We start from the raw sequence: 72,089 nt of genomic DNA on the forward strand, positions 1-72,089 counted from the left end.
AATTTGCAGAATCCTTAAACAAAACAAACAAATGGTGGACAAATGACTTGTCTGAATGAGTCAAGTGAAGCAGGGGATTTCCAAGCTGCCGTTTGACAAACCACATAATAGTGCAACTATTCTCAGAGCCAAGGCAGCAACAAGTCATCATCACGCAGCAGAGGAGCAATGCGTCACTCACGGCTCTGCTGCCAGCTCCATTAAAAGATTTGAATCTGTAGAAGTGAGATGAAAAAGAGATGCCGAGTGGAAGTTAATGGAATTTTTACAAGCTCAGTGGACTTGATGAGGACCTCGCTGTCTTCATCAAGTCTGGATCATTTTCTCACACCGCACGCTGTGGCTTTTAGTTTATTTAACATTCAGTTTAGTGCTTTTGGGAACACTGTAGAATATTGATTGCAAAATGAGCCAAAAAGCTATAAAATATGTTTTTTTTTTGTTTTTATTTAAAAAAGGACAAGTGAGTAAGACTTGGTGAAATTAGCATTTGGAAGTGATGGAATATAAAATAGTACACTGGTGTTTTCATTACGACAGAATGAGCCTTGTATAGTGTAATCAGGAGGCAGAGGCCACTATTTTGGACCATGTTTTTAATGGACAAACTAAACACCTAACAGAAGGTTACATTAGGTTCTTCTTTGTGCCTGGAAATTGCCACCTATGCCCCAATAGATGATGCTAAATCCTACATACTGTACCTTTAAGTCAGCTTTCTCTTGCTTTGAGCGTGTAAATGTTGTCAGCCTGCCAGGATAAAGACTCACACTGTGAAATGACAGCCTGAACGATGAGAAGGCATTGAATATGTACGCGTTGCTCTACTTAGTGTCTTTTTCAATGAATACCGCCTTTTTTGAAAAACAGGCCATTTGTTGAGATCATATAATGAAAGCTTTATAGAGAAAATATTGTCACAGGAGGAAAGTGATGAGGATCATTTTCAGGCCATTCAGCCGCGCACATTAAAAAAACATGAGGGTGACTTGGAGTCAGTGACGGTTATGAAAATAAAGCACTGGGATATTCCAGAGATATAGTGCCACTTTATGAATTTATGCACCGCATTTGGTCAGAGGCCAGAGAACACATGAGCCAACCACATAAAAACACTGTCCTGTTTACAACCTCTGTGTTTTTTTATCCCCTATGATGAAATCCTTTTAAATTCTTTATCACTTTATCAATCAATCAGTCTGTATTTATGGCAGATAAAACAAAACAAACAAAGACTGAACACCATCGAAAGTAAGATGAGGGAGACTAATAGTACGAGTGATAGAACAGAAATCAGGAGGAATAAAAGGAGAGGCAACAAATGAATTAAAAATAATAAATAAATCAAGCTTATAATAAAACAGACCAGTGAAGTTTGAGAGTGAAAATGAAAACCCAGGTGAAGGAGGCAGGTCCAAAATATTGATGTTCTCTGCTTTAATTTAACTAAACATGTCACAATCAGATAATTTGCCTGCTACACAAATCCTGATAATCCGACAGCCTAACCCTAACCCACCAATTAACATTAGGCTACTATGATAAACTGAGGAAGAGCACATGTTTTTATCCTCCCCCTCATACACTTTGGTGGACACCACAGATGCTACACTGCCACCTATTGGCCTGCATTAGCCATTGCAACAGGAGCGACAGGCAAGTCAGGCAGGAGTGATAGAAACATTAAAGTTGTGTCGCCACTAACTGATGCACAGGCAATTGAATGAGCCAAAACATAATCATGAAAAGCTTTCTAGAGTGCAATCCTTGCCTTTTTATTGCATATTTCTCATAAATTAATTATCAGTGTTTGTATGTGTGCTTCCAGAAATGTTTTTTTTCCCTTTTTAATTCCCCATATGGTGACATTGCAGACAACAGGGTTGTCCTAATGTATCTCACGTCTATTCTTTTGACCAGAAGGTCAGACAGATGCTGTGAACACAAGTTGCTGTCCCGGGAGAATCCCGCGGCTACACAAGTGGAAAAAACATGCTCTTTGCACTCAGGATAAATCATTGCATCACTACACATGTGCTATAGCTGAACATGCATCACTGTCCTGTCCTGCTGTGGATTTTGGCCACAGCTGAGCGATCAGTTGGGAATCCATCACTCATTGTTATGACTGGCCGTCCAGTGACATTGCAGCGTTTAAATAAATGAAACGGGGCAAAGAAAGAAAAATAGGGTGCATCATCAAATATTAAACTCAGCCTCACGGATGAGTTGAAGACAAGGTCATATTTTATAACCAGTGGGCTGCAGAGCTTTAGTCCTCTTTTCTCTCTGGGAATCTGGGAACATTGCCCATATGCTCCATTAACACCGACAACAGTGAAAGGAAAAGAACAGACTGTAAGCACTCGCGATACAATTCCAAGACAGAGCATGTGTTGCAATGGCAGCTTGTAACAGGCACTTTTGACCAGCTTGTCATTCAGAAAAGATTATGAATAAATGAGCCTCTCTTCCAAAGGGACTGAAATTGAGGATTTAGTATATTAAAAAATAAGACAACAAATGTGAAATGTGAAACTAAGGAACAATAGTTAAGAGGCAGAAATCTGGATGATGCCGGGAGTAGACGCGAGGGATTAAACCAGTGTAACAAAAACAAGACTGTTCTGCCTGGATAACCGGCAGCAACAAACACCCTGTACTGCCACATGTTTACGTTCACATTCAAAGCCCTCAGTGGCAATTATAGTAATTATAACACTTGTCCTTCATCATAACCATTATTGTCACCATTCCCTAACAATAACAACATTGTCAACTTAGAAAACTGATGTTTTGACAGTATATATAGTCAATGGTTTCCATGTAACACTTAAGCCTGCATAACAATAACAACAGTAACTCAAGAAAATATTCACAGCGTTCCAACTTCCACTGCTCAGTTTGCATCAGTGTCATGCACTTTCCCATCTTGTCCAAGGTTAACAATTGTTTTAAAATAAATCCTGTATTCAGATCCATGTCACCAAGAGAATAATGAGTTCTTCCTTTGGCCATAAACTACATCCACGTTCAAATTAGTCCTTTCGTTTTTGATGCTGCTCACAAACGACTGAAATAATTAATAGATTCATTGCTTATAAACTGATAATTGTTCTATTGGTTAACCTTTTGCTTGACTTTTCATTGCAAATGCACAACCAGTGTGCAAATAAAGCATTCAGCATTTTAAGACAAATAGAAAAAAAAAAAAGTAGCGAGCAAAGGAAAAAATTATCATAACCATAAAAATAAATCATACAAAAATTTAAATTAATAAGATGCACATTCTCGACAGTTAAATTTATCACAAAATAATATTCCATTGCTTGAACCAACATAGATAAATGGGTACATAGGGGGAGTTTACTGGTATAAACCTTTATGATCATCCCTTTCCAATCATTTCCAGATAAGGAGCCCATGCGTCAAGAAGAGATCTAAATTAAAAAGAAGCTATATAGGGTGGTTCATCTCTCTCAGTCCCTTAAAACTGATCTTTTCTTTCAACTTTCAAGTGTGGTTTGAGTGCTTTTTATGTAAAAAAAAAAAATCCAAGATATCAGATTTGACAGCTTTTTTACATACATTTCATGTTCCTAATCACAACATCATCAGCAGTGTGTGGGAAGTTGAAAGCGACTGGCAAACAGCTGCTTACATCCAACAGATAATAAGAACATTAGCATTAATTTGGGACTTGTGTGTCTGGCCTTATAAAATTGTAAGTCTAGTATTCAAAGTTTCAAACTTCACCAACCCCTGAGAGAAGAATCTGGCTCTTTGGCTCTTAAATGTTCCACTACAGTCCTCTTACCAGCTAACTTTATTACTATGTGCTGTTTGCAGCTGCACGGTTAGTGAAAAATGTATTGTTCACAAAGCTGGCAAAGGCAGGAAACAGCTGCCTATTGCTGCTGGAAATGACTCTCAATGGGTATGTCACATGACACACTCTTTTTACCCACTGTTACTATAACAATATTTGCTATAGCTGCTTTAATGTGTTTATCACAGTCTGTATCATGCAGTCACACACCCCAGTGACCCTTGACTGTGAAATGTGGGAGAAAATGATGGTAATGGAAAAGTTGCAGAAAGCTAATGGTCAGTGAGACGCTGTGGAAAGTGAAGGAGTCACAATGAAGCCAAAACAGGGCTCTTATCTTCAGAGAGTGCAGTGGCTGATAGCACAGAAGCCCAAATATGTCTGATGACAAAAATAAGGATAATATTAGAGAGAGAGTACAAGAAAACCTCAGAAGATGCTATCTCGTGCTTTGGTGATGTGGCTCATTAAGTGCAGTAATCTGTGAAAAGCTTTCATCTCAGGAACCAGATGTGATTTGATTCTACTTGTTCTGCATCACTCTCTACTTTGGCCAGACAGAGAAGTTTGGTGCTGCTTCCAGCAGCAGCAGCAGCTGACATACCAATTACAGGGTTATTTTTATAATCCTGCTCAGCCATAAACCCAATATAGGCCTTAAATAACAGGGTATCGAATATCAGCAACCCAGTGGCACTGCACACATGCAGCTGGTGAGTGTCTGCAACAGCTGATAACTACATGACCCATAATGCATTGGCTCGTGTGACCTCTGCAGGGTTGTATTTTTATAGGTTCGAAAAGAGAGCTGTTTCCAGACACCATCATTGACGTCATTGTCCTTGGAATGATGTGACGCAATCAATATGATATTATGGGGGAATAAAAGTAGGTCATCTTGTTGACTCATCAGGGATTTGGTGAAGGAGGTTTTCTCATAATTACCCACTTTACTTCCAGAGGACTTAGATTTTTCCTCTCAGAGAAGCCAGGCGGGATGGAAAAGCAACACAGCAGGGGAGAAGGCCAGGCTCCTTCTGTGTTTTTCACCAGAGTCAAGGAAAACCACACATTTTCAAAGAATGAATCATGCCAAAGCAACAGAGCGAGAGGGAGGGAGAGAGAGAGGTTGTTTTGTCCTCAATCTTTTGCATCATGCAAAAATATAAAATATGTTTATCTAAAAGGAAATGCTATAGGTTTAGTACCTTCAAACCAAATGTATTGTATTGTACATTACTCCTTAAAGTGGTGGAAAGGTGGTTTTTTGTTTGTTTGTTTGTTTTTTTAAACTCCCTGAGGTTTTTCTGGTTAAATAAATGCTGTAATAAGAATAGGAATTGTATTATTATTATTATGATTATTAACACAAATCATAATAATAACACAAGTAAGACGAACCTCAGAAGAGGTATTGAGGGAGCAGGGAAATTTACTGGGAAACTTGATCTGTTTTACTGCAGGCATGAATTCACACTCATGTCACCACTATGTCTTTACACTTTTTCTCAGAGGATGGCAAAAAAAAAGGTGAAATTCCTTGAAATACAAGTTGCAAAAAGCCAATCCTATGTGACACAGAATACAAAGCCTGGTACAGCTGTGTACCTGGAGGAAAGTGAAAAGTCACTGGACAGGAAAGTACAGTTGACATCAAAATAGAAAAGTAAAAAGCCACAGTGGCAGTACTCACAGTGTCTGCTGCAGCAGGCTTCTCAAACATCCTCTTCAGACTATCAAGTGGGATGTCAAACCTTTCAATCCTCTTAGCAGCCTGCAGGTCCTCTCTTAACACTGGATCGTCTGATGTCTCTACCTGTGGCCCAGAGGGACGACAGGAAACGAAGCCTGAGGTCGCCGACACTGTGCCCGCCACCTCCTCTCCATTTCCAGATTGAGTTTCCATTGTTGTCCAGAAACTGTATCTCACCCTCCCTTCTTCCCTTCAGGCCCGTGCTTGGAGGGGAAGTCTTTTGTAAGACGTGAATCTCGAGGGGTGAGAAGGTGGCGGAGAAGAAGAGGGAGTTGTGAGAGGCTGAGGAATGGAGGTGGAGGTCTGGCTGAAAGTTCTTTGTCTGTCAGGCTCTCTGGGCTGTGCAGGCACGACGATGGGCTGGAGGAAAGAGGAGGAGAAAAGAAAAAAGTTAACAGGGAAAACTTTTTTTTTCCACTCTAACCCTGCCCTGTAATTACTCATACACACAGTAGCCTACGTAAACTTGTATATGGGCTCAAAGAATTGAGATATCAGTTGTAAGAGCTGGATACACGCTGTTGTTTATATGTTTTTACAAAAAGTAAATGTTCATAATTATCTTTACAATAAATGTCACTTATTTTAGATGTATTTTATGTAACATACTGATTGTGGGACCCCTAACACTGAAAGAATAAAGTCAACCTCAAAAAGATGAATCTTTACTTTTGAACTGGTCATAAGTGAAGCTCTGTGGGTTTACAGGAAACAGATTAACAGCTTTTTGTCTCACAACCTCTGTTTAACACCAGTTCTGTTTGGACAAGCTCATTCCTGATCAAATCAAGGAAGAACCATAACAATGAACCCTATTCACCTGCCATGCAGCCATGATGACGAATATCCAGCCACACCAGCACTTCCTAGGGAGTGTTTTCCTGAACTTCATCCTGCAAGAAAAGGGAAATGAATATTAACTTCTCCTACTCTTTGCCAAAATGTGATTGTTGCTTCACTGTGCTACATTTTTAGTCTTGGAGTTTCGTTATTTAGGGACAAAATTCAAAGTTCACCCTAATATAACTCACATGAGCTGGGAAAGACAAGCAGGGGTCAAATGATGGAGGAGAGAGTAGATACAGCCGACAGAGGAAGCTGAAAAAGAATGACAGCTTAATTACAGGATCAGGTTGAGACGATGACAGCGGAGACACAAGCCTGAAATACTCATTCACATCCACAATAGCTACATCAGGGAAGTGGGAGAGAGAAATTGAGAGGCAATCCAGATAATCCAATCTTAATGAATGAATAGTCATGATATATGCATCTGATAGTACTTTGGAGGACACAGTATCACTCCATTTATACCAGTGGCAGATACATTATTCAGAGAGGGCCACAGGTATCCCTGTGTCACTTTCTGCTGGATCCAGTGTCCTCTAAGGCCACTCAATTTACAGCAGTTACTCATAAAAAAATACAATAGTTTTTCTAGCTCATTATGCCATTTTGAATTTCTATCACCTTCCCATTTGCGGGACTTCATTTCAGCAGAAGAAAAGTCAATTTTGAGAGAATACAGGCCACTAAGGAGCATGTTCTGCAAAGAGTAATGGAGCAGAACAGATTTTCTATGATGTGCATCTTGATGTGTTGCATAGCAAAAACAGATACACACACACAGCCTTTGTGTAGGGCTATAAATTCAATGCAACAGCAAGCATCACGTCCCCAAACACAAACTCCAACGCTGCTTTCCTTTAATACAACAAGACAATATTTCAGGCCTAGTGGGGCTTCAGAGAGACTTCCTGCTCAGGATCCACCAGGGTAAAACACTGCCTGCTTCTACTGAATAAAAGATGTGGCAGACTCTCTGTGTTTGCTCCCATGTTGAAATTCCTGTCCAAGGACTCCAGATCACTTTTATTTAGAGGACAGACTGAAATATGATCCCTCTGATAAGATAAGAGGATCAGAATAACAATTTGCTTTGTCTATAGTGCCAGATTGAATACAGTATACAAACACACACACACACACACACATTTTACACGTAATGATGAAAATATTTCACTAATTATTTTTACTTTAACAAAAATATTCACTCTGGTTGTGTGAGATAAAAAAATATTGTGCTGGAAAATCTGTCTGTATTTGTATTCTCCAAGCTAACTGCACAGACAGTAATTCATCGTTTTAGGTTTGTCGATGATGTTATGCTATTCAGAGAAAATTTATGATTTTATCATTGTTTTCAGCAGTGGTAAAAAAAACAGAAAAAAAAACATTCCAAAGCCATGTATAATGGACTGAGGCTAATTTGAGACTCTATATTTCAATGTTATAGAGTAGTGTGTGCATTTTTCTGGTCTGATTTGTTGTCCTTATTGACAATTTACTGGAAAAAAAAAACACCTATAAATTAGATCATATAATTAAGTGAGAAAAAAGAGAAGAGAAACATAAATAAATAAATCAGCAGATAATAGAGATAAAGTGTGTAGTAGGAGCAAAGTAATAATATGTAACACAGCATGCTATAAATAATGGACGTGGATTCATGACCAGAAAATATAAATGGAACAAGAATAGATCCATGTGGCACCTCATTACCAGTGGAAAGTGCTGAATCAAGACTTACTGCCATGTAATAAGAGTAGTGGAGTGGTTATGTACATACCTCCAGACAGGTTCCTGGAATTTCCCACTCACTGTGCTTCCCACACACACACACACACACACACACACACACACACACACACACACACACACGCGCGCGCGCACACACAGAGTGATACTTCCTGCTCACTTTCTAGGCACTCATACAGAGACAGCAGTCAGTCCAGATCAAATTACAGCTACTGCTCCAGTTACTGAGGCTTTACTTCACCTTCATTATAACACATGCAGGTCATTAGATGGAGTCAGAGGACAGGGATGCAAAGTGTAGTGAAAACTGAACATGGCAGGCACACACACAAGTGTGGGTCTTTTAAGGTGAAGATGTTGAATATGGATAGGAATCCTTTTGAATTATGATTTGAGATGATTATTGAGTCGCACTGTTACATATTAATTGTGTCCCTGGTCCATCTCCTGTGTGCAGAGCTTTACTCTCCTTGTATTTCAACACTTATTGACTTCCTGTGTGTTATTCAAACACCTTATCTGGATGCAGTCCTGGAGGAGACAGATTATTTTTGTGTTGGATGAAGGATTCTGTTTTCTGTGTCTGGGCTACAAGTTGCTGGAACTGAAATACCTGCTATATGTAAATATATGTATATATATGTGTGTGTGTGTATATAAACACGTGTATGTATGTGTATATATATATATATATATATTTTTTTTTTTACTAACTTTGGAAACACCATTTTTTTTTTCAATTTCTGATAATGTGAATAAATCAAAGACCAAACTTCCAGTTAGACACATGGCTCCCCAAACAAATGAAAGGACAAAATAAATTCATAGAAGAAAGTGCATAAATACATAAATAAGGAAGCTACAGCACAAAACATAAAAGGGCCTCCCACATAAAACGGACTGAAATAAAAGTTTCACATGCCCGTTGGGTAAAACAATGGACAGCAAAACAGATTTTGTGTTATTTTATGTTTTAAAAAAATGGCCAAAATAAATAATACAATAAAAAGTTATTGCAACTTTAGAATTGTGATGGGTACAGTAAAGTTACAGTTAACTGTCCAATGAAGAACAGCAGCATTGGCAGTTCATCCTGATGTGGATGAAAAAGGTTGATGGAACCTTGATGATTAAATGACACAAAATCTGACCATAATATGACTCTGTTACCGTCATAGTAGTAGTTGAGTGTACAGTGTTTCATTTAAAAGCTGATTTCATTTGGTATTTATTATGGTATTTATCTGAATATAAGCAAAGGCTAACGTTGCTATGTTTGTATACTGAGTAATAACCATTATGCTCCATTTTGTGGGACTCTAAGTATCTCTTTAACAACTCTATTAATTACAGACTAGCACTTTTGGGTGGATTAAACTCTTTATTGTGGAGAAGGGAGGCTTATGAGTGGAAAGCTGGAGTGGAAGCTCTGAGATCATCCAGGGCCATGTAGTTGGATTGTTTGACTTGGGGATTTGCCTGCGGTGTTCTTTTTAACAGACCAGACAGACGGCGAGACCATCTGCTCTCCTGACTGCTCCTTAGCCACAGCAATCTCCTCCAAAGACACTGCACTCACCGTCTTCTCCTGTTTCACACCAGTCACAGCTGGCCGCAGCATTGTGCCGTGGTTTATGAGGAACGATATACTAAAATCAATGGTTGAAGTGAAGAATTGCCAAAAGCCACACTGCAAAAGGTTCCTCTGCTTAGAGACTGCAGGGCTGCACGCTGACATGCTTTAAATGGGCAATATATAAGTTTAACTATTGCTATATAACCAACACACTGTCTGTCTGCCTGCCTGTCTATGCCCTTTAATTAAATCTCATTACCTGCAGTTTTGTAGAGCCCTGTTAAGTTCAACAATCTCTCAAAGTACATATGGTTATCTTTATATAAATAGTAAATAAGCCCCATGTTATATTAATCATTGCTAAAGTCGAAGTCACTCTGAAATAATATTTAAATTTATGTCATATGAGGGTGTCGATGCTGAACCCTCAGCTCATAACTGTCACCTCTTCTCTTACCAAAGCCTGCCATCTGCTGTTCAATACCAACAAACGCATGATAGTTTTTTTGGGTTTTTTTTCAAATAAAGATGATGTCATAATTTCAGAAAAAATAATCATTCATTCATTTCTGCATGTGTTAAAAGAAGCTTTACAGTGTGTATGTGTGTGCGTGCGTGTATAAGAAATAGGCAAGTAAATAAATACTGTATGTATGCAAGTTCAGTTTGATGTATTAGATTTCATGTGTTTTTGTTTTGTTTATAAAAGTTTCTGAATTATGAAGTCACTTCTGAGCAGCAGCAGCAGAAATCTGTGTTTGCAACATCAAGAGCAGATAAATTAAATGCTGGATTAGGATATTTAATCCAGCAAGGAAGGTTCAGTTAAAGCCGTTATTCACTTTGGCTTTAATTGGGTGCTGTAAACTAAAACCAGTAGTATATTACTATGCATATAATGATACTGACATATTTAGAGCATTTATATTAATTATTTATTTTAAGTCATTTCAAAAGCACTTAGATTTCTCTCAGTGACATATCAGTAAATATGACATTTCGGTGTACAAACTTATGTCAATATGGAAATAAAAGCAACTAGATAAGAGAGACATATTGTAAATGGCAATATCTCTGTCTTATCTAGTTTATATGGAGTGGATGGTTTCTGTTACTGAATGAGGTGAATGATGATGACGTGCTTAGAGAGTTGCTAAATCATTAGCATCACAGTCAATGCTTCATACACAAATCTGTCATTCACACATTATTCAAGCACATCAGGTTGGTTTGTTATTCATATTTATAGCAGAAAACATGTTTAATGCCTATGTGACTTTGAATGAACAATAACGTAACACACATTAATGACGTTAATGAAAACTCACCCCCATAGGAAGGCTAGCTTAGATGCTAACGCGTTAGCATAAAGTCCGCTAGCATAGCAGCGTGTGAGATCGGCGCCATCGTCATGACCAGAAGCTTCTGTCTTCGTTAAGAAGCACAGCCAAAGATCTGTGCTTAACAGCCACAATAAAAAAAATCAATTTTCTTTGTTTACTTTGTGCTGGGCCGACTTGTTGCTACGATTGCTTTGGCTCACCTATTCTTAGGACCCTGAATTGACTTCCACTCATTTAGACATCTTAAACAAAGCATCATCCCTAACCTTAACCTAACCAGTTAATGCCCAACCCTAACCTTAATCTAACTGTAATCCCGACATCTTGACAGGTAGCGCCAGGACCGTGGGGTTTGCAGGTTACAAAGGGGAATTTAATTCGAAGGAAGTCAAGTCAAATGTTTCTGCAAGACAGCGAGACTTTATTTTTCACAGGTATCAGAACAACCAAACAAGCATCTCATTCGGAGCCGGACTCTCTCTTTCCGGTCCGTTCCTTTACCTGGTTCCCCACCACAACAAAGGGACGTGGAACCAACATTATGTTACACTAAGAAAACAAAACACTAAAAGTGATAATAAAACATTATAGACTAAATAACATAATTAATTAACAATACAACTTAAACACATATCAAAACAATAACATGTAATATAATAACAAATAATAATATTAATGGTGACAACATAAATTCAATATTTAAAATAATAAACACATAACAAACTACACGGTTACATAACCACAATTCAAATGTTAGCCCTAAATATAACCAGTTGCTCAACAATGGACTTCTGCCTCATTAGGACCAGGTTTTGTTCCATGAGGGCTACTGGTCCTGACAAGGTCAGTGTTTATGCCATAAAGGGTCCTAAAGAGGTAACAAATACAAGAACACACACAAAGAAAAACATTCTTGTACAGCACATGTGCCAAACTCAAGGCCCGGGGGCCAGATGTGGCCCGCCACGTCATTTTAAGTGGCCTGTGAGTGATGAATTGGTCTTAAAATCTGTGTTAAAATAGGTCTATGCTGCTTTAAGGCATGCGTTGACCATAAACTCAATTTCCCACAATGCATGGCGATTGTGTTAGATCGCAGTGTATCATTATATATGCATCATGCGACGAGTGAAATTGAATAAGTAATAAATACAGAACGTTATTTAGCAATATGTTACGTAGTGGTTTATTTATTTTACATTACGTTTGACACCCCTGTTGTACAGCATTCTGGGGGAAGATACAATGCCTTCCCTAACCTCAACCCTCACAACTAAATGCTTAGCCTGTGACTCTTACTCTAATCTTAATCCAAACCCAATTCTAATGCTAACCCTAAAATCAACTTTTAACCCACAAAAGCCCCTTATTTATATATAAATTGCGAGGACCAGGCACATTGTCCTCACAAATTTGAACTCACAGCCTCTTCACACACACACACACACACACACACACACACACACACACACACACACACACACACACACACACACACACACACACACACACACACACACACACACACACACACACACACACACACACAGACTACACACAGACAGACTGACACACAAAGGTTTGCGCGTTGCAGTGCAACTCGACAGCTGAGCCATTCGTCTGAGTCCCTTGGGAAACAATTACTCCTGACCAGGCAGCAGAGCCAGACTGGGGCTGGGAATTAACGATGGGCTCTTGACTGGTTCCCATTTGCTCATGACTCAGGCATGAAGTAAAAAAATGACACAGTGAAAGGATGGTGTCACTGTACAACACCTCCCTCTGCTGGAAGCTGACACCGTGGTACAGACAGTGGATGATCTTATCTCCGCTCATCGAACTCTAATGATGTCTTCAGTCCAGTTCATCTGTGCTGTCTATAAATCATTCAGCAATTCTTTACATGTAGCGTCCATTTGTAACATCTCTCTGAATGATTTCAATATGTAGCCTTTTAATAAAATACTTTGTGTAAGATGTATACATTTTCTGGTGGATACAGTTCTATCTTATAACAAAGCACATTGAGTTTCCATTCTCCTTCAGAGAACAAACTCAGCCTTTTACTTTTTTCCACCTTACTTGAAAGTTTCAGTATGTTGAATTGTAGTGGCATCTAATGGTGAAGCTGCAGATTACAATAAACTGACTGTCCTATGAGAATCTACTGAACACAACCCTCCCCCCCCCCCCATTTTTAGAGATACAACATGACAGTGTCTGTGGAAAATTTAAAAAAGGGCACCATTCTGACATGTTTATAAAATGTACTATTAAAAAACAACAAATCACTGTGGTAAGAGCCTAAAAACAGCAGTTAAAAAAACAGCAGACACATATCACCAAAATAAAATGTTTATTTTAATTTTTTTTATTCTGCCTTTAGATTTAGATGTGTTTTACCCAAAATAAATAATATACTGCATGTTCTAATGAATGTAGTAAATGGAAATGGAAGAATATCATTTTTAGAGCACAATCTGCAATACCCTCAAGGCCCAGCAGTGGGCTTTTTTTTTCATACTGTTGACTACTTTTGAACACATGTACACCCAGAGGACTCAAACTTGGTGACAAAATAGTAATCAAAACTTATTTACTATTTTATTTCCTTCTTTTTTTGTTATTCATAGATTAATTTTGCATCATAAATATGTATTTTTTGTGTGAACTATATATCAAAACAAACACTTGGGGTGCAATGTCATCCTAAATATATTGTATTGCAACATGATGATGGATTCTCAACATATATTTTTCATTTCTTTGAGTTGACCAACCTACCTACTACACTAAAAGAGCAATAATATATATATATATGTACATATATATATGTACATATATATATGTATATATATATATATATAAAATAACAGGCATTTTTCTGTTATATATCAGGATACTGTGTGTACAGATGGTGGCAGTGTCCTCTCCTGACCTTATGAGACACATCAGCTCAGACTGAGGGAGGAGCTGCACAGGACCCAATCCCCATTAGAGTGTAATTTACACCTCACGTAATTCACTTCATCATAATGATGACATTTGATGGATACTGCAGTAAACAGAAACCTGACAGACTCGAGCCATAATTATGCATGTCCTGTTATTTGAATGTCTATTGTCAAACCTTTTGTTATGATTTACAAGTGCACAGGGTTGCACAGCTATTCTTTTTAGGATCCTCTTATTCATTTCCATGTATTTGGACTGCCTAAAGCTCTATACCTATCCTTAACCATAACCTGTTAATGACCACAACTATAATCTCAATTCAAATCTTCGCCTTAAACTTAACCAGTTCCTCAGAAATGAGGATCTGCCTCATTAGGACCATGAGAGGACAACTGGTCCTGACAAGGTCAGTAATTATAAAGGTTCTAATGAAGTCACAAACACAAGTACACACACAGACACACACAGTGTTCTTTCCATTATTGTGGAAAAGCAGACCTCTCCCAGCCTCTCCCGTCATGCTTTAGCATCAGGAGCTGCCTCAGCCCAGCTTCCCCCCTCCTTCTCCTCCTCCTCCTCCTCCTCCTCCTCTTCTTCCTCTTCCTAAATGAGCACCCCACACCCCACCTCCCTCTCCCCTCCCCTCCTCTCCTCTTGTGGCCTGTTGCCATGGAAGCTGATTGGAAGGATCGCTCCATCTCTCCTGCACATTGCACACTCCATCCTTGCCAGGAGAAAACAAAGCCTTTGGAAGCACAGCTGAACTGAAATTTACAAAAAAATGAGTCCCCCTGAAACAGCCAGTATAGGAACTTACATAAACATATTGTGTTAATTTCACTAGTGTTTAGTTCTCAGGTGCAGCACCTGAACACATAGATTTTCATACCACTTGTGATTTATGTCCCGGTGGGTTTTTTGCCCTTTTTGTGTCACAGTCAAGGACATTCAACACACACACACACACACACACACACACACACACACACACACACACACACACACACACACACACACACACACACACACACACACACACACACACACACACAAGATATTTCCATTTCAGCAAACAGCTCCCTGACAGAACACAAGCTCCAGCACTTTTTAATTCCCCTCTAAACTGACACTGAGGCTGCTGCTCACTGCAGAAGGGGAGAGGGTTTATCCACTGCAGATCTCACTGCGCTCACCTTCCACATGTCAAATAAGTTCATATATTCATCTTAGATATGTATATTTACAGCATAATCCAACCTAAATACTTCCATAATTACTGACACTCTTCCCTAGTTCCTCTGTGTTGCACAAAACTGACAAATAAAGACTAAAATACAATATATCTTCACACACACACACACACACACACACACGCGCGCAAATACGCACACACACAACTCAAGGCTAAGGCTCTTCATACATTTATTTCTGTTACTTTTCAACCAAGCACTACTATAATGGGAAGGCTGAACATTCAGGGTCCAGCATTGCTATAGCAACCGTGTTAATAGGCATTTGTGGGCAGGGTTTTGGTGGTTTTATCACATATTTTGAGAGAGAAATGGTCGTGTGTGTTTCTGTTCACCTCATTTTTTATAGTAGCTCTGCATGTGTGGCAAAAATTGTGGTCACTTTACAACAACGCGCACTTGTTTTTAAAGCAGAAAAATGTGATAAAAGCCACAGAACACAAATACTAAAAAATAGAAGCCCGGCTGAGAAGGGCAAGTTGCCAAATTGACTTGTGCACAAAGCATGAGTTTCTGTATAAAAAAAATCAACCAACACAAACACATTTACCAATTAAAATGTATGTGTTTTCTTTCTTACCACACCCAAATGAAAATCTACCTAATTTGAAATGCAATTGATAAAATGCAAAAAAAAGAGGATCCAATCAGCTGTATGTTGGAGTATACATCACTAGCTCTTCCAACCACACTGTTAAGAAAAACTATCCCTTTAAGGTTTTGGAGTGATGCTGCACAGTCCGACGGATTGTCTGCTGAGCTGTACTGCTATGACGAACAAAAGTCCATTTATTTTCTACATCGTGCCTTGGAGAGAACAAGTGTAAACAGTTATGAACGTCACTGCTTTGAACATCACTATGACTCAGTCGCTTTTTGTGCGACACACAATCAAATTTGAAGTACACACAGACACGACGAGATTTCAGAAGTCAAACCTGTTTACACATATATTACAGCTGTTGTCGTAACACAGGTAACTGTGTATTATGGCAGTTGTGAAGATGGTGAACACAGCTGGCTCACTTAAGGTGTACAGTACACGTCGTGCTCTTGGTCGTGTTGCATATCCCTCTGCCTGGTTGTGTCCCTCACAGTGTCATCAGTATATGATCAGCACAACACATTAGCTTTGAATAATCAACTTTTTAATAAGCACAAAATGAGATCTTGCAGCCATTTTGACAGGTCTCAGTAGGAAAATCTCAGGTGTAAATAATTAAATGTGTGCCATTTAGCGTGCTCAGTTTCAGGCTGCACGCTGGTTCATTGTCACAGTGTTCTGACATAAACTGGTCAGCGGCGTCATGAATGTGATCACTAACACCTGTGCCTCTCCTGCTAAAACATATTAAAATGGCTGCTGTGACGAAGGCACATTAACCGGCCCTCTCATTATTTTTGGAAAATGATAACAATGACACAATACTGTTCGTTTATTTATATCACTCTCACAAGCCAGTATTGCCTCATACATTTCTGTGCAAAGGCAAAGTGAAAATGATTTATTTCCAGCACAGACTCTTTTTCCTGTGATCTGTTTTTGCTCTGCTCTCAATTTAAATTTCAAATTACCTGTATATATATATATATATATATATATATATACATATATATACTAAAAAAGGAGCATCACAAAAGCAAGGGACCATGGTACACTGTCTCTTACATATCAGTGTGCAGAATAAGATAATATTAGGTGGGAAACACAAAGTTTCAACAACATTATAATCATTCTCCTAAAGATTGTGGAAAATCTACACCAACCCCCACAAACCTCATCACATCCACCCCCCTCATGTACACCCCATCCTCTCTCCCTCTCTCTCTCTTCTCTCTGTGATCTCAAAGGGTTTGCTTCACCTCAGTCAAGCTCCAGCGCTCCAGCCGGCAGCAGCATCCAGCTAAAAAGTCTTTGTGAGGAGAGAGAGGGAGAGAGAGAGAGAAAGAGAAAGGGGGGGGGGGTGCAGAGGAGCAGGAGATGAGCAGACAGTGAGAGAGCTGACAGCATGAGCAAGAGGATGAGGGTGCAAAGGGAGAATGCATAAGATAGACAGAGGCAGGAGAGGCTCATTGCTGCACAATAGTGCCTGAGGCTGCTAGAGAGAGAGAGAGAGAGAGAGAGAGAGAGAGAGAGAGAGAGAGAGAGAGAGAGAGAGAGAGAGAGCAGGCATCATGGCAGCGCTCACTGCATCATCACGACACATGGAGATGTTTGGCCGCTGCTGGTGAACACTGTGTGATGCAGAGGAAAGAGTGGAGGACTTCCTGGAAACCAAAGGCGAGCTAAGGAAACAGGTCAGTGTCTGTCAAAGGGGATCAGAGAAGAGAGAGACATTTAATCACATCACGGATGCTCCTTCACATCTGTCAATAAGACTTCCCTCATCGGTGTTTGGGAGGCTGTGCGTGCATGCAGACATGTGAGCCTGTCATCTACGCCTGTGTGTGTGTGTGTGTGTGTGTGTGTGTGTGTGTGTGTGTGTGTGTGTGTGTGTGTGTGTGTGTGTGTGTGTGTGTGTGTGTGTGTGTGTGTGTGTGTGTGTGTGTGTGTGTGTGTGTGTGTCTATACATGCAGAGTTCAAGCCAGAAGGTGTATGACATCAAACCCATTGGGAGATGGTATATAGTGAGATATGTTCAGTATTTCTTGTACTATGAATTTTCCTCTTTTAATCCTAAAGAAATGACATAACATGAGGTGAAGTGAAGGACTAAATACCTAAATAATGACCCAAATGCTGCAAGAAATAAGGTAAGACATGAGTGGCGGAAACGGAGATAATGCAGCAAAGGATGGAGCTGTGTATGGCAGGATATATGTATAGTTAAGAGAAGGAGAAAGGAGACAAAGCCAGTCAAGAGAGGAAAAAGCTTGGCCCAGCATTCAGCTCTGCTGCATATGATGTAATCCTCCACCAGCTCGAGCAGTCAGCTCAACAGTTTCGAAACAAAATTGGAAATTTAAGTAAGGACAAAGTGAGGCAAAGCTGCGGGGTTCACGTTTAATTTCTGACCGTGAGCAGTGACTTTGAAGTGTGTGAGAGAACTTCATCAACTCTGACGATCACCTGTCTCGGAATATTTCCACATTATCATCCTGTGGGAATCAGTACGTCGCAACAATTCAATTCAATTCAACTTTTAAAGTGGCAAAAACCTCAAGAGATTCATGACTCATTCCCTCATTGTGAGGCATTTTTTAAAAAAATCCAAAAAATGGGATTGTACAGTATATAATACACAGCGCTCCTTGAATTTTGGTGTGACCTTCGAGGCTCTGGAATAACTATCACAAGATTCAGTTGTTGTTGTTCCACAGGCACTTCCTTTGTTTATATTCAATCCTGCATAATTGAGTGGTACTTCAGTCTGTGGTCAGCTCGTGTAATGTAGGAAATTGGTTTTATATAAATATCAACCCCTCCACCGGTCTCCTCAGTATGGGACCAGGCTTCAAGATGACTGCCATGTTTGGGTTCCACATATACATTTGTATGTATATTAACCTCTATGTTTTAATTTGAAAAGCATTGTTTGAAACAACTTTTTTTCATGCAGTTTTGTGGAAAAAAAAGAAGAAGAAGAAAGAAAAAGTGAAACCAAGCTGTGCTGCATGTGTTTAATTTGATCTTATCTTACTGTGGCATGGCAAATGATCTTGTTTTAATGATCAAATTCTTATTTCTATGACAATTCTGGACAAAACCCTCTAGATCTAAGGTGAAAAACATGTAAATGTTTGAATTTCCTAAGGTATTCTCGTATCAAAAAAAAAACATCCAAATATCTCTCCATTCTTCATTTGCTGCCTCTTCAGGAGGCTTTTGGGTCATGCGCTGATGTTGCTTTTGTGTTTACTTTTCTGCAGACACGTGGGCCACACAATGAGTGGGATTTTGAAGAGGAAGCTTGAGGAGGGCACGGCCCCTTACCTCTCACTGCAGGAGTGTGACGACGACGACATTTCCTGCAGCGACAGCGGCAACAGCAGCGACAGCCTCAACCATCCCATTCCCTCTGGACTGCTAAACTGTAAGATCACAATGATCATGTCAGCACATATACTGTACCGAGTGCCAAATACCCTATTTAATGTCTTTATAGTAATTGTGTATAATTCTGGTTGTATAATACTTGCAAGGAGCTCCTAAATAGGCACAAAATAGTACTTTATGATAATATTTTTGCTGCTTGTTGTATGATAAGTCAATTACGTTACCCAGGTTTGTATGCATGAGACCAAAGTGTTTACCTGGTTACTACACACTGGTGTTTTAAAGGCAGATTTAAGACCGATGATTCATAAAAGAGGACACAAACTGAAATGAGCTGACTATTTGGTCCAATGTGGTCCAGTGCACAGTGTTATTGCAGGAGTTAGTGTGGCAGTGTGTGTGTGTGTGTGGGGGGGGGGGGGGGGGCTCACACTGCACCGTAAATAAACTGAGAATTAGCAGGTGATCCGAGGAGAGCAATGGTCAGATGTTAGATGAGCTGCAGGCAGTGCACAAATCTGTCCAAACACACAATGACAGATCTGAAGCACTTAGTGCTCCAGTGACAGTCACTTCCTACAACTGCTTCAGGTGGAAGGCAGATAAATGAGATGGGGGGGGTGGAGTGATTGGGTGGAGATCCAAAGCCACACCCAGGCAGCAGCACACACTCTTCAGGTATACAGTTGGAGTAGAGAGGGCACAATGCAAAAATATTTAAAACTCTATATTCCCGACTTGTGAAATCTCAAAATTTGAGCTAATATTAATAATGTGTATTTGCAAGATTTTAGGGCAAGACTCTATATAATTAGTCTTTATTATTGAGCATCAGGTCATATGCACAATAAAAAAAGAAATTACCACAATGAAAAATCTATATTTCTTTTCAAACAACACTTACTGTATATTTTTTATTGATTATGATGATAAAAGTGTTTAATGATACTTTAACAGCATTTTGCAATAATAGCATTTCACCTTAAAGACGCCATATGTAAGAATGTGGCCAAAAACGGTTACTACACTCATTTAAATTCAAAACACTGAGATCTTTTAGGTTTTGTTTTTTCCGCCATTATAGCTCAGACATAACTGGCAACCCGTGGTTGCTCGCCAGCTGAGACTCTACTGACTGCAATGATTGGTAGACGGCGGTAGGTGGCGCCACATGCCAAAACATCATTGGCGGTCTGCAAAATATATTTTTTAATGCAAATATTTTGGCTGTACTGTTGTTGTCGATTAGTTCAGTTTGTTATATGAATAATTCCTGAGTCACTGTGACATATTAGGAGGATTTTATGGCCAGTTGCTTTAGATTTACTACATAATGCACCTTTAAGCAGTAGTGATCTAAAGCAGACCCAACTCTTTGTCTCAATTTCAGCTTCTCTCCAGCAGCAGTCAAAGCGACTGCGGGGTCGCAACGTGCACTTTGAGAGCGTAACAGTCTACTACTTCAGTCGCCGGCAAGGCTTCACCAGCGTGCCCACACAGGGCGGCAGCACTCTGGGGATGTCACCACGTCACAGCGGCGTGAGGCGATTCACCCTCAGGGAGTTTGCCATGGAGCAGAAAAGGAGCCATCGCAACATGTTGAGGGATCACCTGAAGGAGGAGAAACTCAACGCCATCAAACTCAAAGTCTGTGGGCCAACTGAGGCCGTGTTATTCTGAAGTGTAGTTTTTGAGTTTATTTGCTATCAAGTGGGAAAATGATCGTTACTAATCGCTGTGTTTTTAAAGCTCCAGTGTGTGAGATCTAATAAAGGAACTATGGTGGCCTTCACATCACCAGAAAGGACGCTTTCCTTTGTTAGCGTAGTATGCTTCAAACCTACTAAAAAGCTAAGCCACTTTAAACTTATGGATATTTATGTGTAGTGCATTCAATTTATGCCAATAAACCCTAAATGATACACACTGGACCTTTAAATATGCCTGGACCACACACTCTGCATGTTTAAGTAGTCCTTTGAGTTTTCTCTGCATGAAATTATCCTATTAACGGTATCTCCAGATGCACGCCTACATTTATTGTCCAGTATTCATTTATATTTATTTCCTCTCCTTTTCCAGTTGACGAAGAATGGCACCGTGTCATCCGTGGAGGCAGACACCCTCACGCTCGACGACATCTCCGAAGACGACCTGGACGTGGACAACACAGAGGTGGATGAGTATTTCTTTCTCCAGCCTCTGACTACGAGGAGACGCCGCGCCCTTCTCCGCGCCTCAGGGGTGCGGCGCATTGACGTGGAGGAGAAGCATGAGCTGCGCGCCCTCCGTATGTCCAGAGAGGAGTGTGGGTGCCGGTGCCGTGGGATATGTGACCCGGAAACCTGTGCTTGCAGCCTGGCCGGCATTAAGTGCCAGGTAAATGGAACTGTGGTGAGGCCCATCAATAATACTACAGTGTTGTTCATGTCTGTCTGTACAATAAAACATTCACCTACAATAACACTACTATCTTTTCCCTGTGGGGAAAACCAAAAGGCCTCTTGATTCCAATGATAATTTAATGTTAATATTAGCAGCAGTGTTGCCATTGCAGCCACAATCTTACAACTAAAAACTGTTTAAGCTACTAGTATGAAATGTGTGTGATGAATATTAGATTTCTCAGGTCAGTTTTAACTCGTTCGGCCATTTTCCAGGAGGAAATCAACTCATCTGACAGATTGGTTCTGATTTAACGAAGTGAAACAAACTTGCCAAACAAGGCAGCAGTACACTCTTAGAAATAAATGTGCTAAGTAAAACCCTTTTTGGCTTCAAGTAGAACCTTTTTATGAAGGTTCCACCTGGAACCCTTTTGGAGGGTTCCACCAAGAACCCTTTTAAAACCCTCAGGAAAGGGCTTTTAAAGGGTTCTCTGGATCAAAATAGTTCTTACTGGAACCATTAGTGTTACCAAGAACCCTTAAAAAAAAACCACACTTCAAAAAACCTGAACTATCCCTTTAATGTCTTATTGCATTTATACTCAAGGCCTGGGAGGATTTAAAATCAAACAGGAATGATTATTTTAATCATCATATAATAAAAATTTCAAATATGATTTTCAGGTTATTAACCACATTTACTGCACTGAGGTGTTTCAAAAATTCATGAAACTAAAGGTACAGCCTATAGTTTCTCTTCAGGCATGACCAGCTCTGGTTGGCAGCTGTGTTTACCTTCCACTTTGACTGCTGTCCCACACCCGTGTGCTGAATGACTCTGTTTGTCTTCAGGTTGACCGTATGTCCTTCCCATGTGGCTGCACAAAAGACGGCTGCAGCAACACCACAGGACGCCTGGAGTTCAACCCTGTCCGGGTGCGGACCCACTTCCTGCACACCATCATGAAGCTGGAGCTGGAGAAGAGCCGCGACGAGCAGCAGCAACAGCAGCAGCAGCCCGAGCAGCAGCAGCAGCATGTAACCAATGGCAACGGTTACCATGGAGACTCCTCCTTGGTCCAGCAGCAGCAGCAGCAACAGCAGCCGAACCTGCAGTTTCCACTGATGAGTGGCACACCATCGCACATTCCCATCATGCACCTCCAGAACACAGGTGACACAGATTCACATTTAGATGAAGAAGAAGAAGAGGAGGAGGAGGAAGAAGAGGAGGAGGAGGAAGATGAAGATGAGGAAGAGGATGATGAAGCCTATGAGGAAGATGAGGACGGCAGTAGTATGTGCAGCGGGCTGTCAGACTGCAGCACGCACAGCTTAGAAACAATTGACCCTGAGGAGGGAGAAGAGGAAGAGGACGAGGAGGATGAAGAGGATGATGATGATGATGACGAGGAGGATGAGGAAGAGGAGGAAGACTGGGATTGCTCGTTACACGGAATGAGTCCTCCCCCCTACTCTGTTCCACTTCCTTCTGTGCTGAGTTACTCTAACAACACGCTCATGCGCCTCAGTAACCCCTTCCACAACACCGCCACCATGCAGCATTATCAAATGGACGGCTCTGTGAAGGACACTGCTGCTTTTCTGAGTGAAAGTGTCTCCATCACCCCCACACTCCCCACAGTAGAGACAGCATTAGAATCGGAAATAAACACAGAACTCCACTGCCGAACATTCCCCGGCCCCACAGAGTCCCTCGCACCCCAAACTAATTCCCACGTAGACACGCGTGGAACAAATGCCACACCAGCCACTGCGGCCAACCAACGGTCACTCGTCTGCACGGACTTCCAGAACAATCCAGACGCCCGTGAGTCACAGTCTGAGGCTGCGGCTGCGTCTGTGGAGGAGGAAGTCAGAGAGGCAGCACAGGAGCGAGTGCAGATGCAGTGATCCCAGCCTGGTATAAAGACAGACAACCACTGTGCAGAGTGCATCTGATTCACTGAGTTGTTGTTTGGAAAATCTTGATTCAAGAATTGTGACCTTCAACCACCAGAGTGAGATTTGTTCTTGAAAAGTGCACTTCCAAAGAGTGAGTTTAAACACAGAGGGCGATCTCATTTTAACTCCGTTTGTCTCTAAACCTTTTTTCAGTATTGTTGGTTTGGACAACAAAAACATTGTCAGTGTTAAAGCTCAATAAAGCAGTGTTTCTGTAACTGATCTGTAACGACACAACTTTCCTTTCTGCCTTGTTATGACGTCTTTGATTATTACTGCATGTTTCCTGGTTAGTGATGGCGTCCATGACAGATCTGTGAGATTCTGAGGTGCCTGTATTGTTACACTGGTCTCATCGTGCTGGTGTCTTAATTCTCATGCTACCAGTCGTCGTTAAATGCCTGTCTGTGTTGCATGTCTTAATTTTACCTGAGATGTTTCAACTCTTGCACAAAGTGTAAAATGATAAACAATGTCACTGGCAATGCAGACACATTCATAAAGTTTACACAAATTGTGGTTTTGTTCTTTTTTTGTGCTCGGTTTTTAGTCATCCTAGTAGTTTTAGTTGTTAAAGTTGCAAATAAATATTTTTATATTAACAAAGGATAGCGTGTGTGTAAGGATCTGTAGTTCTATCAAAGTTTTTTTTTTAATCATCCTTTAATCATTATTATTAACATTATTGAAAATTAAAGTGGTTCCACAATAGATCCTTTAGGGGAGCTGTGTGTATTATGTTTCTATGGCTACTGCATTTAATGTTCTCCTTCTTTTTCAGTGCTTCAGTAATGGACGCCAATAATCTGACATAATCGGACATAATTCAGATTATGATTTTTCCAGAAATTGCTAATCTAATATTCCATTTATAATCCTGTCAGAGAGTGCGGTCCGATTGTGACTCACATCGGCATTTTTGTACACAACAAAACGTTATAATGAGACTAAGAAATAGACAACGACAACAATGAAATAACGCAATCAGAAAATGCTGTTTACATGATCGGATCTTATATTTAGACCATTGTTTTAATGTAGTTCATTTTAGAATATTGATGTTTGTGTAAAAAATAGTTACAACATTAATCACAGGAGGCAGATGGTTTGAGCCAAAAAGACTTTGATAAACACTCTACACCTTGACTAATGCAGTTGGTAGAGACCAAACACAGAGCTAAAAACTGTCATCATCTCGAACATAATGAGCAATACAAACTTAAAATGTGACAATGTAACTATACGGTTTGATTTAGTTGTAATAAATAAATAATATAAATATATAAATAATAATAATTGTGTGTAATAATTAATACTTTTTTCTTTTTTTTAACCACCCCGGCAATTTTATGCGTTCAGTTTGTCCAATAAATCTGAGCAACCTATAACCTAAATATATAACACTCCCACGTGTTAAACTATGTGTTAATGTGCAACTAATTGATAACTAATATGCATATTCTATGTGCATAATGTATATTTGCCCATGAGTACCATTTATCATTGTACATTTTGCAGTACTTCTTCCAAATTCTCTTCACACAGTAGATATCTTTGCCTCTTAAAACTGCCCAAGCTGGGGGCAAATGTTGATTTATTTCAATGAGCGCATACATAAAAACACTTTTCAAAACACCAATCTCTTTTTAATTGTGCTGCCGGTCACAAAGGCACAACTTAAACTTCATAAAAGGCAGAGAAGTCAATCCACAGAGTGTTCTATGCATCTATACCAGCAGATGGCATCACTTACTTAACTTGATTTAATCTTTCTTGCCATTGTCATCTTTCTTCATCTAGAGGGGGTTAAATCTCTTTTTGTACGTTCTTGACGTCAGTAAATCTGTCGACGGAATGTTTCCAGGCAGCCTCAGGACAATCTGTGACATTGTTTTTTTTTTGTTTTTTTTCTCAGAACAGATTCTGTCCTCTGTCAACAAACATCATCTAAATAGGTTTTTAATCATCTCCCCTCACTAGTCAAACCTGTGGGAGTCCTTTTACATCACACCTGTATTGTTCTGCTGTGTCATTCTCTCTCTCATTTAAACTGCACTTTGCATCGATTTCACCATGCGGCCTCCAGAGAGCACTGCTGAGTTAAGCAGCACAGTGTTTGCATGAGGCTCAGCTCAGACAGGAGTGACTGATTGGTCAGCACTGTTCATGTATAGAAACATGTTCATGGCTCACTGCGTAATCATACAACAAACACGCTGTGCAGCTGGCGCTGAGCACGACACACACTCAATGTAAACACACGTTTGTCCTTCGCCCGACCTCAAGGCTGAATGAAACGTACATTATTAGAAGATAACCATGGATAGTATTTCACTGGGAACACAAGGTCAGGAATTGACCGCTGCCTTTTCTCATACAATCTAATCTGAGTGTGTGTCTACTGTGAGGGGGCTGGAGAAGGGAATGCCTGTTTTTTTTATTGCCAGAAAGGTATTGTGGGTAGAGATGCTGCTGATCAATCACAGACAAGAGAGCTGTGATGTGAGGTTGCTAGGCAACAGGAAGGGAGAAGCAGCCACAGAAACAGTGAAGCAGTTGGAGGGGGCTGCTGGGTGGGGGTGGCCTCGCTCTCACCCTCTCTCTCAGCTTCCAGGCCTGTGAGGAAGGAAATCAGAGTGGACAGAAAACAGGCATGATCTAATAATGCATGTGTATGATCAGTTTTATGTGTGTAATAATCCATCCATCCGTCTTCTACCACTTTATCCTCCACGTGAGGGTTGCAGGGGGGTAGTATGTAATAATATATCACTTAAATGTCCGGTGTGCAACAAGCACTGACATCTGATGGTGACAGCGAGTATTGCAGCAGAGGACTCCTTCGTTTCACTCGCGCATCTTTTCCGGGAAACTGCGGTGATCTCCACAGACCAGAAAGGATGTGAACACTCATTTTGCCATTCGCTCCTTTTTCTCTATTAGATTTACAGACAGGGGATCGGTTGGTGGAGCAGTTCTTCTTCTTCGTTGTATGGAGCCCCAGACATGACTCTGATTCGTGCCCAAAAAAATACTCATTCATAGCAAAGAAATAGGTATAATGTCCATCCATCCATCTTCTATATCTTTGTAACTCATTCCCAACCTACACTACTGGTCAAAAGTTTTGGCTCACTTAGAAACATCTGTATTTCTGAAGGAAAATCACTTTTTTTTTCAATGAATATAACATTAAATTAATCAGAAATACACTCTATACATTGTTATTGTGGTAAACGACTATTTTAGCTGCAAACGTCTGGTTTTTAATGGAATATGTACATAGGTCTAGAGGCCCATTTCCAGTGTTCTAATGGTACATTGTGTTTGCTAATCACGTTAGAAGCTATTGGATGATTAAAAAACCCTTGAAAACCTTGTCAATGTCATGACTATATTTTCTATTCATTTTGCAACTCTTTTGATGAATAAAAGTGTGAGTTTTAAAGGAAAACAAAAAATTGAATCGGTGACCCGAAACTTTTGATCGGTCGTGTAAAATAAAACTCCATCTTGAAGATTCAGGCCTCTTCGCTCGCTTTACTTGCACAGTTCTCCAGGTAATTCATGTGTTATTCATATTATCATTGATATCATGAGTACGTTTAACCCATTTTGTGGGAAAGAATCAGTATTTTTTCCCGGATTCATACCCACAAAACACTGAGATGTGAAACGCTTTTGTATGTTCCAGCTGCTGCAGAAAAATGGCAACACGAGTTGGCAGCATCCATAATGAATAATTTACATAATTAAAAAAAAGCTTATTTTAAGGCAACAAAAAAACAGGCATGCTTTATTTGAATGCTATTACACACTAATATTAACATGCTAATGGGCAGTATAGACACATTTAGTAAATAAATGTCACACACAGTGATCTTTAATGATGTCAATATACCAATTAATCCAGTTGTAAATGTGGTCGATGCTAACCAGAAAGTAAGAATATACCACCAGGGGGCGACTCCATTAGTTGTGAAAAGAACTCCGTTAAAATGAGGAAATGATGCCAATTTTTACTTAATTTATACCAAGAGTTAAGCATTTTCCTGAGGAGTTAATGGTCTCAATTGCTAGTTTGAGGTCTTCTTCAATAGAACATGATATTATTGATCCCATTTAGAAATAAACAGATGCTAGATGATGCACAGCACATATGAGTGGACACCAGTGTGATTGACAGCTGGTATCATTCAAGAAGAAGCCTGGTTACAGGTGATGTTTGTGAATTTCCAGTTGCAAGACCTCAACATGGAGTCGGGGAATCACAAATCTCGAGGCGTCAAAATGAGCGTTCGGATCCAGTTGCCACTTGCTCACAATAAATGCATCCTGCATGCCAGGTACCCTTCCCAAAATCGATTTATTTTGGGAATCTAGATTTTCTGTTTTCTTGCCACATCTTTGGTTATAACAAAAGAAAAAAAGAAAAGTCACGTGTCACATTTTGCAAATTGATACACAGTTAGTCGGAACATGTACTTGGAAACCACATGAATGATTTCTATTGGCCAGGTTCAAGCAATCACACATCACGTTCAGATGACAGAGAAACGAGTGGATGCGATTGTTGTCATTCAACAATCAGCAAACGACAAAACTAACAAAAAAACCCGGCAACTTTGAATCGTTACCGGCTGCAAAGCAAAATGAAACAGAAAATAAACAAGCATTTACAAAAAATATGTCCTTTATTCTTTTGGCTTGAAAATGATGTTACCATATCAGCGGACAGTAGTCACTTCCTGCATGCAGTTCACTAAAACACTACAAGCGCAATGAGAGATGGCTACTGATTGCCTCATGGTTTGTATATACAGATATGGGAAACATATATGTGTTTCATTGTGTATTACAGTGCAGAAGGAAAACGAAAAAAAACGAAAAAAAAACACACACACCTCGACAAATGTAAATTAAACCCAAAACCGGAAAAATGGACTCATACAGTTTCTATAGTAAGAATGTATTTTTTTATACAAGTAGAACAGAAACAACCCGCAGACTCACTAACACACACTCATTCACTCACAAATAGAGAGATGCTTACATTCTTAGTCTCCCTTTCCTACACACACACACACACAAACACACATCTAGACAAATACACACACTCAGGCCTTCTCTTCCAACCACACTTACATGTACACACGGGGTATTACATAGCAGTGGGGATAAAAAGTGCTCTTACATAAATGTAAGTGTGATGCATACTGTGGGCCCAAATAGCTATATTATAATTATTATTATTTACAAACCAGACCACTACATTAAAGCCACTCGCTTCTCAATTTAAAACCAAGAACGACATAAATGTCATACAAACAAGTGTCATATTACAACCTGTAAATGTAATATAGCATAATTGTCATGTTCTACTTTAAGAGTAGTTAGAAACATTGACATTTTCTTTATAGTACACTTTATTACTTAAGATATTTTCTTTACAAGAGTTCTGGGAGGAGGAAGAGGATGAGGTGGGGCGGAGTACAACAGGGGAGGACACTGCAACAAGACAGCGGATGACATGATCACATGTACGTGTCATCTTAAAGGGGTAGTTCAGAGTTTCTGAAGTGTGGATCTATGAGGTATTGACTCATTATCAACACTGCCCTTGACACTCAATCTCATTGGTAACAAGGCTGCCAGCAGGGACAGAAGAGATAAGGCATATCTACTAATCTCTACTACTGCTTAATTCTTAAAAAGAAAGCCTTTTCAGGCCATAAACTGCTCACTCTTCTGCACCAAAGTCCTTAGAGAACATCTATGGTTTTTTTTTTAATCTCCCAGGGACACAAGAGCTACTGCTCTACTGCTTCCTTGTTTGGCAATCACAAAATCAGAAAATAACACATATACAACAACTTCTGTTTGCCGATTTTCTCTATGGAGTTTGGTCAGTGTTGATAATGTGTCAGTATGACACTTCATACAACCACACTTAAAAACGAGTGAACTATGACCTTAAACAGATTGCTTTGGTAGATGAGAAGATTTAACCAGTCTCATGTTTGTGTGTTCGATAACTATGGAGCTACAACCAGAAGACATTCACGTTAGCCTGAGAAAACAACTGGCTAGTTTGTGCCAAAATGTAAAATAAATATGTTTAACTGATAATTTTAAAGCTTAAAAATCTCATTTGTTTAAACCAAACCAAAAAATGGATACATATAAAGTGCTAAGTTCAAGTTTCAATGTATCTTTATTATACTGTACGGGTTGCAAGGATTTGTCATCTTCAAATAGTAAATACCAATATAAAAAGACTTAATATTGGTAACAACTAGCAAGGAAATACTGGATTAGACCACTGTAACCTTCAAGCATCTAAGTTTGGGTTAATCAAACAAAATGTATTAAGTGAGCCTTATAAGTGATAGTAGCTCGACAGGTTATCCATACTAGCTGTTTCCCTCTAGCCTCAACTCAACTCATGCTCATGTCCTCTGATTTTAGCTTCACATTTAATGTACAGACGTCAGACTGAGATACATCCAATCATCTCATTCTCTGCAAGAAAGCAACAAAAAAAATGTATTCCCTAAAAGTCAAACACTTCCTTTAAATATATCCGATTCCTTCACCTTGCATACATTCAACTTCTCTGGATTTGGAGATTTTGGATCTATAGAAATAGGGAGAGGGCAGTCCAGATAGAAGTACAATACACATGTGAACAATCACTGATGGCACACCAAGGAATACAATAGATCTGTCCATTGTAAATCAGTGGGATGCTTGTTGTTTCCTGTACTGCAGGCTGAATGACCTACATTCTAGAACTGACCCTGCCACTCACCCCACCAGTTCCTGATGGTTGCGGTGGTTTCCAGCATTGACTTTGCCCTTAGTGATATAAGAAGACAGTGAAAGCTGTGGACACATTCTCACGAAAAGGACGCAAAAAAGTAGAAAACATTCTTTCTCATTGAAAAAAAAGAAATAAACGGAACAGGAAAAGCAATGCAGAGTACTTTTTAAGTGATTACATCGATTTTTGAGTTCAAGACACTGGATTTATAGTAGTAGCAGCAGCACTAGCTACAGACAACTTAACAGTACACTCAAGTGTGTCAGATAGTAACAACAACCAATAGGAAAATCACAAGCGTTTTGCAGAGAGGCTTTTTCCCTGTTCCACTCAGTCTCTGGCAGTGTCTGCTGGATCGTTTGTTTCCGACCCCCGTGTATGCATCAGTGACATAACCACACTCCAATGTTAGGCCAACCAGGCACAGAATTTCTCAACGCTGAACAATCAACACACAAGCACACATCTACCGTATCTACACCCACACCCACCCATGTTTGAAGCTGTAAACAAATTTCTCTCATGTCTCAAATGCATCTTATGTTTTGTTCCTATTGAAAAAGTCTATTTCTTTCTGTCTTTCGAGTCTTTCCCTTTGTTTTCCTTTTCCCTGTTCTCTTTCTCATATTTGTCCTTGTCTGATTTCGTCACACTGTTGTAGGAGGGTGGGGAGGCTGTGGACGGCGTCATGTCCGTTTTTTCCGAGGTGGAGTTCTCATGGAACTTGCTGATGACCATCACATCCTTGTCCGGGTCACGGATGCCCTCCTTCAGCTTCTCCTTGTAGAGTGTGGAGGACTTCTTTATGGCTTGACGGATCGTGTAGCGTCGGTAGGCTCTCTGAATGATTACGGCCGACATGTCCTCTTGTTTGCGGCGGAGGGTGGTGGTGATGGGCTCATAAGACACCTTAGAGGGGTTGGAGGCCATGAAGCGCTCCTCCATCTGCCCACGCAGCACGTCCATCTCGCCACTTTCGCCCAACACTCGCTTGGTGAAGGCAAACAGGATGTCGAGGCAGTGGATGCGCTCACCACTCACCATCGGCAAGTCCATGGAGATGAGCTGGATCATATTAGGCTTGGGCATGCGCAATGGCGGATCAAGAGCATCTGCAAAGTCAGAGAGCTTACTGTACTCCATGAACTGCGTTGCGTCTGGATCAAATCGTTCCCACACTTCATAGAACATCTCAAAGTCATCCTCACTCAGTGGCTCGGCACTCTCCTCTGTCGCAACACTGAAGTTCTCCAGGATGACGGCGATGTACATGTTGACCACGATGAGGAAGCAGATGATGATGTAGCTGACAAAGAAGAAGATGCCCACTGATGGGTTGCCACAGTTGCCTTTGTAGGAGTTGCCTGGATGCTCCATCTGGCTGTCACAGTCAGGCTCCCGCTTGTTCAGAATGGGGGCCAACAGTCCATCCCACCCACCTGAGGTGGTAATCTGAAACAAACAAATCATACTGTTCCCAAAGGTCTCAAAATTGAACATGTCGTCGATTCCCGCCTCGCGCTTGACGTAGGCAAAGTTGGACATGCCGAAGATGGCATAAATGAACATGACCAGGAAGAGAAGGAGGCCAATGTTGAAGAGGGCGGGGAGTGACATCATCAAGGCAAAGAGAAGTGTCCGGATTCCTTTGGCACCTTTGATAAGACGGAGGATTCGGCCAATTCTGGCAAGACGGATCACTCGGAACAGTGTTGGGGACACAAAGTATCTCTCAATAACATCAGATAAAAACATACCTGGGGATGCAAAGAAAAAACATCACATTAAGTACAGTTTCACTGCAACTACATTCATTCAGACAGCTATTATTATTAGTAGTAGTATAATGATCTACTATATATGTATAACACTTTTCTTAACAAATGTTTCAAAGTGCTACACAGAACAATCAAGCCTAATCAAATATTACAAAGCATCTTGCCTGGCAACAACAAATCAACATATTAACACTCCAAGCCAACAAGAGAGATCATGAACCAACAACAAGAACAAAACAATAGAACAATAAAATAGGCTAAGGCACACTGAAACATCTCCTTACCTACAATGGACAGAATCACCACCACAAAGTCAAATATATTCCAGCCAATGGTGAAGTAATAATGACGCAGGGAGATCATCTTCAGCACACACTCTCCAGTGAAGAGCACAATGAAGACCAGGTTAATCCAGAAGAGGATAATGTCCATCTCTGGGGTCTGATCGTCCGTCTCCACCATCATGGTCACCATGTTAAGGCAGATGAGGATCATGATCACGATGTCAAAAGCCTGCTTTGTGATGCAGTCAAACACACAGCCTTGAAACGCATTCTGAGGGAAAAGGAGAAAAAGGAATAGGACAGGTTTGATATTTTACACCTCCACGTTCCCATTAGTGAGAAATGATAATTGAGCAGAAGATGGGTCAGTAGGGTCTTACTGCGGGCCGAGGTATGGGCTTCTGTGGTTTCTTGGAACCCAACTTCTTCATGGCATTGTAGTATTTCTTCTGTTCTTCTGTCATGAAGATGTCCTGACCTCCAAAGTAAAGGGAGGACAGAAATATTTTGGTTATAACCATGTACTATGAACAATTTAAAAAGCAATGTGGACAACCCAGTAAACACCTAGTGTATGGACCACTACATAGTAATAGTGTTTGATAATTCAATACATAATTCATTCACTAGTTCACTAGAACCACATGATGGCTATCTGGAGTAAAGATAGCTGGAATAAGCTCAGAGGTAGTAAATACTGAAATGAGTTGACATTTTCAGCCAAATGCAAAATGCATGCATTATCTCACCATGTGCTTGTTTTCTTTAGCTTACATAAAAATAAATTATAGTTCAATTCATTTACCTCCACCTGATGAGGATATTGATATTTGTTGGACTTTACTGCTGTCAATGACAAACTAATAAGGGTGGCATTACAAATGCTGAAGGACATGTTGCCTTTTCCCAAATATGAGGGTAAAACAGTGAGTGTGACCTCATATGTGATCAATATGGATTTATTTGCAGTCAATAGGCTGATAAAACACCACTCCATCAGAGCATATACACTATAAACCATATATATTAAAATATACAGGACAACTACACCAGTAAACCTGCAGGGACACCCTCCACTCTTTATTGTAGAGTGGATGTTCCAGCAAGATGTAAAACAACATGCAGTCTGAGGGACTGTATGTCTCCGTTTCATTCAAATCAAGTGGTGCAAAACATGAAGTACAAACATTTAATAATGTTTGTGTTTGCTCATAGTTGCTGTGTTCTCATTTTTCAAAGAGGTGAATCCAGCATCACACAGACACGCATTACATGCTCGGTGCTGCTCAGAGTGCGGGATTCATGTCTGGAGGGAAGACTGGTGTCAGCGCTGAACAACCATCTGTGTGACGCTGTGGCTATGAGGCTGCTTAACCACACCAACTGATATGGTGTCTCAGTCAGTAAGATAAGTGACAACCCACAGTGAACATGGAGTACACCCCTCCCCCCATTCCCTCTGCCTCTCACCCTCCTCCCCCTGATGCCTCCTGCCATTCATTCTTGTTAGCACATGCATGATTGACAGATTTCCAAACAACACATGGGTGTCAACACAGTACACAGTACATGTATAAATATGTCGGGATATGCACCCAAACTACATACATACTGTACCGTATGTATGCACATACGTATGTTTGTATGTGCGTTTAAAACCTCTTTAGGACCTGCCATATATAAACACTGACTTTGTCAGAACCAGTACTTGGTCCTAATGAGGCAGAACCTCATTTCTGAAGGGCTGGTTAAGTTTAGGTATACAATTTTAATTGTGGTTAGGATAAAGTTAGGATTAAGCATTAACTGGTTATGGTTACGGTTAGAGATAATGCTTAGTTTAGGTTCAAAACAATGAAAGTCAACACAGTGTCTTAAGAAGAATCGCTACACAAACCTGTGTGTGAGTGTGTGTGTTTGTGTATATGCAAGCAGGGTGTTTCTCAGTGACTCATGCCCCCTCAGTAGTCCTTGGCAGCGGCAGGTCCTCACCGTGCTCCACATAATCATTATTCTGTAGCTCAGTACTTTCTTTAACACAGCTGTGGCACTAAATATGGCCTGACATTTTTTTTTTCCTTTACTGTGCAATATTGTGGTATCTACAATGGCCAGAGCTACTGTGAGAACTTGTCCAATACATCAAATGCATCAAAGAATAGAAGTCCATGGCAAAATTCTGGCATGAATAGTTGCACTACTGTTGTGTATAACGTGTATTTTATACGTTATGGGTATTTTGCATACATATTTTTGAATGAAATTAAAAAAAAGAAACTGGCTGAACAAAGAGGAAATACTTAAAATCTCAAGTGAGTGTTGTTTTTAAAAATGGTATCAAAATCTATGGACTATGATCATTTTTCTCCATAATGGTAAATCTGTGGTAGCGGATAAGAATGGAACTTAACATCAATCACTGACATTCAATTTAAGGTCATCTATGTATGGAGATGTCATGTACAATTAACCTCAGGGGGGTAATCACTTCAAATGCATAGCTCTATTGCTGTAAAACAGCAGGAGGCTAAACCAACAAACAAAGAGGATTGTACATACATGCCAAATGTTTGCTGTGCGACAGTTAGAGGATATAGAGACTATACAAGTAAGTGTCGATGCTCTATGTTCATTAACAAATAAACACTTATCCCATATCCAAGAATCTTTTTGTGTCCACGTTAATAAATGCAACTTATCTTTTTCTTCTGCTGGTTGAAGTTGTCAATGATGACACCAATGAAGAGGTTGAGGGTGAAGAAGGAGCCAAAGATGATGAAGATGACAAAGTAAAGGTACATGTATAAGTTCTCTTCGTATTTCGGCTGGGATTCCAACTGGAACAAGAGAGAGGAGTTTAAAAACGCTATTGTGCATCTGTCAATCAATCAACTGACGTAGCAAAAAGAAGTAAAACTAATTTGCAACTGATCAAGAAACCTGATAGAAACACTGAGACTTACTTGTCGAGAGTCCACAGCCGCGTACATTATGTCCATCCAACCTTTAAATGTTGCCTAAGAGCAGATGGGAAAAAAAACATGTGATGTAAATCACCATTTAAGTCTCAATATTACATTATGACCTCAAACCTCTGCAATTTGTTTTCCAAAGTACTTTTTAATATTATTTATTTGTGATATTAATAAATCATGTTGTCCACCTAATTTTATTTTCAATTTGGGTATAAATTGTTATTACTACATTAAAGAGGGTGTCCAATTTGTGTTGGAATGAGTCAAACATCACCTGAGTTTCTATTTATTTCTAATGAAAGCAGGGCTGTAACATAATGTCTTATGGTTTAGCTCCAGCTGAATATGGCTCATAGAGTAACAGTGGGTGTGGCTCATATTCACACTCACAACCTGATGGTTTGCAACATCATTACTACAGCACTGTTTTTGATGCCAATAAAATTATACATGTTAATTTGTGAACAGAAAAAAGTGCATTAAATGCATGCAATAACATATTTGCACAGTATACCATTTGATATCAAAGGCAAAGGCAGTCCTAACAACTGCGAGGCATTATAAGGTTGATACATTATTATAACAATGTATTTCTATGATGATCAAACACAGTTTCATGACCATACACTCGCTGAAATGTGATGTACCTGTAGTACATTAATAATAAAGCATGAGTGGTGGTCAACAAAGGGAAAATTGGCAGACACGATGGACAGACATCATCCCTTTAATAGGGCTGGAAAATAAAATTTTCAAATTCCATTGCTTTTGCAGAGCTTTTCTTGGTAATAGTAACTCTGTAAATACATATGCATATATGATGTTCTTGCTTCCGACTTCATGCCACACAGTTTAAACTCACCACTTGTAACAGAGCCAGATAGCCGGCCCCAACGTTGTCAAAGTTGATTTTGACATTCTTCCAGCGGGCACTGTCATTAACGAAGTTCAGGCACTCCGTCTTGTTGTTGACCTTGTCTATGGGGAGGACCTCGTCGTTGGTGGTGTTGACGCAGTAGTAGTACTTCCCTGCGAACAGGTTGACGCCCATGATGCTGAAGATGAGCCAGAAGATGAGGCAGACCAGCAGCACATTCATGATGGAGGGAATGGCCCCCAGCAGCGCGTTCACTACAACCTGGAGAGGTTGAAGCACATGAACAAACTTAGTGACTCAGGCAGTTTGATTTTGTGGCTATTAGTGGCTATTGCAATCATCTAATCACTTAACTGCTCTTAAATAGGACAACTGATTTGATTGGTGGCTTCAGAGCTAGAGCAACACTGATTTAACAACTTACAGTGGTCTTATACTATTCAAAGCTCTCATCACCATGCATGTCTACAGAGAGAATTTAACCACATGACAGTTGGAAAGAAGAAGGTGGAGAGGTGAGAAGAGTAATATTTGATAGGTAAAAAAGCAAAACAGAAAAAAACCTTAGAGAGGCAGGATGAAGTCACAACATTTTGTTTAACTGTAAATGAAAAAAAGACAAACAACAAAGAAAACAATTACAGGTCAAAAGGCACCAGACAAGCAATGTCAGAAAACAATGCCGAGAACAGCTATATACAGTCATCTATTGACACAATGTGAAGAGAGTCATGCAGATAGAACAAGTACAAGTACAGTGCTGAAATGCAAGGAAAAGATTACTTAACAGGAGTTATAAATTGCATGCAGTCTAAGAGTCGGAACCCCAAAGCAGCTAAAACCATTTAAATACCCTTCTGACACTGACAGTATGAAAAACAATGAAACTGTGGTTACAGATATTTTTCTACCATCTGTTTTTGTTGTGCACAGAGACAGCCTGACAAAATTAGAAGTAAGACATTTTTTTGATACTCGCATCCAGTGTGGCTGAGGCCAGACAATTGTCTCTGTGTCTTTAAATATACAAGTAATGTAAATGCAGTGTGACTCAAACATAATAATGGGCGAGCTGAAAGCGGCTCGACAGATTAAATGTTGTACTGTTAAAATGTAATTATTGGTTGTCTTTCCAAGAGATTCATTAAAAAAAATGAACTTACATTTTATATTTTGCTTTGCGCAGATTCCAGGTTTCTCAGCAAAGCAGTCATTATGAGAGAACTCAGTCTAATCTGAGAAACTGCACTTTCAGCTCACCCATGAACAATAATTTTTTATTTACAAGTGGGGCTTTTTTTCTTGTGTCTATTACTTCTCACATCCTTACCCTCATGCCCTCAAACCGAGACAGGGCCCTCAGGGGCCGGAGGGCTCGGAGTGTCCTCAGAGATTTGATAGCGGTAAGCTCAGAGTAGCCCAGAGCATTGGCTACCAGGCTGACCAGGGAAACCTGAGAGCAGATAACATCAGAGACGAGCAAGGTGAAAAGGTGAAGGATGAAAAAGAAAAAAGGGTCCAGAGATGGTGGATTAGAATTGAGGATCTGATTAAGCACAAGAGATAATAGAGATTTCATTATATTTAGCGGATTTAATTTTTATATTATCATATGTTTTGATATTTTCTACTATATTTATTTAAACCTAACCAAATGCGTTCAGATCTGGCTGAAACTAATGTAATCTCATACGCTATCCCTGTAATCCATTCTGCCTGTGAGGTGGCGATCCATCGAGTGTTTCTTTTCTGGAGGCTGCAGAGATGCGTTTGTGCGGATTTCTGCTTCCTTAACCTTTATTTCCCTACAAAGTCACACTGAGATCAAAACCTATGTGCTAATATACATACGTCTACGATGAGGAAGTCGAGCCAGCACCAGGCGTTGGTAAAGTACTTCACAAAGCCGTACGCCACCCACTTGAGCAGCATTTCCAGAATGAAGATGTAGGTAAAGACCTTATCTGCATACTCCAGCATGGTTTTGACGGTCCTCCGCTGCTCAATGTAAATGTCCTCAAACGCCTTTTGAGGGAAGGGTTACAATGGTTACAAATGCTGATGGGAAAACAAAGTTAGTGGAGTGAATCCTTGAGACCAACTTGAGCTTGTTGAGATTAATAATGTTCAAAAAGTTAAAACGTGAGCACAGTGAAATTTACCTTTGAGCCCCCAAATCTACACAGTCTTTACAATTTTGTAGACCATTTGTACTGTTCTTAAGATTCACGAGGCAGAGAATGGTTTATGACTGATTTCTGATGATGGTATTTCAACCTAACAATTGTACCAATATGAAGAACTTAATTTGGGATATTTTGAGTCACATCCACACAGAATCCTCAACTTACCAGTGCTCCACTGCTGAGCAGGATCATGAATATGATGAAGGACTCAAACCAGTTGTGCTCCACTATGATGAAGCAGGTCTTCCTGAGTGTCCACCAGCTTTTATAATTGGTGCCCTCCTCGTTGATCTGGCAGCACTGGAATCTGCGCACACAGCCTGCAGCCACCAGACACATGAGAGGAGAGACAAGTGAGACATGGACCACAGGGAGAGTCCACACTGACTAAAGCTGAGTGTTTTCAATTGTATGGCTCATTATCTAGCCAGGTGCCATTAAAACATCTCAGAGCAGTAGAGTTAAGTCATTAATCCATCATGTTACGTATGTTATGTATGTCATGATTTATCGAAAATCTGTTTCCACCGCTCTTTGTTGCATTATTTCATTCATCCAACTTTTTCACCTCGGTCAAGCACAAAGTCTTATATCTATTATTAATGTATATTTCTAGGTTCCATTAATGTTTATTTTTTTATATTTATCCTCTTCAACAGCATTCAATAAGTCAGTTTACTCAGACCACAGCGATTATAGCCAGAAGTGGTATGAAAAAATGGCAGAATAAGTGCAGTGAAAATGTACCACTCCACTACAAATGAGGACTTTCAGTATTTTGGGAGCAGAGCTTTGACAAGAAGGTCGGCAGGAGGGGGTGGAATGTATTGGTTGCATTGTTTATAAGTGTAACCTGCCTCTACACAGACCCAAGCTTTAATTATGTTTATACACAAATTGATAATACAAACAGGTGGGCAGCACCAGACTGGAGAGCATTTTCATAATAGTTTGGTGAGTGTATTGGAGACTGCTTTATCTAAGCTTTTTCCAACTCATATAAATAGTTATAATACAAAGAAATGCCAAGAATATGAGTAGAAAAAAACATTAGTACATAAGGCAAATGCTACAAAACCTGTCACTGGCACAAAATGTCTTCATTTCACATTCATGAATGACTCAAGAGTTTCACAGATTTCAGAACTGTACAAGAGACAGATAAAATGTCAGGTATCATCCCAAACGCAGAGGATTCCAGAGACTACTCTCTTTTTGTCCTGCTGAGCATTTGTATTCACTGTCATTCAACAGGGAGTATAACACACAGGTGCTGAGCTTAGCAGTTACAGCGATTTAGTCGGAGACTTGAAATGTGCTTCTGAAGAATTCCCTCTCCCACCTCCCTCCTTTCTTTGGCCCACTTTCCTTGTACACATGATCCTCCTTTCCCACTTATAACCTTTCTCTCACCCTCTGTGAAGCAGGCCTCCGGGTCCAGAGACTCTTCTGGCTCCATCTCCACCGAGTCATCCCCGTCTCCTGGGGGGCGAATATCAACTGTGCTGCCCTCCGACGAGCTCAGACGATGGGGCTCTACATCGATCTTCTGCACAGGCGAGGAAGAAGACAAGAGCACAAAGTTACTCTGCAGTGTTTAACAACAGAAATTCAGTGGTTACATGAGCCAACCTTCTGAGCTGGTTATGATTGTCATTCTCCATTCTCATGTACTTCAGTGCCACAACTGTATACCTTAGTGTGGAGACTAGGCACTGTAATAGCTCACAGAGTTGGGCTCTTAAAGTCACCGTCACTGAATCATTATCATCATCATCATCACATGCAGCATTGATCAAATGTACCTACAGGCTTTAATATTAGGTCTATTTGAAGGCTCAAATCGAATTATGTGGCAACACAGGGCATGGGGAGCTTAACGTCATGGAAAGGCACTGTGGGTACATTTGATATGACCTCAGATTGAGGAAGAGTGCATGCAGTATTCTGGTGCATTATCAATCCAAGCCTGAAATAGTACCAAGCAGAACATGTACTTCGGTATTTTCATGTCCACTGACAAATGATCCACACAAATATTTTTTTTTTTCCAAATATTGTCCCCTTAATAAAATATTTAAATATATTCACAAGGTCTCCCACCCTCAGAGCTAGAGTCCATCCATGCAATGAGTGCTAAACATTTTCCTCAGTGACATGAAAACACAATATTTCCATTCCTTGAAAGCAGTGTACAAGCTCCCTCTGTTTGTGTTGAAGTAGACGGTTAACCACATTAGCTTACCAGCAAAAACCAGTACTGTGCACTGTTTATACGACAGCATGTGGTCTAGTTTTGTTGTTTTTTTAATCCCATTTGAAAGACATACTAAATTGGCACTCATGCATACCTAGAAAACATACAGGACTAAGTGTGGTACTCAGAGATCTTCATCCTTCTGCTCAGTGATATGCAAAACACATGTAAGGACAAGTGCTGCTGTTCATAAAGCTTTGTCTTCCCTCTCTCTCTTCACTCCTCTGAAGCCCTTAAACCCATGTTTGTTTTTGCAGTAACGTGCTTTACGACATCATCTGCATGGTGCGAGACATTTTGGTGTTGGTGAGGCTTCCTGTCTGCAAACGTGGTGTTACAAAGCCTCATGTGGGATCTGTCTAGCGTGTGAAGGATTGGAACATGTCATCCTAGACAGTGCAGCAGCCCTGATTGCCGTGGGACCCAGCTAATACGGCATGGGAATGATGGAAGCATGCTGCTCGCAAGTGCATCGTTTTTTGGAAGGGTGTTTCCCACCTCTTTCTCACCTGCAGCAAGAGACCCTTTTTACCTCTTCTGGACATGGATGATTATATGAGGCTTTCAATCTTAACATACCATGATTGTATCAGTATTAGAAATATGATTTTGGTTCTAATTATATGTTAAGCTGGTTGTAGTAAAACTGAAGCGGATAACACAGGCATAAAATGATGGAATAATCCAAAATATTTTGTGTTTGTATAATCCTATATTTGAGGAGGATTCAGTATCAGTTAATGCCATGTGTTATCTATTTTGAAACTCTGTACTGAGTCATTTGAATTTCAAAATGATTTCCTTAAAAAGAATTCTGTAACAAATCTTTCATCATTCCACAATTATCTGAGTATCACAGAAACAACAAGTATACATACAAGTTTTTCATGGGTGTTTGCATGGGCTATGAACCACACAAATGAATTTTTGACGGACTACGGCAAATTTAATTCCTCCAATTAGTCACTTTTTTCCCCTCATGTCCTCCTCCACCTCCTCTCTTCCTTCATTCTCAAGCTCAGAGTGTTGGATGCCACTCAAGTCCCAAAAAAACAAGTCAAAACCAAGCAATGAAATCAAAATCAAAGTTAGATGAGTTCATATATCAATGAAAAAGGGTGGTGTTGCTCATTCCTAATGGTTTGTAACTGCAATACAGCCTGATGCTTGGAGATAAATTATGAAGGGGGAAGGGGGGTAAAGGGAAAACGTACAGCATTGTGTGAGCTGCTGTATGGAGGGTGTGGGGGTGGTGGGTGGGTATGAGGTAATAAAGCAAAAGGGTGGGTTTGGGGGGACGGAGGGCAGACCAGGCAAAGAACAAAAATGGGCAATCCATTGAAGGTATGGGAAAACATATGTTGTTTGTCTGTAAATGGCATAGGCAGTCCTCATGGTTAGTGCTATGGTACAATAAAGTGGTCTTACAATTCTCCTCTCACTGAAAACCTTGAGAGCGTCTGTGACACAGCTGCAATAACAAATGGGGGGTTAAACAAAGTAAGTCAGAGACACCAAAAGCCAGCATACAACCTCAAGCCTGCTTTCACCGCTCGAAGGTATGGCAAAAGACAACAACAACTCACATTTCCTTCCACGCATGTTCCACCGCAGTTGCAGTACAAACAAGTGTTATGCTCATTTTATACAGGGAATGACATGTAAGACTCATCATCTAATAGATGCTTACTGGGTTACTCTGCATGCAAATATATTCACGGTCTGTAATTTGAGTTTATGAACAAACCTGCACTGCATTACGAAGAACTAGCTGCCCCCTGGTTACAGGGTGTGACGTTTAGCATAGGGCTGCACAATAATATCAAAACTCAGTTCACAATATCAACATGCTCCTACATAGCACAAAAGATCTATCGTCATCACAAAGATTGCTTGAACTATAATAAATGTTGATTGTTTCTTGTGCTACAACCTAACCATAAAGTTAGTTAATCATTTTGTCTTAATTTATTATTTTCTCCCAAGAACACAATACTTCACCCAACACCCACAGAAATAGGAAATGGTTAAACAATTGCAACAACGGACAGTGGATTTTAAATGATAATGTTTACATATATTCAAAGTTTTAATTGTTTTCAGCTTTTTATATATTTATTTAAACAACAATGGGATATTTTTTTAAGTAAAAGAAAAAATTTTAAGGGGGCATGTTTACTTTTTCCAGTAATACCATGTTGTTACAGGTACAGAAATAAGGCATTTTATTGGTCTGTTCAGTGTCTACATGTGCTGCTCATTGTTTTTGAGTCAATGTCAGCAACAAACCTAAAGCAGAAAGTTATTTACTATTGTTTATTACTGTATTTGTCAATTTATTACAAATCGTATGGGCTTGGTAATATTTGACACCACATACCATGTTCTCTTAATATCATGCAACCCTAGTTCGCAGTTAATGTGGGTGAGCATTGTCTGATCTATATGTGTAGCATGTGGTGCCATGGCTAGAAATAGTCCCCGGAGTTGTTTTGAATCACAGGGAATTGGCACCACACCCACAGCGACAGTCTGACATCGCCAGGGAGCACAGGCCTGATGCTCTGTCAGCGTGGCAACACACAACAACACACCTGCCATTTGCTCTGAGGCCACAGACAGTTAACTACAAAAGTGGGATGTGAAGATTATAGTATGTGCCAGTGGGGGAGTTCTTTTTTCTAATTGCAGAATATTTAATTTAGATTCACATTTGGCAGTGTTATAGAGCAGGATCAGATCACCCCTAAACTCTGATCACAACACATACAGTATACACTCTACTAGGCAGATGAATAAAGTGAACCTGATACAAGGGTCAAAAACAAATTAGTCATTATTTATCATGGTTGTTGCTTGTTCTCCTGCCAAGGCCTTTAGAATTCCAGAAGATTCCCTCAGCTGCACAGCATGATGCATGTACAAATGAGTCAGCAGGTTATTTTCAAACTGATTGACTTCTCTATGCAAATCTATGCAACTGACTTCAGTCAGAGACTTAACTATTGCACATATACTGAGAAGGAACTAATCAAATAAAAACATTGCTCGACCAGCCAATCACTCATCTTACCTCTTTGCTGCCCTCCACGTCTGACGAATCGCTGCTGAAGTCCTCCGTGTTGAGGTTCTCAAAGTCGGACTCGCCCACAGCAATAGGCACTGTGACTGTCAGGCTGGGGTTATGAATGAATGACATGTAGTCACATTCGTCTATGGGATATTTCACTGTCGTGTCCCCACCAGCTCTGACTCCCACCACCAGCCCCCCTCCTGGCCGTCCATTGCCCTCTGTTATGTACACCCTACTCGGCTCTTTGGTGATCTCCACTGTAGTGTGATTGGAGATGCAGTTGCCCTTGCCGTTGCTGTGTAATTCATCCAAGGGTTTGCTCTCCTCTGCCAGGCCGGTTCCCTTACTTGCCCCACCAAAGCAGAGGCGGCGCAGGAACTGGCGCACTGTGGATTTGACAAAGGCAATACCCCGCTGGATGCGTCCCACTGCAATCTGCAGGTTGTTCATCTCACTGTCGTCGTCAGTTGCAGCCAGGTTGTCAGCACTGAACGAGCTCAGGAGGAGAGCCAAGAAGAGGTTAAGTACCTGGGAAGGAACAGAAAATCACACAAGGAAGCAGAGTTCAGTTTGACTATCCCTTATAAAGAGTTTATGTGTTTTAAGGCTCTGATCAATTGAAATTGACAAATGATTACTGTACTATTGTCCGAGTTTTAAAGTGATAGTTGAGGTTGTATAAGGGACTGATATACTGTATTATCAACACCCACTTCACCACAAGCATTGCCAGTTCATGAACTCACTTTGGAGTACAACACTTGCTCTAACTGAAGACTAATAAATTATAACTAATAAAAAGTGACATTATAAACTGCTCTGTTGCTGAATATCTCTATAGACTATGGTTTGGGAGAGTAAGCAGTTTACAAATTCCTTTTTCCAGCTGGAGAAAACTGTTTAAACGCCAGATAGTGGAGAACATATTGTAGACTTAGGCAAGATTAGATTTTTGTTATTATTGTTTTTAATGAGCCTTTTTAAAAGTGGTTTGAATCCGTGTTTCCCTGCTGCCAGCCATGTATTCAGTTACCAAATGTCTGCTGGGACCATGGTCATTCTAGGCATTAGGGGTGAACACATGAGCTTTCCACTGTAGACTCATCACTCCCATGAACAATATTCTCACTATTATGGAAACAAAGAAAAATAACGCCATACCACAAGGTTTCCGATGACCATGACCATCATGAAGACTATTAGGCACATGCTCTGTCCCGCCACCTCCATGCAGTCCCACATGGTCTCGATCCACTCTCCACACAGCACCCGGAACACGATGAGGAAAGAGTGGAAGAAATCGTGCATATGCCAGCGTGGCAGCTCACAGTTCTCAGAAATCTTACACACACACTCCTTGTAGCTCTTGCCAAACAGCTGCATGCCCACCACAGCAAAGATGAAGACAATGATGGCCAGCACCAGAGTGAGGTTCCCCAGAGCACCCACAGAGTTACCAATGATCTTGATCAGCATGTTTAAAGTAGGCCATGACTTGGCCAGTTTGAACACTCGAAGCTGTTTTGAAAGAAGAATGAAAATATTGTTACATGTGCTACTTAACTGTTTGAGAATAGGGCTTTCTACGTAAATTCAGGCAACACAGCTGCAAAATTAATGAATATACTTATCGAAAAGCATAATAGCCAGCCTTTTTTTAAATATTTCACTGTTGTTTACAATACTGTGGCCTTGAACAGTCCAGCTGTACAGCAGCAGATAAAAAGCTTAGTTGATGAGCAGAACAAAACACACATTGTCCCAAAGGCTCCACACCTCTGGGACCTATCATCCATGGCACAAAATGCTCTCATTACATCACCACCTCATTAATAGCATGCACGTAATTGGCCTTAACCTAGAAGTAGAACTTTATCTGAACTTTTCTCATCGAAAAAGTTGATAAATCATGTAATCCTAACATATATTGAAAATTTGTTTTTCCTTTGACAGCACGCTTACCAATCTGAAGGACCTAAGCACAGACAGGCCCTCAACGTCGGCCAAGCCAAGTTCCATTAGACTGAGACTAACAATGATGCCGTCAAAGATGTTCCAGCCCTCCTGGAAGTAGTAGTAGGGATCCAGGGCGATGATCTTGAAACACATCTCTGCTGTGAAGATGCCTGTAAACACCTGATGATGGTGTGATGGTGGGAGGGGGGCAAAAGTTAGGTTTCACACATGAATCTGAGTAATGTTTTTCAATTACTGTCCAGTCAGCATTTGGAAGCAAATCACATAATACTTGCCAGGTTTCCAACTGAGAGGACAGTGTCAAACTCATCGGTCATAGGGTAATGCTCCAAGGCCATGAAGAGGGTGTTAAGGACGATGCAAATTGTGATCGCCAGATCCACAAAAGGGTCCATCACAACCATGTTTACGACCTCCTTGATTTTCAGCCACGCTGGACAACAGTCCCAGATTAGACAGGTGTTGGCAAATCTATACCAGCAGGGGGGGCACTTCTGTCTTGACTCTTCCAGCTCTGAAAAAAGAGAGATTAACACAATTGGTTATGATGCTCCATATAAATTGATTTGGTTTGGATTTTGGTTGTTCTACTCCTCTCCACATTTAAAATGTAAATGACAAGTTCAGAGCCAAAAATATGTGATTTGATCCAGACCTTCCATCGTGTTGGTGAGGATACTGGCCACACTCATGGCTCTCTGTCGGGGTCCAGGTTCTTCAAGATAGTCCATGGACTGCTTGCGGAAGCCTGACCGACGTTTTTTCAGCTCTGTATCTGTAGTTGTACCCTATAAAAAAACACAACATTTCAAAAAAGAGAAGATTTTTAATGTCAGATAGATAATTATATTATATTTAAGCAAACCAAGCAGAGAGTGAGATGCGCGTAGATGTGATTCATACACCACTGTTGAGCTTGTATGAATGACTTGTTTTTCTGGCCTTACACACATATACTTCCCCTAACTAAGTTTTTTCACTTCATGAGCCCTCAATAGTTATTTTACTTAATTTGGACTAACGTCAGCAGTATGAAAAAACACCTGTGATCAACTAAAGGAATCTTGGGACATAAACATGAGGTGAATGAGAAAATAAAGCATGAAATAATGAAGTCACCTCAGGCAGTAGGAGACCTACAGGGGAGGTTGTTACAGATGTTCCACCAACCAGTGACACAACACCGTTGCAGTCTACAGCACAGTGCATTTTGCCGTTGGCAGGCAACATAACTCGTGGCGCCCCAAGACTTGTCTGACTGACGGCGCTGCAGCGGCGCTCCAGGCGCCGTGGCAAGAACAGAGAGCCTCTGCGACTGTCATTCTCCTCAAAGGTGCTGTGCTCATCATCGGCAAAGTCGTTCTCGGAGCCCATGTCGCGTGCCCGGCCACGGAAGCTGAACAGGCTTGCTCGGCTGTTCCTCCGAGGTGAAAGCAGGGATCCACGAATACTGAGAAGAGACTGATTCAGAGAGAGAAAAAAGGAACAAGGAACTATGGTTAGATAATGGAGGGCATAAACTAAAGCCCCTTTTCCACCTATAATCCCAGCTCGCCTCGCTTTGACAGCACGGCACGGTTTAGGTGGGTTTTCCACAACAAAATACTTAGTAAGTACCTACTCAACGTGTGCAGAGTCATCACTTCATGGCTGCATGAAACTGCTATAACTTCGATTCACACAAGACACACAGAAATGAGTGACTAGTGACTTGTTTTCAGTGTGACTGAAAAGTGTTCACCTGGTTGGGGGAGGAACATCTCTTCTCATAAGAGAGCCGATTGGCATCAATAGAGAAGCGGAAGCTGGATCTTTTGATGCTGTCCTCAGACTCAGACTTGTGGAACTTCCGGCCTTCCCTCTCTTCCTCCTCCTCCCTCTGCTTCCTCTTCTTCCGCCTGTTGCGTCGCTCCTTGGCACTTTTCGAGCTCAGCTTAGAAGTCCCTGAGGAGGACTCGGAGGTGGGGCCCCCTCTCCCGCTGTACTCTCCACTCTCCGTGGCTGCTGCTGCGGCAACCTGCCAGCCAATGGGAGCACAAACACAGTTGTCATGGCGACGAGTGCCTGTCTCAAAGGCTCCTGCGGAATGGAGCGGAGGAGAAAGCCTGGAAGCTGAGAGCATCAGCAGCAACAGCAGCAGCAGCGGCATGAAGAGCCAAATAAGCCTCAGACACCTTCTAAAAATGGACGCCTGATTTCTGAATATCAATGTGTCCAGAATATCCAGACATCGGACATTCAGAAACACTGAACACGGTATTTCATCTACAGGTCAACAGGTCAATAAAAATGCACAAGGAAAAACAAATAACTGAATAAATAAACAAAACAAGCAGCACCCTCTTATGAGCACTGATCAAATTAGAGGCTGAGATTTAATATTGCATGATGGGCTACTGTTTTTAGTTCTACAGAGTCGATGCATTATCTTCATGGGGTGAAGCTTATACATTAAAAATGTAAAAACTATAAGGGGGAGTGAGCTTCTCAATCAGTTCTCAGCTTATTTTGTCATGTACCCTTTCACCTATGCCACCTATTCTGTTTGACATGTTCAATTGATTTTATAGTAGCTTAAAATAGGTATTTAGAATTATTTTTTGACCATCATTAATCTAATTTGTTATACTGTATATTTCAAACTAGATAATGTGAAAACCATTCTGTGACACAGTGCTTTCCAAAACTGTTTCTCAATCGACATTAATAAGACGCTCATTTCTGATTTCTTACATGTGTCAGACTGAGTGTCATGAATGTGAACTAGTTGCATTCAGCCATGTGTTACATGTGTAGCAGGACAGAAATAGACTGAGTGGCTTTGTTGTCATATGCGTCAAAATAACTGGCTGGCTGTCTAGTTACTAACCCTCAAAGTTCATCTTCTAAATAAATATTTAATTTTACAATAGTGTAAGGGACAATATCATTATAGGAGGTTTCATTTGCACTCTGTGTCTGTATCTGGTAATTTTTTATTTTTAAGTCAACAAAAAACTCCTGACCACCACAGGTGTAGCAGTCATCCAGGGCATTGAATTCTCTAGTTGTCTGAGCAACGCTGCTCAGGGACTAATCCTAAAAATCAAAAGACTCCCTAGTTACACGTGGAGAAACTCTCCCAGACAATCATCTGTTGTGTAATCTCTCCTGTCTCTTTAGCGGGGTCAAACATTGCCCTCTGAATCCACTTCCCTGTAATCCAATTCTCAATAAAATCTCTTTCTGAAATCTGAGATAGCCACTCTGATGTAATGTAACCTGCACTTTTGTTATAACTTGATTTAAAAAGGACAAAATATAATAATAAAAATAATGTTCCTGCCTGTGCCTCCTCCTGCTGCCTCTTCAGCTGCTCCAGCATGGCCTGAAACTCCTCCTCTTTCTGCTGAGCCTCCTCGATGGTCGCCTGGTTCTGCTCATCATAAGCCATGGCCACCACAGCCAAGATCAGGTTGACCAAGTAAAAGGAGCCCAGGAAGATCACTAACACGAAGAAGATCATGTAAGGTTTCCCAGCAGCACGTAAAGTCTGATGGTCCAAGGCAGTCCGAGAAAGGACAGGAGAGAAGAGTTGGGTTAGGAATTTGTCTAAAAAGACTTTTCTGAATTAAGATTTTTATTTTATTGTGTTCCATAAGATTCATATTCTATAAAACTCTATGAAGAGTCCTGCCCACCTGCTGGTAGAGATTTTCCCAGTAGTCCTGGGTCATGAGTCGGAACAGAGAGAGGAAGGCCCAGCTGAAGGTATCAAAGCTTGTGTAGCCATAATTTGGATTGCGACCAGCTTTCAAACATATAAAGCCCTCTGGACAGAACCTGTCAGGACAAGCAAGTGTACAATTGTGTTAGCATGGACACTATTTTTACCCATACACAGTCATCAAAAATAAAACACAGTAGAGGTAAATCAATGCTATCAATAAAAAACGTATCCCTGTTTGTACATGCTTTTACTATGATGTGTACAGATGTATTGTAATGTAATCAACCTGTCTGGTTCTGTGATAAAGTATATTGCTCAGATTCTGTGGTTTTAAAGTGCACATTGAAATCTTAAGCACTGGTGCATTAATTTTTTTGCTTTTCCTGCCAACATGACATTGTGACGAACTGAGCTCTATAGGCATCTTTTTTAATTTATTAATTAAAAAAGCTCCTGCTTGTGACAACTTAGTAAGTGACAGTTAGCAAGTGACAACTTCCTTTATTCAACATTTAAATTTTTTTAAAAGAACGAGTTTCAAGTTTGATCTGAAGATCATTCAAGGACCTGAGACTGTAGAAGGAGGCACTTGAAGAGAACAGAGAAATCTGCCTGAGATAACCTTATATAGTGTTGTAGCACCAAGTGACAGAAAACATAATAAAAACAGAAATGCTAGACATGCTCTGAACCAGGATGTAGCACAGATCTGGAGCAGTGACACTGGTGACTGGAAGATATACTATTAAAATAAAATAAAATAAAATAAATGTGACTATTAGTGAGTTTGTATTGACAAAACAAAAGGGTTTTCCTCTGTCAGAATTAATCAAGTTCTGCGTGACCTGATGCCATTATGATCATGCAGGATGTATCACAGTCCCATATATCCAACTGTCTTGATTGATATCTGTGTTAGTGTATTGTACAACCTGTTTAGACCAACACATTTTTCCAAGACATCTTAAATGAAATGCAGCCACAGCTAACCACTTTGTTTTCCTGTTAAGCCTCAGTGTGGTGGTGAGTGTCAACACTAATAGTCTGTGCTCAGCTTTGTGGTGCATCTAATTGGCCATATAAATAAAACATGTCAAGTCTTACCCAGCGCCACTGCCATTCCCACAGAGCAGAGCATCTCTACGGCCAGGGAGGTAATAGTAATTATCTAGAAGAGAGAGGAGACAATGTGACGGCACGTCAGAGCCTCATCACAGGAGTGAAGCAGTGGATTAGGAACAAAAAAGAAGATCGACTATGTACAATTTTTATTGGGTCAAGGATAAAGGAAAGTGCTGATTCATTCTTTGATTTAAAGTAAACAGTATTAGTTTATTGTGTGAGTGCGACAATAGCACAAGACTTTAGACCTCAGAGTTATGCCCGGTTAAAGGTCCAGTGATCATCATTAAGGTGCAACATTTCTATGCATATCTAATTTTTAAATTCATATTCATATATGTGTATAATATAATAATATAAATAAAGAAGAATGTTATCTTTTCTGCGATGCAATTGCCACTGTACACAGCCTCCAATCTGCAGCCTCACAATTAAATGTCACTTATTGCACACAGAACCTTAGCCTTCTTAGGAATATCATATAACTTGTTTAATGACTAATTCATTCAGAAACTGTTATGATGTCAGGAATTCTAACATCTGAGCAAGTTTAATCACTTTCTCTCTCTCTCCCTCTGTCTGGCATCAGCTTGTCATGTACTGATGCTGATGCACGTCTCCTCTATATCCTGCCGGCGGTCAGTGACTCACCCTCCTCAACCACTTACGGCTCCTCCTGCCACACAGATGAGCTATGGGAGAATGATGCAGGATAAAGAGGAGTGAAAGTAGAGGGTTTTATTGTTGAGGCGATTATACGCCGCATTCCCCCACCAGCCCTCGTTAAGAGAGCGCAGCCCCTGCTCCCAGCCTCTGCTGTCACTCCCTATCATGCCCGACTTCCCCTACACAACCACCACCATCCTGACCTATCTCTGTATAGACAGTAGCTAGTATGTGACTCAGGCCATCTGGGGAGGATGCTAACTTGACACCAGTTAACCCCTATGTGGGCCTGACAGACGTGTAACAACAGTTTCACACTTGGCTTACTCTCATCACTGATGTACTCTGTCCAGTTGAACGGGTTCTCTGTGGCGTTCTGCACAAACATGGTGTTGATATCAAGTGGGGTGTTGCTGAAAAACGTGATGTCATCGCCGGTGATGTTGCTGCCGTTGGTGGCATTGTTGATAACGGGTATACGCACGCACTTCTGCCTCAGGTTGCCCATGAAGAGCTGCAGGCCAATGAGGGCAAAGACGCTGAGGCAGAACACAGTGAGGATCATCACGTCCGACAGCTTTTTTACCGACTGGATCAGGGCACCAACAATAGTCTTCAAGCCTAAAAGATAGAAAGGGCAAGGGTTGGGAGTGGGACATCACAGACTGATTAGTTTCTGTTTATTACAGCCACAAGCGCAAAGAAGAAGCTAGTGAGCTAATAGTAGCAAGCAGCTGGGGGGGGGGGGGTCTACAATGGAGGCTCATGTATGAACTGCTTTCTTTCATATAGGAACCAGGTTGATGCAGATCGCTGCTAGTCATGGAGAAACCATGAGAGAGACTTACAGGTCACAGGCCTATTATTGTGCTATGGGCACTGCCAATAGTGGTCTTAGGGGAAATTATTCAAATGTGTTTGTGTGTTAAAGTCCAGTTGTCTTCTTGTTATAACTGCAAACCTGTTAAACTGAGCTCTCTTTTAGTGCAGTTGCAAAGAGCAGCACAAGGTGACACATCCTACTGTTATGCATGCTGACACACAACTATAAAGCAGTATCAAGTGTAGTAGAAAACAAAGTCCAGGATAAATTTTTTCGGATATTCCCTGTTCACTGAATTATGAATCATTTTCACTAAAGTGATAGCTGATAGAAGCAACAGCATATAAGATGAACATTTTTGGAAATGTACATCAGTGTTGTTTTTGACAACCATCTTAGATTTAGTCTTAGTCTTTTGGACGAAAATGCCTATTAGTTTTAGTCACATTTTAGTCACTTCTATAAGTGATAGTTTTAGTCTAGTTTTAGTCGACGAAAACTCAAAAGGGGTTTAGTCTAGTTTTAGTCGACGAAAACTCAAAAGAGTTTTTAGTCTAGTTTTAGTCGAAAAAAGAAGTTTAGTCTTTTAACAAATTTATGTAGGTCAATAAGCATTGGACTGGGATTGTTGTTGGGCACATTGTGTCACACATAAGTTGTGAAAATAGCAGCAGATCTATAAGTTCAACACACTGCAACACACTGTGAGCTTGTAGATTGGCTATTATTACACACAAAGAGATGACCACACCATCACTGAATGTAAACATGGCTAAACATGCTGCTAAAGAAATAATAATCCATCTGTTTGTTGTTTGCCAACACGTTAGCATAAAGATCGCTAGCTTAAAATGCTAACGAGTCCACTCAGCTGGACACCTGCTTACTATAAGTGTCGGGTTAGAAGAAGTACAGCCGCAGTTCAGTCCCTCTGTGGGATTCCTTATCCATCGTCATTCAACGGTGAACACACACACACACACACACACACTGCAGAAGCAGTAGCGGGGTACGTGCATATTAAGTAGCCATGTGCTTTCTCCGTGACCGTCAGGTGATTGGCCGAAAAAACGAAATGTCATGCGTTTCAAACGTCTGACAGACCACCCACTAACATTTTCGTCCATTCTCGTCTCATCAACGAAAACTCACACAAGTCTCGTCATGTTTTCGTCATCAAAGAGTCATATTTATCTCGTCACCGTCTCGTTATCGTCATGAAAAAAAGTGGCGTCAACGAAAAGATTTCGTCATCGTCGTCGTTGACGAAAACAACACTGATGTACATGCTGACTAAACTACTGAAAGAGTACAGTATATGAGATTAGCCAGAATCTGATTGTGTTAGATTTGTTATGAAAAGCTGCTGTTTTTTGCTGGAAGGTCAGTTGGTTGTGGTCTTTGTTGTGGTTACGGTGTCTTTCTGGTCTTGATGAGCACTCAAAGCACTGCATCTATGGAATTAGATTTGTGTCAAACACCACTTTTCACAAAGCAAGCAACACTTTTATAAGGACACAACACTTTCTGAATTGAGCAAAAAAAAAATCGAAATGTACCAAATTGCAAATAAAACATCGATTTAGTCTGATTTAATTTTGTAAATACACTATTATTATATTTCAATGATTGGAATTTTGTTTGCTCAGACTCTTTTGCGTTTGCACGCCCACGTGTTCTTTGCATGTCCCTGATTAAATCAATATTTTATTTGCAATTTTTGTATTTTGATTTTGTGGTTTATTTTTTATTTGCTCAATTCATAGTGTGTGAGTGTTATTCTTAAAAAAAAGTTGCTTGCTTTGTGAAAATATTGACATAAATCAAGACTTTTTGCAAGGCTCAGCTGGACACCTGCTTACTTTAAGTTATTTATTTCACAGTCATGAGTGGTAACAAACTCCTTGCATTCCCTATAGGAATTTCAGTTGTCAAACTATTACCTTTTATATGCAGAATAATGTTGCTTGAAAAAAAGACATGGAACTTTTAGCTCTATTCCCTATAATGTGATTATTAACAAAACTCTTGACCTTGTTACTGCTTCTTCCACCTTCATGCCATGTGCACTGGTGAACACAAACATAATTGTTTAAAGGGCAGAAGACAACTTGCTGTGCTTGTACTAGTCTTTGCACTGCAACAAAAATCGAGATTGACATATTTCAACTAGGTATAAACAGCTGCACTAAAAATGTTTGTGGAACAACCAACATTGTCTTCATGCAAAGAGCCAGTGAGAGTTTGCCTGAATGGATTACCTGTGACCTTTTGTTAGTGTGGGATGTCAATATTGTTAGTGTATGCCACATTACAGCCCCCACTGACCATATCACAATTTCTCCAAAGAAACACACAACATTGAACAAGTCATGCACAGGAAAACACAGAGAGGAGGAACCCTACACACACAAGTACTTGCCACCAGAAAATCTGCTTTTGCAATGTCTCATGCAAAAAGGAAAAATAAATAGTGCACAAAATCTACGCGTGAGGCTCCCAAGGCAAGAATAGATTTCAGCCATAAATAATTCTGCCTTAAAGGATGTGTCTAAAAGCTAAGAATCATGTCAATCTGTGTAGATTGGAGCCAGATTCCAGCTTTTACTAGCCTTGGGACAAAGGCAGCATGAGGAACGGCGATTGGTGTCATATGCTTAGCTAAAGTGAGATGAGCTGAGAGTGGGCGGGGAAAGGGGTTTGCTTTGATGTTAGCGAAATGCCAGTTAGCCGTTAGCATTTCATTAACCCTATGGACCTCGATGGCTCTCTCACCTGGGATGACTGAAATAGTTTTCAGGGCTCGTAGAACCCTGAAGGTTCGTAGTGCTGAGACATTGCCCAGGTCCACAAACTCTGTGACATATCTGTAAGGGAAGGGAGGGGAAGAGGTGGTGGTGGGGGGGTGGGGGTGGTTATGGTTGGGTAGTAGGGAATTTTAGGAAGGGTGCAGTGTACACGCATACATACACATACACATACACACACACGCACACCAAACAGGCACCCACACACATGACAAGACAAAAGGGTGGTGGGAGGGGGGGGGGGGTGGTAGGGGCAGAGGAAGGAACGGCAAACGGTCACGCACAGAGGACACATGGCAGGAGTGCTGGCAGCAGGCGCAGGCGGCCTTACCTGGTATTACTGAGATAGTTTTCAAAGCTCGCAATACTCTGAATGTGCGCAGAGCTGAAACATTGCCTAGGTTTACAAACTCTGTTATATACCTGCAGGATCAAATGCACAGTTACTACACAGAATTGCACAGGCACAGAGCCATTAAACGTGCACACACAAACATCTAAGAAATAAAACCACCTCTCACAAACGCATCAGTCACTCTATAATAACATAATATTTTGACTTGAAATTAAATTTATTGTGTGATCACTGAGTAATACTTCCAAAATAATGTGATCATATACTCAACTCAAATTCACTGTGCACCTTCCTGCTGAAGGCTTTATTTCATTTCAAGACAAGTAGTCGGAGTCACTGAGGCATGGAACAAATCTGGGCCAACATACTTCATGTTGTAGACACTCACATCCAGTACAGAGATGAGTTGTACTTTCTGGCCATGCTCTCAAAACATGCGCCAATAAGCATTAATAAGCTACAGACTCTCATCTGTCTGAAATTCCCACATTTACTGCAATTTAATAAGCTGCCCGGGTGATTAGCATAAAAAGCATTTGGCCTGTTTATCTATGCCACATCATGTGAAGATGATCCTAACCATGCTTGTCATAATACTTACGCCATGAGGATAACACTGAAATCCAGCCAGTTCCATGGGTCCCGAAGGAAAGTGAACTTCCCCACGCAGAAGCCCCTTGCCAGGATCTTTATAAGGGACTCGAAGGTATAGATCCCTGTGAATGTGTACCTGGTAAACATTGGAAGATAGGAAATTAGAACACACTCAGAGGCAAAGTGACACATCTACTGTTTACAGTGCAGTATTGATTCTTTAACTCATCCTGATTTCCGCTTTCTCAAATCTAATTAGTCAAAGATTTTCTCAATGAGTTTGTTGATTATTACATTATCTTCTGAAAATACTCATGTGGGGCTAATATCAAGCTTGAGATCAACCTGTATCTTGTATTAAATTTACATCCTGGTATCAATTTATGTTTCCAGAACTATACTAGATTATTTATCACTCCATAATTGAATGCAATAATATGTTGCTTGGCAACACTGATGGTGAGCTTAGCCACATCCAGCACAACACCGAGTATCCTAATTTGTGATGTATTTGTCATCATTAGTTATACTACGACCTTCTGAGTGCTTGGCCTTTTTCCATGACACATTGTCACATGCAGTTTTATTTATGGAAAAATGCATGTTCTTTCTGGATTAATGTGGATTCTTAGAAATGTCATGCCATTGGTGCTCTGCAGGTGATAAAATGTACTATATTTATACATTTATTTTATTGTATTTTACTATACAATTTCACTCCTTCATAAACTCTCCGACTTGCTTTAACATTTCATTTATGAATACTGTGATACATGGCAAACATTAGTACCTAAAAACCAAACAAAATTGGATATTCATGGTGTTTCGCTTTCAATGAACAGCATTTTAATCCTCTCAACCATGGGGCCTTTGAGTGTCACGTCTGGATGATCATTTGACTGAGTTTTGTCTGAGGGAAAGGTGTGCCACATAAGGTATTTAAGTTCATTTAATGTAGTGTATAAGCAAATAACGTATTTTAACAGTCAGAAATGAGAGAAAATAATAACAAAAGACAACTTACTCTACATTCTTGGCCCATTCTGGGGGATTACTTAGGGTCATGAAAGCACAGTTGGTCAGGATGGTGAACATGATCAACATGCTGAACATCGTAAAATATAGATTAAGGAATAGATTCAAACTCAAACTGAAATTTCTAGGCATAAATTCTACATGACATGAACCATTCATAGATCACCAAATCTGACACCCTAATAATACAAATCCTGCATGCTGTTATGTTATGTTAAATTTAAACTATGAAACTGATGTAAAGCCTGATTAATGTCTAAATAAAAAGTCTAAAGCAGTCATTGCATTCAGTCTTCAAAATCATCTCATTTAAATCCCTCTTTTGTCTGATTAAACCCATTAATCCAAATCAAGCTGCAACCATAGAAAACTCTGAAAGGATATGAGTGTACTAAAACTCTGATAGCTACTCTTCTTAGAGGGTTGAAGGGGTTCAAGATGTACAAGGCAGGGGTGGCATTGAAACGGAAGATTGTCTTCCCACGATTCAATACTATGAAGGTCTGAAAGAGAGACAAGACAAACATAATTAAAATCTTTCATATAAAACATCCTGTTGTCCCTAGTCACATGATTTTATCAGATACAAGGATGCAGCATCCAGTGGAAATCTAAAACACTGCTGGAGAAGCTTTTTGTACAAATTACAGATCTGCTCATCTATTTGTTCTTCAAGGCTGCTGCTATGATTAATATCACACATGCACAAGTGAAAAGAAGACTAAGCTGTGAGCCGGATGAGTCCAGTACATGTTTGACACTGTTGGTCAGATGGCAAAAGAGATTAGCTTTTTAGAATTTAGCATCTTAATTGTTGCCGTGCTAAATCCTCAAGTAAGAACAAGCAGTAAGTAAGCTTAGGGTAAAAGCTGCAAACAAAAGAAGATAGTCTGTAAAGACAAACAGAGCAAGAAAGAATATATATTTTAGATACTAGGGGTGGAAAAAAAAATGATGCACTAAAATATTGCAATATTTCATGGTGGGACACCATCTAAAACACTGCTGGAGATGGTGGGACACTATGAAATATTGAAGTGAGTTTTTTGAAGTGATGTATCAATATGGAAATATTCTTTTTGGGAATATATTGCCTTGCTTGTAGTATCCTAATACAGTATATCACAAAAATTGTATTGTCACACCATATTATACGCTAAGTATCATATAGCCAGATTCCTGCCAATACAAACAAAGCCCTATACAATACAATGCAATACACTATATGATAAAATAGAACTGGAACTGACCTTCTGATTGCTGTAGAAGGTGTCCAAGTCCTCCAGAGGGGTGGACACCAGTTTGGGAGGGATGTCCCCATAAATGAAGGGCAGTGATTTCCCCGCCTCAAGGTCACTGTTGGGCTTTGGCCCATTTTCATCATCGCTGTCGCTGCGACGCTCCGCCCGTGGTCTCTGGGCCTCCTCCTCGGCGATGCACCTTTCGATGGCGGCCAGCGACTCGGGGACGAAGGGGTGGAAGCTGTCAGGTCCGGGCGGTACAAGCAGCTGTGCCATTTTGTCATCCTGCTTCTTCAGAGGGCAGCAAAGGGCTCAGCTGTGGCAGAGAGCTGTGGTGACAAGTGAAAGGGCCAGAGGTCAGGGACAGGCTTACTTAAATACTGGTTACATTCACCTATGGAAGTCAACTTATCTTCCTGGACCATACTAGAAGCATGAAACTGCCATGATAAACTATAATAATTGCAATTCAGCAAGTGACAGTGTGTCATTACTCAAGTTGTCTGAACCAACATTGTCATATTTGATCATACTTTGTAATTATTTGCTGTATACACACTATCCAAATTACCTGTTAGTATAAAACTTGTAGTGATCAAAAACAGCAAGTAGAGATGTAGAAGTTTGTGTCTTTCCTTCCTTTCCTCTCTCTCTCTCTGTGTCCTCATCTTGCAGGTTGCAGGATCCAGATCAGGTACTACTATTATTACTATTATTATTATTATTATTATTATTATACGTCATCACCATGGCCCTGCGATAGACTAGCGAACTGTTCAGGGTGTACCCCGCCTATCGCTCTATGTCAGCTGAGATAGGCACAGCAACCCCTGTGACCCTCTGGTGGAGGATAAAGTGGTAGATAATGGAGGCATGGATGGATGAATTGAATTAATGTCTTTCCAGCTGTAAGAGAGAGAGATGCAACTTGAGAAACAAGTTTTTTTTGTGAAATTTAAGAGCCAAGTTGTGGATCTTCACAAAAATATGTAGTTTTTGAGACAGAATTAAAGATGCTTTTTACAAACTGGGGCTATAGGAAACCAGAAATTATACATTGAGACAGAAGTGGCACTCCTGACCGTACAGTATGATTACAAATTACAATTTGTTTATTTCATCAAGCTGTTCAAATTTAGGCTGTCCTTTCTGTTAATAATAAGAACTGACATGAAGTGGGATTACTGCTGCAAAACATCACTGAAATGAATAGAAGTCACTGAAGCAATAATCGATAACTTAGACCCTGCCCCCACTGCATCACACTTTTTAATTCATGTTCTCATTGATAAAAAACTGAATTCCACAGCCATATATTCTGAAATGGGTCCACGCACAGAATGACTGTTTGTTCCCATGCTGCTTTCATGATTACATTGATCCAAACCAATGGAAAAGGGATGAAAATAAATCAATTTAACTGACATAAAAGGAATGTAATTTCAAAATCCCTTCATTTACAATAAATGCATTAATTTTCTTTGAACACAGATACATTAAACTAAGAAATGTAATATATCTGCTTTTGACATACTGCTGCAGCCTTTTAGTCTGACCTGTTCCAACAGTATTGGAGCAATGTTCTCAGGTCTGACCTTGTCCATTTGACATGTTTGACATGAGACCAACACAAACTGCTATCATGTTAAGACAAAAACAGGTACATGTCTTAAAAAGAAATGTGAGACCCACACGATTGACTTTCTTGTACAACGATGGAATATTTTTCATTTAGGAGCCTTATCACACAAGCACAAAGACATTAAGGTGGTAAAAGAGAGCTGGCTTAGAAAGGCTAGAGGAGAAAAACACATAAAAGACTGCACAGTTCGCATGCAAATGGAGTGACTAATACCAATTTGAGTGCAGCGCAATATAAAACAATAGTGTGACGTTTCCAGCTGGCCTCTGATGTTTCATAACCAGTGAGTGATGACTAGAATTCACATCACAGTCACAGTGTGGACAAATGAAAAGCTGATATACTGACAGGCTATATTTTTGCGTCTGAAACGTCACACTGTAGATTGTACAATGCTAAAAAAAAATCATGCTGGCCTGTGGGCAGTGAGGGTGGTGGCTTTAGAGAGACGGTAAATATGGTGTCTGACATCGAGGACACGCCTCCAAGCTGATTCACAGGGAAACAGCCAGCAACAACTGAGATGGACAGCATGAGATAAAGACAGGCGCAAGATACTTTGAATCTTGACACTGTTCCTTATTTATTAATTTCTTGTAATGTATTGCTGCGTGTTGCTTCAAAGAGAGCATAGATTAACTTATTGCACACATACTTAGTGGGTGATCTTGAATTAGAGAAACTATTGGTAACACTTTATATTAAGGAACACATATTCACCACAACCTAGGTGCTTACGAGCCCTTTATCAGTAAAATATTAAGCACATATTAACACCTTATTAAGGAAAACTGTTAATTCATGTCATAATAGAGGTAGAATAAGGTTATGTAGAATAAGGTGTTAATATGTGCTTAATAACTAATAAAGGGCTAGTGAGATATTTATATATGTTAGTAAGCACCTAATGGTGTTAATATGTGTTCCCTAATATAAAGTGTTACCAAACTATTTAATGAACTGTTATTGAAACACTGGTTGTTTTTTGTTGTTTTATTCTGTACCCATCATCAGCAATAACAGATTCACTCCTGTCAAGCATCTCTTGTACCACTCTTCACACCCAGAGGCAGACCTTGTTCTCACAGGAAATCGTTGGAAGGCACACAAACAAGACCTTCCCCAAAAACCCTGGTGAGCCATTATCAGCAACTCCTTGGTGCCTCCCCTTCTCTGCAGTCTCACTGGGGGCCACATTGTTCCTCCTGGGACACTGTACAAGCCCAGAAAACAGGAGCCTCCCCTCTGGCAGAATCTCAAAAAGTCTCCTTTATATAGTCGTCATTTTAGCTCGTTTTCCCAAATGGAGATGGAGAAACACAGGCTGTATCAACAACCTACTTTTTTCCATTTTAAAAGGCAGGGGTCAAGATGAGGTTTTTAATCCATTTTGACATCCAATAAGCAAATCAAGAGCAGGTCAGGAACACTGTGTAAAGCACAAAGCATGGTACTGCTTAGGTATGATCCACAGGTCCAACAGTGCCACCACACAACTTAAACTGCTGATGATCTTCTCTACTGAGCTGTAAATATAAACATTTTGTGAACAAATTGTGTGCTAAGCATTAGGACTGGAAACATAGCTTGTCTTTTTTTGTTACTCTCACTCAATCAGGCCAGCCATCTCCTCCTGTTACTGTCTTTACTCTAATCAATGCAAAGTGCCTACAGGCTCTGGTTTTATACTCAACAAAATAATGAGAATGGCATCAGTCATCTTTGTCTAAGTCTCAGCAAGAAGGTAATTAAGCATATTTCTCAAAATGTCAATCTACTGTTTGGAGTTCATTAGAGTTCAACTTATATTTTAGCTAATATTGCTGCTTTTGAGGTTCATGGGTTATAGAAATATGTAGAATAATCACACATAAGAATGTAATACAACCTGGGACCTGTGTTGTGAGTCTGAACGGTTTGCTAACAAGAGGGGTTGTGAAAGCCCTATCAAACCGCCACCCCTACAGGTCTAACATCCGGATCCTCCTTTGAGCTCCACTGTCAGCATGGTCATGCCTGGAGTCACATATAACGCGACTGAATGGAAAACACTTGAGAAGCAAGTATTTCTGCAGTCATGAATCATGGTCTTAATTAGTGAATTTAATGATAGGTTGTTAGTGATTGACAACCTGTTTGAAAGATTGACATTGTTTTGCCATTAAAACTTGGTTCTGCAGTTTGTTTCAGAAACACGTTTTGCCCCTTGTCCCTTGTCCTGACAAATAGAATAACTCTGAGAAAGATGGAAAAAAAGCTGCTGTCTGTAGCACCCTGCAAACAATATCCAAAAGTAGGCAAGCTAGTCAAAGAAAACTGGCATAGAAAGTCCAGACAGTGTTTACATTTCTGCTACAGATCACGACTCCCATTGTTTTAAAGTGTTGACGAGGATTCACAAGAGGGCTGATGGAAGCGAGTGGGATGTATCAGTTGCATTTCGTCAAAATGTACTCTGTTGTTATCCTAGGGCTGGGCGATATATCGATATAAAAAAAATATATCAATATATTTTTAAATGGTATATAGAATTAGCACCACCAGCTAGAACCATAGCACATATATCGATATAGCTCCTTGTGGAGCTTTGAGTTCAAAAAATGTACTCCCGTTGTTATACAGTTTACATTTTATTAACAGCTGATGATTTATTCATGAACCAGGTGAAGAAACCTGTGTTTACTATTTATTCACTTGATTACTACTTGTGGCTTTGACTTTGACTGAACATTTCATTTCACAGCTCTCACTTTGCGGGAAAAACATCAGGATATATATCGTATATATCGATTTTCAGCCTAAATATATTCGGATATGACCTGTGGTCCATATCGCCCAGCCCTAACTTAGCCACACGCTTAAACACATCTGCTTAATGTCTTAGTGTTAAGGCAACACTATGATGGACTTCACATTTAAAAACACACAAAGTGAGTTGCACCACCATGGCTCAATTTACTATTTAAATGTCAAACGACGGAACTAAAAAGTCTGTAACATTTACGTTGTTGTGTAATACAGACAAGTGAAGCTTTGATTGAGTTTCACCTAGAAAGGAACCAAGGAAGGTAATGTGACAAATATGGCACGAAGAACCAGTTACAGTCAAAATAAACTCTTAAACATTGATGTGAATATGCAAATATAGTGTTAAAGTCAAATAAGTTCTCATCTCCACAACAGTAATTGCTCCTTTAAGTTCCCTGATGTGAAACACTACCTCACTGCTTCCATAGACAGATGTTTCAGAGCAGCTGCTTCAGGAAAGCAAACAAAACATTGACTACAAAACGGTGTCTCTTTTCTCTGATGAGCGGTTTTGCTCAGTTAAACCTCAGCTGATCAGCTTTCCTACAAATTACTGAAAAGTCAGCCGTCATGGTGAGGACAGTCCAATGTTGCTGTCCATGGTGCTTAAAACTGAGCTCTGCAACATGGACTGCCTCGGTCAACCAATGGAGACCAATGTGACTGGAAACAAAATGATAAATGTTTTAGTATTTGTTTAGCTGCAATTACAACACAAATGTATCGAGTTGAAGCACTTTTCCACCCTCGATCTGAAAATAAAGAGGCTATAACAGGCTGTAGTCTGATTATGTTGCAGATAAAAGACTGACTAATTGTCTGATTAAATTATAAAAGGTGAAACAACCATGACCGAAGACGATACCTGGATTGTCGCGGTTTCAAACAGAGCCGATGTGGCCGCAGCTGCTGTCGCCATGATGATGATGTCTCCGCGTCATATCCAGAAACAGACACTTTGCGTTATATTTACCATAAACGAGACCTTGTTCCCTGCATATCCTCCTCCAGACACGCCAGAAGCAGCACGACTCTCGGGAGCAAACACCAAGCAGACAGGCGACGGCACGTACGCACACATACATGACCGAATAACCTCCAGCAGGAGACACCCATCCACACATCAGCGGGGCCCAATCACCTGGTGTCCGGGCGGGGAGCCACCCTCCCTGGACTGTGGCTCAAACCAGCTGTTTTCCCCCCTGACACCTTCCGTAAAACTGAACCTTCAGCTATTGTGAAAGCCACAATGTGGAACAAAATATAAAAACCAGAAGTATTAATGTGGTTAAAGCTGTGACAGGGGCTCGTTGAGTCTGGGCGTTCCCCTCACCAGATGCTTCTAATCAGTCATCTACACAGGCAGCAACTGCTTCACCAAAAATAGAAGTAGACCTTTGTTTTTCCCCTCTTGTCACTTCAGCCGGTGGTTTATTCATGAAGTGCCTCTGTGTCGAGTCATTATTTTGAGCACCTCACACTTTAAATAAGGAATAGTTCACGTTTCAAACACAAATTGTACCATGTAGCTAATCTCCCCCCTCTCCGGTTATGGAGAAGAGATGCTAACATTTTAAACGTGTTTTTTGAATTTGTCACGACGACACGGGTGTTCATTTGTTTTTGTTGGGTTTTTTTAAAAGAAAAAAAGGAAAAATAAGCACACTCTCCTAATACAGTGTGTACAAATATAGTACAACAGTACTAGTATGTTACTTTACACCGTACACTTAGTTGAAACAAAATGTCGAACAGTGAATATTGGGATGTTACACTTTTGTCGCGACGAGCGGAGGAATATCAAATTAAATGTGTGTATAATACAGCTATGAAACCAAAGCATCATTGCGGGTTAATTGCGTCAATTGTCTAAAAAAAACGCCATAGTTATTTTCCTCAGCCAACACCTACATATTAATATTTTCAGAGAGTCATGTTAAAAAAGGCTGAGAGAAGCTTCTCCACAGATCTGGATACTCACCACCATTACGGTGCCCAGCAGGTGGGGACCTTGAAGGTAGATCCCATTTCGTGGAGAATAATCCTTGATTTGATTTGAGAAATCACGTCAGCTGCCTTTTTTTTTTGCCTCGTCGGGGGATAATTATTTCATGAACGCTGCTTTAGTTTTCATTTATTTATTTTCTTCCTCCTCTTCTTCCTCTTCTTTCGCTCTCTCCTCTCAATCAGTCGCTGTTGCTCGCAGTGGAGAAATCAATCCGCGCTTCCGGTTCGTTAGGCATCACAGGCTGGGAAAGAAATGAAAAATGTTCTTAAAGCGGTGACAACATGGCCTGGATGTACACTGATGCTTCTGCTGATGCTGATGCTGCTGCTGATGCTGCTGCTGCCAGATGATGTCAAAGTCACAGGGGTTAAATCGAGACAGCAACCTGTTGTTAAAGATAACACAACCATATAAGATCATCCTGCATTAGTCACACAACTGGAGAATTTACACACACATATATTTAAGTTGCCTATAAATGTATAAATACATATATTAAATATTTCATTTATAACTCTAACTCTATATCACCACTTTGGCAGATACATGTTGACAATATCATTGAATATTTATATACTGTACTTGTTTGGATTTTATTTATAAAATCCATAATAATTCTAGTACATCAATTATCATTGTCACAAGTCACAAGCCAGGGTTTTGAATGGAGGCCAGATTAAGTAAACCCTTTAAAAATCCACAGTTCATTGGGATATTACTAATCAATAGCATATTAAGTAGGGAGGCACAATATCATCAGCACCATATCAGTATCGGCAAATACTGGCATCAAAATGTATATCCACTAAAGAAAAGTAGTATACTATTTATGTAACATATGTTCATTTCACCACAGAAGAAACTAAATGACCTCTGCAGTTGGGCAAAAGGAAATAAATATATATCGGTCGTCGTCCTAAGCAGTCCCCATATATCGGCATATCGGATATCGGCAAAAAGTCCAATATTGTACATCCCTGACATCACGGCTTTCTTGCATATCTTCAAAGACACAACAATTCTAAAGGTGACACACATTGCTACAAAACGCAGCTTGAAACAATAATGTGTGGAAGTCCATATAGAGGTTCACATGAAATTCAATCCCCAGGGTAAGACTGCCTTTGGGCCCAGATCCCACTTTGGACATGCCTGCCTTAAGCCGAACCAGTGGGACCTGGCAGCAGTGGGTACCCATTTAATTTCTGCCCCTGCCCTTCAAAATCTGTGCAAACCACTGTCTATAATACAGTTTATCATGGGTTCCTCTAGGCAACAAGTGTGAACTGTTTAATTAAGGATATAAAACTTATATTATATGTAGTTATTTTGTCACTTATAAATAAATATTGTTGTGACAACACATCAAAAACCAAACGTTAAATGACCTTACTGCATAAAATAATAATGAATTGGATTTTTGTCATTTGACTATATACTCTATATACTGTGTCACAAACGTGCATATTTTTATAATTCAGGCGCAATTAAAATCTGCAATTTTTTTTTTTTCATGCTGAAATAGAGGGAGGAGCAGGTTGACATTGCGTGCTCACGTGCACGTGTGCATGCACAGACTTCGGCCCCCTGCTTTTTTTGTGAAATTATGCCACCTACTGGACACATGGCTAAGTTACACTCAAACCATAAATTATACAACAGGTATGCTTGTGCATACTAATTAGACTGTGTTTGAATAGTGTACATCTTTCAGTAATCGTAATTTTCTATTTCTGTTTTATTTTATTTGTGTTGTCCACCTCAAAAAGTTGGTTCCCTTCTATTTCAGCTACTAATTTAAAGGCATGATATGTTTGATAATATGCTTATTTATCTGATTTGAAGGGGTGGATAAAAAGGAAAATTCACAGGTTCTCAGCTATTTGTTATGTCAATGGTGCAGGCAGTTTCATCAAGGTCTCCAAAAGCCTGATAACGATTTGAATCAGGTGTTTTGTAGCGGGGCAACATCTAAAACATCCCAGACAACAAGGATTGGAAAACACGAGTTTAGGGAAAGTGTTAGGTATTAATTGTTATGGTTCAGGTTAGGGTAAGGGGCAAGGGAATGCGTTAAGTCTATGAGGGTCCTTACTCTGAATGCTACACAAACGTTTGTGTGTGAGTGAGAGTGAATGAACAACCACAATTTTTGATTAATCTTTCCATCATTGTCCATTTGTCACTGCATCATCCAGCCATTTAATTTAATTAATCCTAATCATCAAGTTGACCAATCCAGACCCGAGAGAGTATCAGTTCAAAGCGTTAATCTAGCTGGATTTCTTGTAAGGAGAAAATTATGTATATTTAAAATTGCAGATTATAAAATCTATAAAGAGTAAAAATATTTTCTCAATTTTAATAGCGTTTCTGGAGTAAATGCTGATTTATGTTGTCTGAACTTAGTTATTTTGTGCAAAGATGAGTGAAGGAGACATAGGTCAATACAATTTAAGGACCGTTCATTTTGAAACTGCAGCTAACATGTTTGTTTAACGGCTATCATAAATGTAGAGATTTAATACAGGTATGCATTATAGAAATAACAGTGAATATATAAGATTTGAGGAAACACTTTGAAAGTTTCCTGCAAAAATAAAGGTGTTTCCATAAACAGTAAATGGTGTTTCCTTAGTTATATACAGCACATTATCTCACCAGTGTGGGTGAGTTCACAGTTTTCCTTGGCAGCTCTCTGTGACTTTGCTTCATGTTTCATTAGCAGCACGGTGATGAATTTGGGAGCCTTGTTCAGACTATACCAGAATTAGCCTGTATAGCCTGTTGCAAAGGAAGACCCAGATTGGCTCCTGTGGAATGCCTGTTATGATACAGTTGGAAAAACAAATAGAATTCTCATGTGCATAAAAACGTTCTGTAATTGTTCAGATTAAAAAAAAAGAAAAAAGAAAAAGCCAAACACACTTTAAGCAGCACAGAGTGAGGACAATGCTGGATAAAAACTTCCCGGGTTTACGTAATCTATTAAGAATAGAATCTACACATGAATGTTGAGGACAGGATAACACTGGGAAATGAAATCACACTGTTGCCATTTTTGATTTCCTTTGACAGGAAAAATAAAACTAATCACATTCATGCAACCACCACACCTTCTACCTGTTTATATGACAGTGGAGTTCAAATATGCAGTGCAATGTACATGTTTATGTTGGGGGGATGTGGGTACTGAGGAGAACCTGTATATCTTATGGTTATGTCACAAACAAAAGGAATACTGGGAGGGTGGGTGTAGCTAACCTAAAATACAACATTTAAATTTGACCCAACGTCATTCATGTGTTGTACACTACCAGGAAATCAAATGGAATAACAGAAAATTAACCCAGATAATTAAAATTGGTGAATAATAAGGTGTTTTCTGTGGAAAAATATTACAGATAAAGGATATATAATCACTGTATTTATGAAACTGTTGTACATATTGGTTTAAATGGATGTGCGTTCCCTGGCCCTTCTCCATTTCACAATATAAGTGATAAAAGAATGGAGGGTGTGACTAACAGGCTTCCCGTCATCTAAAGAAGTTCATTAACCTTGACAGCCACACAGTGCTGTGTTTACTGTAACCAGCTACTGCAGAGGCCCACTCAGCCTCCACTGACAGACTTCACAATGAGATTACAAGATTACAGCTGGTGTGTGGACATGTGTTCCCTTCTCTTCATTTGATTAAAACTCCCACTTATCTGCCTGTTACGGCTCACCTGCTGTATATGTGGATGAATCGAGAGTTTTGTGTGATACTGCCATCATGCAGTCAATCTCTTCTGGTTGACATTGTTTTAGCTTCCTGTGACTCATTAAAAAACATTGTGACAGTGAGGGATTTTCGTGACAGATTATCTTGACAGGTAAAAGCCAGAAAGTCCTTCTCCGAATCAAAGTCCTGTAAATAAATCCTATAAATCCTGTAATGTAAAAATAGAAGGGAGTGGTAGTTTGCATGTTGGTAAAAAAAATTAGATTAGATTTATTCAGATGCAAACATTTGGCTTTGTTTTACTTCCATTTAATATCAAACTATTTACATAAAAATAATCGTACAAATCTACGAAGCTGCAAACCTTAATGCCAGCACATTAACATCTAGAAAATAATAAGAACAATATGTAAAATATGTATGTGCTTGTGCGCAAACACCCCTTCTGTACTTAAAAGACACTAGTTTTGACTGATTTAATATATATAGCAAGTAAATACATTCTATAAGTACATCTAACATTTTGAAATCCAAGGACAGAAAATAAACTCTATCAAATGCATGGCATTTGTCAAAGGGTTTCAAAGAAGGAGAGATGTAGCTTGTTGTTAGGTTTTAGTCCACACTCGTCCCTCAAGTTGCCTCAGTTAGAGGGAGAGAGCACTGAGAGCACTGACATGAACTTGTTACACAAGACGACGGACAGTGTGAGGGAGAGAGTGTGACTTTCTGCTGGAGCACAAACAGCCTCATGCAAAACTGAAAGGTCACTTCTGACCATTCTGAATTCTGTCAGGAGAGATACGAACACATATCTGAAGCGCCCTTTTAGCAAACAATCATCTACTGATGGATCTTTTAAAGGAGATAAAGTAAATATAAAAAAACAGCATTGTGTGTTATGCCTGCTGTACAGTCCAAAGGGTGTGTAGTAGTATAGTGTAGTGTGTAGATCAGTCGTAATTGAGTCAGAGCCTCATGGCTTATATGGATGAAAGGCCTTTTATGATCTATTAAAAAACAGCATCATCAGGTTACAATAATGTTCGTGCCCGTGCAGGAAATAGCACTCCACCTCTCCAACACACAGGCAAACACAGACATGCAAAGTGATGTCACATGACTGGGCTGGGCCTGTAGGTGTGGTCACTCCTCTGTTGAACAGGGGATTTGAAGAGAGAGAGAGAACTCTGTCCTTTCAGCACCAACAATACTAAAGCTAAAGGAGGATGGGAAGGGCCCATGGATACAGGTAAGTGCTGCTCACTATATAACAGGAAACAGGTGGATACTATAAGCCATACTCATAAAATCACTAACGTGTTTACGTATCTAGTTGCATGGAGAGCTGCAGCCTTTTCAAGCACTAATCCCTGTGACTCGAGGAGGAGTGTAAGCTTATTTGGAACTCAGCATTACTGCTTGAACAACATGGCTGAGGATAAACAGGAGCTGAATGGATCCTGTCCTGTATAGCGTGGATGAGACATGCAGCATTTGTTTGACTTGTGTGGCCTCAATATAACATTGAAAAAAACATGAACAAAATAGATATAGAATACACCAACAAGGATACATTTGAATTTCATAAATACATGCAATAAATACGAAGAGGCTATAATGCATACAACAGACAATACAAACATATTTAAAAATATAGAATAAATGATTGGAAACACTTTAAATTATAACTTAGATGAACTTGTGAAGTAATCTCCTGGTACACGTGCACTTGCATACGTACATGAACGCGCACGCACGCACGCACGCACAGCTGTGTCGTTGGTACGCTCCGGGAGCACTGCAGCTGCTCCTGAGCGATGGGGAAGAACAACGAAAAGTTTAAGGTGAGGACAGGACAGAAAGAGCAGTTAAAGAGATAAGTTTCCTTCGGTTTCGACAGCATTATTGTCATTGTAGCGAATTTGTGTCGCAGTTTTCCATGAAAAAAAGGTAGAATTCCTTTTCTTTTTTTTTTTTACTTTATTGTTTACAGCTGGGGCTGTTAATTAGGATGGTCACGTGTTACTCGTTTGAAGAACTAGCTTTTCAGGTAATCTCTTTGTTTACCTTTTATAACCTTTATTTAATCTATTTTTTTTACGAGTTGACATTGGAATTGAAGTGAAAGAGCACATTCACGATTAAGGGTGTAACCTCGTCGGTGTTGCAGTGTTCAGTCGATCACCAGGCACTAACAGCCTGTATTTTAATCACATTTAACAATGTGAATATGTGAGCTATAGATGAAATATTAACGTAATCAGATAGATTTCATGTCAGATGTTGGACATGTGCTTTCCCCTCAATTTGAATCTGAATTTGTAATAGCACCACAGTGTAAACGTTTTTATGTTATGGATATTATTGTCCATTTCTCTTTGCTCTTATCATTGTTTACCTACTCCAAGTTTTTGCTGTAACAAGTGAACTCCCCCAGTGCAGGATTAGTGAATCTTATCTTCTGTAACACCATATTCTGACATTTTGTATCAAATTCTTCAGCAGATTGACTTTTAATGAGAATAACCTGAAGCGGCAGCTTAATGGTGAATGATACAAATGAATGTGTATGTGTAGAGATCAACTTTAAGTCATATTGTCACTGCAGTGATTGCAATTATGTCTTGTAAAGCTCACATCCGTCTGAAGTTGGGGACACACTGCCAAAATGTTTTTAACCGTGATTCATTGTTGGGCAGAGTCTGCACCAGTCAACACTAGTTGGCGACAGTTGGCATGGCTACTTGGCACAGAAATCTGTCTGTGTGTGATGGTAACAGACACAACCTCAGTCTCAGTTAATCATACATGTTTGAATTGTTTGAACAGCAAAAACATGTTACCAACAGCCAATGAAAGAGTAGGTGGGATACATAAATAAATCTGCTGAAACCAGTCCGTTATTGTGTAGTCCAAGTATTTTCAAAATTGGTAACGACTGAAAGCTGTGTAGTTGTGTAGGTATGGACATGTGTGACTTATGTGATCTTTATCTCTTTGTAGGTTTTTTTGACACTGGTCAGCGTCAGATCTTGGGCGACCACTGACTTCCCTTGAGATGGATGAACAGGGGAATCCGCTAGAGAGAGACCACTTGTTGTCTGTGGTTCTGCCGGGAGGAATAGAGAAGAATGCCACTGTGCATGGAAGGTAGGCCATAAAGTTACAGTGTGTAAGGTTTAGCAACATCGATTGGAGAAGTTACATGTGGCAGCATTGAAAACATGGTCATTGGTCAAGCAATTGTTTTTATTCCTTTTCTGGCAATTGGAAAAAAATGTCACATTAACCTCAGGCTTTATCTACAGGGAAACAGAACTTTTCTTATTTGGGGACTTGATCTTGAAGTCCTTGATTTCATCTGCTAATGTGCAATGTTTTGACTTTCTAAATGTGTATCTTTGTATTCCATTTTTATTTTCTCTTTGTACTGTAAAATGTTGTCTTTTTTGTATTGTATTCCTCTTTTTTACAGTGCTATTATACATACATTTTGACATGGCTTGAAGGATGTCTTGGAGCTTATAAAGGGCAAAGCTGATGTATTTAATATCCCCATATAACCTTTGATTTATGGATTTGTCCTTTTCGTTGTCCAGAAAATGAAGGATTATTTCAAAGAACGTACTTGAACACAAGTTTTATGAAAAGTTTTAGATTTAGCA

At 40.0% G+C, this 72,089-nt stretch overlaps 2 protein-coding genes across 7 annotated transcripts; one reads left to right on the top strand and one right to left on the bottom strand.

Moving 5' to 3' along the window:
• Nucleotides 1–19,191: 19,191 nt before the first annotated feature.
• Nucleotides 19,192–23,603, top strand: LOC310934499 (uncharacterized protein; the record flags this gene model as incomplete). Its single annotated transcript, XM_083898236.1, has 4 exons — nt 19,192–19,339; nt 20,693–20,949; nt 21,385–21,696; nt 22,542–23,603. 4 exons carry the CDS (start codon nt 19,192–19,194, stop codon nt 23,601–23,603), a joined length of 1,779 nt encoding a protein of 592 aa, XP_083754362.1.
• Nucleotides 23,604–31,041: 7,438 nt separating this feature from the next.
• Nucleotides 31,042–58,512, bottom strand: LOC310925428 (sodium channel protein type 2 subunit alpha-like; the record flags this gene model as incomplete). Of its 6 annotated transcripts, none has more annotated exons than XM_083887384.1 (26): nt 31,042–32,234; nt 32,540–32,810; nt 32,920–33,024; nt 35,239–35,376; nt 35,503–35,556; nt 36,377–36,652; nt 37,722–37,844; nt 38,243–38,416; nt 38,743–38,897; nt 39,991–40,126; nt 43,908–44,435; nt 45,069–45,425; nt 45,870–46,043; nt 46,160–46,398; nt 46,540–46,672; nt 47,025–47,345; nt 47,626–47,901; nt 49,210–49,416; nt 49,565–49,706; nt 50,698–50,761; nt 51,709–52,002; nt 54,980–55,071; nt 55,968–56,096; nt 56,985–57,074; nt 57,380–57,498; nt 58,246–58,512. In XM_083887384.1, 26 exons carry the CDS (start codon nt 58,510–58,512, stop codon nt 31,042–31,044), a joined length of 6,057 nt encoding a protein of 2,018 aa, XP_083743510.1. The 6 variants fall into 6 exon arrangements, with proteins under 6 accessions (XP_083743510.1, XP_083743508.1, XP_083743509.1 ...); XM_083887382.1 differs by having other exon boundaries at nt 47,004–47,345; XM_083887383.1 differs by having other exon boundaries at nt 32,920–33,017; nt 35,235–35,376; nt 47,004–47,345.
• Between the last annotated feature and the right edge of the window lie 13,577 nt (nt 58,513–72,089).

The sequence above is a fragment of the Microchirus variegatus genome, assembly GCF_963457635.1.
Source record: "Microchirus variegatus genome assembly, chromosome: 1".
Taxonomy (NCBI): Eukaryota; Metazoa; Chordata; class Actinopteri; order Pleuronectiformes; family Soleidae; genus Microchirus; species Microchirus variegatus.